We start from the raw sequence: 72,089 nt of genomic DNA on the forward strand, positions 1-72,089 counted from the left end.
TAACCTGACCGGAGGGAGCCGACCAGTTCTGAAAGCCTTTAGCCGTACCCTCATCCTACTCCTCTGGTGATGTAGAGGTTATCCCAGGCCCTGTGTGTCCCCAGGCGCTCTCATTTGTTGACTTCTGTAACCGTAAAAGCCTTGGTTTCATGCATGTTAACATCAGAAGCCTCCTCCCTAAGTTTGTTTTACTCACTGCTTTAGCACACTCCGCCAACCTTGATGTCCTTGCCGTGTCTGAATCCTGGCTTTGGAAGGTCACCAAAAATTCGGAAATTTCCATCCCCAAATACAACATTTTCCATCAAAATGAGAGTAGTTGCAATCTACTGCAGAGATGGCCTGCAAAGTTCTATCATACTTTCCAGGTCTAAGCCCAAATAGTTTGAGCTTCTATTTAAAAAAATGAATCTCTCCAGAAATAAGTCTCACTGTTGCCGCCTGTTACAGACCCCCCTCAGCTCCCAGCTGTGCCCTGGACACCATATATGAATTGATTGGCCCCCATCTATCTTCAGAGTTCGTTCTGTTAGGTGACCTAAACTGGGATATGCTTAACCTCTCTAGGGGGTGTGGGACGCTACCGTCCCACATGGCCAACATCCAGTGAAATTGCAGAGCGCCAAATTCAAAAACAGAAATACTCATTATAAGAATTCATAAAACATACAAGTGTTATACATCGGTTTAAAGATTAACTTCTTGTTAATCAAACCACGGTGTCAGATTTCAAAAAGGCTTTACCGTGAAAGCATACCATGCGATTATCTGAGAACAGCGCCCAGCAGACAAATCATTACTAACAGTTACCAGCCAAGTAGAGGAGTTACACAAGTCAGAAATAGCGATAAAATGAATCACTTACTTTTGATGATCTTCATATCGTTGCACTCGCAAGACTCCCATTTACTCAATAAATGTTTGTTGTGTTCTGTAAAGTCTCTCTTTATATCCAAAAACCTCAGTTTTGTTCATGCGTTTTGTTCAGTAATCCACAGGCTCAAAGGCAGTCACTACAGCCAGACGAAAAACCCGGAAAGTATCAGTAAAGTTCGTAGAAACATGTCAAACGATGTTTATAATCAATCCTCAGGTTGTTTTTAGCCTAAATAATAGATAACATTTCAACCGGACAATAACGTCGTCAATATAAAAGGTAAACAAGAAAGGTGCGCTCTCGGTCTCGCGCATGAAAAATCTCTGGGCCACTGAATGGTCTACTCATTCAGAGTGGTCTTACACTCTCATTTTTCAGAATACAAGCCTGAAACAATTTCTAAAGACTGTTGCCATCTAGTGGAAGCCGTAGGAAGTGCAGTTTGAGTCCTACGTCAATGCAATCTCTATAGGCAGTCAATGGAAAAATAAAAAGAATCCCACTTCTTGGATAGATTTTTCTCAGGTCTTCACCTGTCATATCAGTTATGTTATACTCACAGACATTATTTTAACAGTTTTGGAAACTTCAGAGTGTTTCCTCTCCAAATCTACCAATAATATGCAAATATATGCATATCCTAGCTTCTGGGCCTGAGAAACAGGCAGTTTACTTTGGGCACGCTTTTAATCCTGTCACGGCTGTCGGAAGGAGCGGACCAAGATGCAGCGTATGTGTAGTTCCACATATTTATTTAATCAGTGAAACTTAATGCAATACATAAATAAACTAGAATGTGACAAAACAATAAACTGTGACGCAGAGAGAAACAAACACTACTCAAAATATAATCACCCACAAAACCCAGGAAGGAAACCCCCTACTTAAATATGATCTCCAATCAGAGGCAACGAGGACCAGCTGCCTCCAATTGGAGATCAACCCAAAAAAACAACAACATAGAAAAACTAGAACTAAAACATAGTAAACATAGAAAAACACAAAACACCCCCTTGTCACGCCCTGACCTACTCTACTATAGAAAATGACATCTTACAAGGGTCAGGACGTGACAAATCCGGAGGTGAAAATAGTGCCCCCTACCCTAGTGAGGTAAACACCCCGGCCGTCCTACAATCCAAGCCAGATGCACTCAATCTCACATAAATTATCAAGGAACCCACCAGGTACAACCCTAAATCCGTAAACATGGGCACCCTCATAGATATTATCCTGACCAACTTGCCTTCCAAATACACCTCTGCTGTTTTCAATCAGGATCTCAGCGATCACTGCCTCATTGCCTGCATCCGTTATGGGTCTGCGGTCAAACGACCACCCCTCATCACTGTCAAACGCTCCCTAAAACACTTCTGCAAGAAGGCATTTCTAATCGACCTGGCCCGGGTGTCCTGGAAGGATATTGACCTCATCCTGTCAGTAGGGGATGCCTGGTTGTTCTTTAATTGTAATTTCCTCACCACCTTTAATAAGCATGCCCCTTTCAAAAATGTATAACTAAGAACAGATATAGCCCTTGGTTCACTCCAGACCTGACTGCCCTCGACCAGCACAAAAACATCCTGTGGCGTACTGCACTAACATCGAATAGTCCCCGCTATATGTAACTTTTCAGAGAAGTCAGCAACCAATACACACAGTCAGTTAGGAAAGCAAAGGCTAGCTTTTTCAAACAGAAATTTGCATCCTGTAGCTCTAACTCCAAAAAGTGTTGGGACACTGTAAAGTCCATGGAGAATAAGAGCACCTCATCCCAGCTGCCCACTGCACTGAGGCTAGGAAACACTGTCACCACCGATAAATCCATGATAATGGAGAATTTCAATTAACATTTCTCTACGGCTGGCCATGCTTTCCTCCTGGCTACCCCAACCCCGGCCAACAGCTCCCCACCCCCCGCAGCTACTTGCCCAAGCCTCCCCAGCTTCTCCTTCACCCAAATCCAGATAGCTGAGGTTCTGAAAGAGTTGCAAAACCTGGACCCGTACAAATCAGCTGGGCTAGACAATCTGGACCCTCTCTTTCTAAAATTATCCGCCACCATTGTGTCAACCCCTATTACTAGTCTGTTCAACCTCTCTTTAGTATCGTCTGAGATTCCTAAAGATTGGAACGCTTCTGCGGTCATCCCCCTCTTCAAAGGGGGTGACACTCTAGACCCAAACTATTACAGACCAATCACCATCCTGCCCTGCCATTCTAAAGTCTTTGAAAACCAAGTTAACAAACAGATCACTGACCATTTCGAATCCCACCGTACCTTCTCTGCTGTGCAATCCGGTTTCCGAGCTGGTCACGGGTGCACCTCAGCCACGCTCAAGGTACTAAACGATATCATAACCACCATCGATAAAAGACAGTACTGTGCAGCAGTCTTCATCGACCTGGCCAAGGCTTTCGACTCTGTCAATCACCGTATTCTTATCGGCAGACTCAATAGCTTTGGTTTCTCAAATGACTGCCTCGCCTGGTTCACCAACTACTTCTCAGACAGAGTTCAGTGTGTCAAATCGGAGGGCCTGTTGTCCGGATCTCTGGCAGTCTATGGGGTACCACAGGTTTCAATTCTCGGACCGACTCTTTTCTCTGTATATACCAACAATGTTGCTCTTGCTGCGGGTGATTCCTTGATCCACCTCTACGCAGACGTCACCATTCTGTATACATCTGGCCCTTCTTTGGACATTGTGTTAACAAACCTCCAAACTAGCTTCAATGCCATACAACACTCCTTCCGTGGCCTCCAACTGCTCTTAAATGCTAGTAAAACTAAATGAATGCTCTTCAACTGATTGTTGCCCGCACCCGCCCATCCGTCCAGCAGGTTCTGACTTAGAATATGTGGACAACTATAAATACCTAGGTGTCTGGCTAGACTGTAAACTCTCCAGAGTCACATTAAGCATTTCCAATCCAAAATTAAATCTAGAATCGGCTTCCTATTTCGCAGCAAAGCCTCCTTCACTCATGCTGCCAAACATACCCTCGTAAAACTGACTATTCTACCGATCCTTGACTTCGGTGATGTCATTTTCAAAATAGCCTCCAACACTCTACTCAGCAAACTGGATGCAGTCTATCACAGTGCCATCTGTTTTGTCACCAAAGCCCCATATACCACCCACCACTGGGACCTGTATGCTCTCGTCGGCTGGCCCTCACTACATATTCGTCGCCAGACCCACTGGCTCCAGGTCATCTATAAGTCTTTGCTAGGCCGCCTTACCCTCTCTAGGGTAGGGGGCAGTATTTGCACGGCCGGATAAAAAACGTACCCGATTTAATCTGGTTATTACTACTGCCCAGAAACTAGAATATGCATATAATTGTTTGATTTGGATAGAAAACACCCTAAAGTTTCTAAAACTGTTTGAATGGTGTCTGTGAGTATAACAGAACTCATATGGCAGGCAAAAACCTGAGAAGATTCCTTACAGGAAGTGCCCTCTCTGACCATTCCTTGGCCTTCTACACTCTCTTTATTGAAAACTGAGGATCTCTGCTGTAACGTGACACTTCCTACGGCTCCCATAGGCTCTCAGAAGGCGGCAGAACAGTGAATGATGACTCTGCAGGCCATGGCTGAAAAACAGTAGCGCATTTGGATAGTGGTCAATCAGAGAACAATGAGACTGGGGGCGCTTGCACGAGCCGACCCCATGTTTTTATTTTTTCGTCTTTGAACGAAAACAGGATTTCCCGGTCGGAATATTATCGCTTTTTTACGAGAAAAATCGCATAAAAATTGATTTTAAACAGCGGTTGACATGCTTCGAAGTACGGTAATGGAATATTTACAATTTTTTTGTCACGAAATGCGTCGGGCGCGTAACCCTTCGTCACCCTTCGGATAGTGTCATGAACACACGAACAAAACAGAGGATATTTGAACATAACTATGGATTATTTTGAACCAAACCAACATTTGTTATTGAAGTAGAAGTCCTGGGAGTGCATTCTGACGAAGAACAGCAAAGGTAATCCAATTTTTCTTATAGTAAATCGGAGTTTGGTGAGGGACAAACTTGGTGGGAGTCAAAATAGCTAGCCCGTGATGGCGAGCTATCTACTCAGAATATTGCAAAATGTGCTTTTGCCGTAAAGCTATTTTAAAATCGGACATAGCGATTGCATAAAGGAGTTCTGTATCTATAATTCTTAAAATAATTGTTGTGTTTTTTGTGAACGTTTATCGTGAGTAATTTAGTAAATTCACCGGAAGTTTGCGGTGGGTATGCTAGCTCTGAACGTCACATGCTAATGTAAAAAGCTGGTTTTTGATATAAATATGAACTTGATTGAACAAAACATGCATGTATTGTATAACATAATGTCCTAGGAGTGTCATCTGATGAAGATCATCAAAGGTTAGTGCTGCATTTAGCTGTGGTTTGGGTTTATGTGACATTATATACTAGCTTGAAAAATGGGTGTCTGATTATTTCTGGCTGGGTACTCTGCTGACATAATCTAATGTTTTGCTTTCGTTGTAAAGCCTTTTTGAAATCGGACAGTGTGGTTAGATTAACGAGAGTCTTGTCTTTAAAATGGTGTAAAATAGTAATATGTTTGAGAAATTTAAGTAATAGCATTTCTAAGGTATTTGAATATCGCGCCACGGGATTCCACTGGCTGTTGAGTAGGTGGGATGATTTCGTCCCACATACCCTAGAGAGGTTAACTCAGCTCACTGGTCACCATAGCAACACCCACCCATAGCACGCTCTCCAGGAGGTACAGTGGGGCAAAATAGTATTTAGTCAGCCACCAATTGTGCAAGTTCTCCCACTTAAAAAGATGAGAGGCCTGTTATTTTCATCATAGGTACACTTCAACTATGACAGACAAAATGAGGAAAAAAATCCAGAAAATCACATTGTAGGATTTTTAATGAATTTATTTGCAAATTATGGTGGAAAATAAGTATTTATTCAATAACAAAAGTTTATCTCAACACTTTGTTATATACCCTTTGTTGGCAATGACACAGGTCAAATGTTTTCTGTAAGTCTTCACAAGGTTTTCACACACTGTTGCTGGTATTTTGGCCCATTCCTCCATGCAGATCTCCTCTAGAGCAGTGATGTTTTGGGGCTGTCGCTGGGCAACACGGACTTTCAACTCCCTCCAAAGATTTTCTATGGGGTTGAGATCTGGAGACTGGCTAGGACACTCCAGGACCTTGAAATGCTTCTGGATTTTTTTTTCTCATTTTGTCTGTCATAGTTGAAGTGTACCTATGATGAAAATTACAGGCCTCTCTCATCTTTTTAAGTGGGAGAACTTGCACAATTGGTGGCTGACTAAATACTTTTTTACCCCACTGTATATCTCACTGGTCATCCCCCAAGCCAACACCTACTTTGGCCGCCTTTCCTTCCAGTTCTCTTCTGCCAATTACTGGAACGAATCGCTGAAGTTGGAGACTTATATCTCCCTCACTAACTTTAAGCATCAGCTATCTGAGCAGCTAACCAATCGCTGCAGCTGTACACAGCCCATCTGTAAATAGCCCATCCAACTGCCTACCTCATCCCCATGTTTTTATTTACTTTTTTTGCTCTTTTGCACACCAGTATTTCTACTTGCACATCATCATCTGCACATCTATCCCTCAAGTGTTAATTTGCTAAATTGTAATTACTTCGCTACTATGGCCTATTTATTGCCGTGCCTCCTTACTCCATTTGCACACACTGTATTTAGATTTTTCTATTGTGTTATTGACTGTACTTTTGTTTATCCCACGTGTAACTCTGTTGTTTTTTTTGTCGCACTGCTTTGCTTTATCTTGGCCAGATCGCAGTTGTAAAAGAGAACTTGGTTAAATACCTGGTTAAATAAAGGTGGTTTTAAAAAATAAAATTAAAATAAATGTAAAAAATCGTAATTGTATTGACAACACCCAAATGGATACTGTCATTAACGCGGTTCTTCAATAATTACACATAATTCATAATACTGTAGCAAACATTATATTAAGCAGGACATTCAAATGAGCCTTACAATTATAATCCAAAGTGGTGTGAAATGCACTCATAAGCAACCTGGAAATGGAGGTTTCTCCCCTGAGTTTTCCCCCATTCACATTCAGAATACATTGTGAAAAACTAAAATCTTTGCTTACCATTTTTGCTCCAGGCAGATATAGTACATCCATAACTATCGGTTTCCTCATTAGCAGGAAGGTGTTTCTGCAATCAAATTCTGTGCGCATCGCCTTCGTGCCACAATTTTATTAAACACAGAAAGGGGCCTATGTTGGAGACCAAAAGTCGTCTGGCACACTGCTTAGAGTTTCAACAACATGAATATTCTATATTTCTAGCCTACAATCATCAATTTTACTACTAATGTGAAAACCAGACAAAATATGACTGTTCTTGCTCATTTTAAGACAATTGTCAAATAATTTTAACATTCATTACAGACGTCAATTGTTGTACAACATCATGGCTACGCTGTTGGCATCACCTTTTACAGTGGATTTCTGCTGTTGTGGGCCTTTAACCATCTGTCTGACTTTGTTGTTCACACAGGAGAGAGACGTGACTATTGTGGATCCTCAGGGGAGCCTCAACAACCTCATGATGCTGAAGAGGCAGAGAAGAGTCTCTCCAGATCAGAACACCTCAAGAAACACCCGCAGAGATCCACAGGGAAGAGAACTCACTGCTGCTCTGACTGTGGGAAGAGATTCACCTCTTCGGGCATTAAAATTCATCAGAGAATCCACACAGGAGAGAAGTCTTTTAGCTGTGATCAATGTGGGAAGAGTTTTGTTACATCTAGAGTTCTGACAGTGCACCAGAGAATACACACAGGAGAGAAACTCTATGGCTGTGATCAATGTGGGAAGAGTTTTATTACATGTAACATTCTGACTCAACACCAGAGAACACACACAGGAGAAAAACCCTATAGCTGTGATCAATGTGGGAAGAGTTTTGGTCGATCTGGCCATCTGACATTACATCAGAGAACACACACAGGAGAGAAATCTAATAGCTGTGGTCAATGTGGGAAGAGTTTTACTCAGTCAACCAACCTGATATCACACCAGAGAACACACACAGGAGATAAACCTTATAGCTGTAATCAATGTGGGAAGAGTTTTACTCAGTCAAACAACCTTGTACAACACCAGAGAACACACACAGGAGAGAAACCTTATAGCTGTGATCAATGTGGGAAGAGTTTTTGTCGATCTGGCCATCTGATATCACACCAGAGAACACACACAGGACAGAAATCTTATAGCTGTGATCAATGTGGGAAGAGTTTTACTCAGTCAAACAGCCTTGTACAACACCAGAGAACACACACAGGAGAGAAATCTCTTAGCTTTGACCAGAGATAATCTGATAAAAGATCTCTGATACAATTTTAGAAAATACATGAAGTAGTTGTTTCATGATATCAATGAATTAATGTCACAATGTAGAATGTTTTAACATTGTAGTAGGAGTATTTTAATGATGTCACAATGTAGAACCCTAAACGTTTGTCCCCTGTTCTATTGATTTCAACATTATATGGATATTAGCTTCAGGGGGAAAATCCAGGCTCTGAAATGGAAGAGTACTGCTTATGTGATTTAACAAAAAGTGACTAACAAAAAAAGAATTGTGTTACACTTACCACGTTGGTGACCCTCTGGAATCAAAATGCAACACTTCAAAATGTAGCGATCTGTTTTCTACAAATTGTCCTCTAATCAGTGATGTACACATTATTCCCAGATTCCGTGTGGTTTTTGAGCTGTTAGTTTTAACAGGATGTGCAACCTCATCTCCCTCCTCGCTCCCTCTCGCACAAATGATTTTATCATGATTTGTTCAGCGACCCCTTCATTTAAATGCATCACTCCAGACTGTCTTCTGCAGGTTGTCCTCTAACCAGTGAGGTAAAATATATCTCCAATTTCCATGTGTGTTTTTAGTTGTGTTTCAACATCATGTACAACCTGATTTCCCCCCTAATTGATATCAGTGATTTATTGCTGCGTGTCAAAACAACAGCGTTTCTGGTGCTTGTGCAGTTTATAAGGTGCTTGTTTAAAAAAATACAAGTAATATGATTATTGTGGCAGATGTTTGTGTATATAGCACATTTTATGTTTAGGTTTTCAATTTATCCCAAACTGTTTCTGCATTTTGGTTATTGATTTGGACACGTTAAAACTGTGTTTTGACATTGGGGCTATTTCATATTTATCATTTCATGTAACATTTAGTAATGATATTTATTTATGCAACCAATTGACAATTTTTCGGTATAATTATATTGACATTGTTGCCCTGCTTTTAGAATATCAGGGTTCATTCTCAGATGTGCCAACCCAAATGTACTAGAGCATGACATTGGGGACTGGGCCCCGATCCAACAACATGCCTATCTAGTGAACCCTGAAAAGAGAGAGAAGCTCCGCAGTGAGGTGGAAAGTTACTACGGATATTGCAGGAGTTTCCTCTTGAAATCAGACATGTCCGTGGTAAGGACAACTTGGTTTCTGATTGTCTCAAGGGTGGGTAGTTAAATAGTTTTGTGTTTAGCCAGTGAGTTATCATGGATCACAATTTATTTTCACTGCACGTTTTTCAGTATTGGAGATGAGTTTTGTTTGGGCTCGTTCCAAGGGGACGAGAGTTCTAGAAGCTAGAAGGGTTTTTCTTTTGTTTGCCTCTTCTTGGGCAGATTTAGTGGGTCTCATGGTGGGTGTCTTTTAGGTCCCAGTTGTTGTTACTAGTCAACTTTCAGTGGACACTGTGCGAGCACAATTGCAAGATTATGTTATAATACTTTTATTGCATCAAATGGTTGTTTTATGCAACAGAATAGAGGGTTCTTAGAACTATTGTGTCTGTGTGTTCTACTGAGGATGGTCCTCTGGGAGAAAACACTGACAGGAGATTTACAATGTCTTTTGGGTGATAAAACCTAAAGAGACTGCATTCCAGAGCATGAGTTAATGTTTCTGTTCTATATGGTACCAGGGAGAGATGACCCCAGGGCCAGACCCTGGTCTCTAAACAAAGAGTACTGTTTTTACAGCAGATACATCAGATACTGTCTGCTGAGAATTCTAAATATCTTTCATACATATCTTAACCTTATGACCCGTTCTATACATCTGTTGGTCATGTAGGTTGAAAGGGGTGTATCTTGGCTGTAAAAGACCTTTGTACTTTTGTCTCTGGGCTCTCAACGAATCATCTGGGGATGATTTGTCGACCAGCCATCATCATTGTAGAGCTCTCAATTGATTCACTTTATATGTGTCTGTTGTATTGACCTGCTCCCTTATAAGTGAATAAAGATTTAGTTTAAGATTAACTCTGACTTGTGTGATAAGTTTGTCTCCTCAATTGATATTAAAGAATTAACCACCACATTTGGCGATGGGGATGTGAATCTTCACTTGGTGACCGCTCCTTGTGACCTGGGTAAATGGTGCACGAGGGATCCCTCAATCTTGGGATCTCAGGGAGACCACACTTTGGGAACGGAGCAGATGGACCCACCTTTGATCTGAGAGGCAGCGAGCCGATTGGATATACCATCAGTATAGTATATACATCAGTACATCTCCAGAGGCAGCGAGCCGAGTGGATACCATCAGTGTAGTGTATATATAGTGAATACCACATCTCGAAAGTAGTTTAAAAAGAAAGAAAGAGGTGAGCAAAACATGCAAAGTGGAGTTTGTGTGTATTCCTGTGTGGAGGTGTAAACAGGGCCCAGTCAGGAGGCTCTGAGTGTGTATTCATGTGTGAGGGGGGGCACCTTGGAGGTGTAAACAGGGCCGAGTCAGTGGTGGATGATCTGAGAGTCAGTCGACTCAGACACCTACCATTGGTCGGTTGCGGGCGACCTAGAGCCATCCTGACACTGAATTGATCACAGTGGGGATTGGTCTGTAGGGGTGAGGGGCCAGGGTGACTGTGGGTTCTGTGTGAAACACGGTACATGGTTAAACTCTATTGGAAGAAGGACCTCATTCTGAAAAGTGTCTGCGTGACCCTCAAAAGTGGTGAATTCCAATGATTTTAAATGTGCTGCCAGGTATGCCCTGGGTTCAGTCATTTAGCGTTAAATATCTAGAATCTGTGTGAACTAGATAACTAGAATCTGTGTTTACTAGTTAAGACCATTTATGATATATTATAAGATAGTAAGGTGCACCTGTAATTATTTTAAACATATACTTGTTTTAAAACTGTAATTGTTTTAAACCTGGACCCCATTTTAGAAGTATTGAAAGATGTAAATGTATGAGTTGCATTATCCTAGGAACTAACCATGAGATAGAAATGAGAAAATACTCCTGCAGGTTAAAATATTGTTGAAAAACAACTGTTACGGATACAGGTATACTGTGCATGTATTTTCTTTCCTTCTGCCCTATTCACAGGTGCTGCCAATCAGAACACACCTGCTCCTTTTCTTTTACCCAATCACATCCCCTTTCCCTTGGTTTAAAAGTATCCCAATCAGTTCTCTCTTTTGTTTTTGCAACTGCATGTCACTTTGTCCGTTATCCTGTGAGTTTTGTTATGGTGTTTGACTGTTTGTTTGTTGGTGGGAAAAGGGGGTACCAAGACAAGTCGCCCATGGGCATACACTACCCCTGGGGTAAATATTATACATACATACACTACCCCTGGGGTAAATATTGTCTAAAGAACACTAGTTAGAACTGGCCAACCACCCACTGTATTTTATTGGTTAGTGAGCTAGCTGTTGTTGAAGCAGGTAGACTAGCTTAGGGGTGTTTTTGAATACTTATTTCTTTCCTTGGGTCCAGTTCAGCCCCTTCCCCCCCCCCCCCCCCCCCCCCCCTTTACCGTGTGTTTAAAAATAAACCTGACGTGTTTGACGGTAAATTTAAGTTGTCTGTGGTTTTTGTTCTCACTGTTCCTTTTCCCTGTTATAATTTGCGTGAGATATGTTACGGGTCTCGTTTCCATCCCCCCCTAGACTGCAGGAACAAAGGCATTCGTAACAACAACTAATTGATTAGTTATGTTTGGGAATAGCATTGTATGACTGCGATATGAGAGTTGTGTGACTGCAATATGGGAGTTGTGTCTTAATCTGAAGTTTGGATAGTAACATAGAGATCTGTAGTTCCTCTCAGAGATCTGAACTGTCAAAATAGCAGGATGATGTCCTCACCCCTGCCTCGCCTCTCTACCTCTGATAGTCCTTGGATTATCTTGTTGTCCATATCCATTCCATGGACTTGATTCATTTCTGAGAAGATCATTTGCACACATCTGTATGCTAATAGATTTCAGTTTGTATTGACTGCTATGCAGGTTAAATGTACACTTCAAATGCAGCTGTCCTACAACATATCTGTACCTTCTTCTTGATCCCAATTGCATTGTGTCCATGTTCTGTCCTATACGAATTTCAAAGGAAGAGAAAATGTGTCAAAGAACAGTCTTACAAGCATTAATATATATTAAATAAATATTGAAAGATAAATGGCATCGACATGTAATGTAAAATAGAAGAACATATTGGAGAAAGCACTAGCCAATACAGTACTGCCATACAGTAACAGTACTGTCATACAGGCCTAATATCACATTTCAAGATATATTTGTACACATTGTTCAATATTTTCTCAGGCTGACTTGAAAGATTATAAGCAACATTTTGCTGCGTGGCAATACTGTGTTGGGATTCTGAAGGGCATTTATACAAAAGAGGTAGTCTAGACACTGTATTAATACCATTATGCATTTGAATCCCATCTACAGCTACCATCTAAGATATTAATTTCCCTCCACAAGGGGGCGGACATGTAACGTTTCCAAAATGGGATAGCACTGTACATGTAACGTTTCCAAAATTTGATAGTATATTGTACATGTAACGTTTCCAAAATGGGACAGTATTGTCCATGTAACGTTTCCAAAATTGGATAGTATTGTACATGTAACGTTATGCCCCCTTGTGAGTTAATAGTATTGCATGCTGTAGCAGGCTTGTCACCATCGTTTTCAGTTGTAATTGCGAAGTTCCCGGAAGAAGTCCAGCAACAACGGAGGTTCCTCGATGAACCCACCTTCTAACAAGTTATTTGAAGAACCTTTTGGGGCTGTTTTTTATTGACCAAGAACCCTACGGTTCTTAGGGGATCTGAGAACAACTCCAGTTGAACCCTTCATTTTTAGAGTGTAGTCGGCTCTATTTACTCTCAGATTCAAACATGATGATTAGTATCAACGATCAAGTCAGCTGCTGCTGCTCCAATACAGTATGAGGTGAGACGGTGAACTGATGTTGAACTGGGCAGTCAGCTGCTGCTGCTCCAATACAGTATGAGGTGAGACGGTGAACTGACGTTGAACTGGGCAGTCAGCTGCTGCTGCTCCAATACAGTATGAGGTGAGACGGTGAACTGATGTTGAACCGGGCAGTCAGCTGCTGCTGCTCCAATACAGTATGAGGTGAGACGGTGAACTGATGTTGAATCATAATGATTAAGTTAATTAAAATCAATTAGTGAAACTATTAAAAAATAGTATTTGTCATATTAAATATATTACTCTATTATCATATAGAAACATCATGGAATATTGTACATCATATTAGCATCAACATACATTATTGTTTCATACAATTTCACATAATAGGGATATTTCATATTTTCAAGATCAGAACTCATCACCTGCTATGTAAAAGAGACTGAATAATTTGAATAATTCACAATGGTCAATGCTATCTGGGATCCTTGGGACATCCTACCCTAAACCCTAACCTTAACCATTTTAAATGTCAACTTCAACGGGCTAGGGACGTCCTAAGGATGTATCTCTACCTGAAAATACATTATCTAAGTGATTGATAGTTGGTATTCAGCAGTCATAAAGCCTTATTTACTTTAATGAACTACTAAAATAGTGATTTTGTCAGACAGCATAGACAGCAGCTCTACACTTTATTGACTGACTGATCCATTCATCCTTCCATCCCTCCTCAGCCTTCCTCTCCTCTGAAGACCCAGTGAGGGTGGAGCTCAGTCAGAGAGCTGTTGAGAGACTGGTTAGGAAGAACACTTCTACAGCCAGAGAGGTGAGAGGTCACACATGGTTTAGATGGTAAATATTTATGTCCCCTTAGTGGTTCATCACGTCAGCAAAAGGGAATATGTTCCATCATCCATGTTTATTTACATTAGTGCAAATTGGCCACTGATATTGGTGTACTTTCTCACCCCTTTTGGCTGTATGAAAGTTAATTTCTCCTCAGACACACACATTTGTTCTTTGTTATTACCCGAGCCACTGCCTGTTCAGCCTGCTATCATCCAGAAGGCGAGGTCAGTACAGGTGCATCAAAGCTGGGACCGAAAGACTGAAAAACAGCTTCTATCTCCAGGCCATCAGACTGTTAAACAGGCATCACTAACACAGAGAGGCTGAAAAACAGCTTCTATCTCCAGGCCATCAGACTGTTAAACAGGCATCATGAAATCATTGGCCCTTTAATAATGTTTACATATCATTTCTCATCTCATATGTATAAACTGTATCTCAGTCTATGCTGCTCTGACATTGTTTATCCATATATTTATATATTCCTAATTCCATTCCTTACCTTAGATTTGTGTGTATTAGGTATTTGTTGTGAAATTGTTAGATATTAATTGTTAGATATTGCTGCACTGTGGGAACTAGAAGGACAAGCATTTCACTACACCTGCAATAACATCTGCTGAACACCTGTATGTGACCGACAACATTTGATTTGTTATGAAGGTAATTTGTGTCAAATGTACTTTTCCCCTCATTCACCCCATCTCTTTACATTGCTGATGCATAATCAGTAGCCTGACTGTGTCCAGACTATGTCAAAGGCCCATCCTGGTAGATCTGAACCTAATGCAGCTTGGAGTGATCAGATGACAGAAGTCACATTCAGGTGCCAGGTGTAAATGAGGCCATAGATGCTCCATATCCATTACTTTGAGTGTTTTATATAATATGACTAAATGTGTTTCTGTGTTGCAGGGACAGTCAAGAAATGGAACAGTAAGGCCACAGAACATGACATAAGCAGAGCTGTGGGAGACCACCTCAAGCCCCTGGTAGAGCCGGGGGTGGTGTTTACCACCCCACCACGCCTTCAGCAGGCTGGAAAAGTGGGATTGATACTGGTTTCATACTAAGATGGACCAAGAGTCCATGTTCAAATCAAATGTATACAGACTTGCCAGACATGGATGGAACACAATGAATAAAGAGAAATATTTACTACAACAAACATAAGAGGATAAAAAACAGAAGATTAACAACTGAAAGACTAATGAACATTCTGAGGGAAATGCCATTAATTAAAATAGTAATTGGATGCAATATCCAACCCAAAATATTAGCTTGTTTTTTAGGAGGGGCTCTGAAAGACACTAAGGGGCTGTCCACTGAAAGTTGACTAGTAACAACAACTGGGACCTAAAAGACACCCACCATGAGACCCACTAAATCTGCCCAAGAAGAGGAAAACAAAAGAAAAACCCACACCAAACTTAAAGACAGGAAGCAAACCAAAAAGGTGGAGCAACTAAAGGTGTTGCCTCTCCACATGTTTCAAGACAACTGGAGCACTGGGCCAGACACTCTTAAATAGAACCTGGACCAGCTCAGGTGAAACACCTTCCCACTAACGAGATGGACAAGCCAGCACAGGTGTAACACATACTGACTAACGAGGTGACACCTATCAGTGCGTCCTACGTGCTAACGAGCTAGACGAGCTAGACGTGCTAACGAGCTAGACGTGCTAACGAGCTAGACGAGCTAGACGTGCTAACGAGCTAGACGTGCTAACGAGCTAGACGTGCTAAAGTCCAACCTCAAAACATAAATGGAAAAACCAAAGCCTGTAACACCTTCCCCCTTAAGACAACAAATATGTCCTATATTTTTGTTGGACAAGTTTGCTCGCCACCAACAGAAAACAACTTCCATTTCACATGATAATCAACTACAATGCTTCACCTTCACCAATATAAACATGGTGTCTACTGGCTGTCAACAATTAAAAAAAAGAATAAACACGTACTTCTAAATAATAATATACAATCATATAATTTTCTTCTATAGAATTCTAAAACTCACTAGCTTCTAGAACTCTCGTCTTCCTAAAACTCACTAGCTTCTAGAACTCTCGTCCCATTGGAACAAGCCCAAACAAAAATCAAATCAAATTGTATTAGTCATGTCTGATTTCAAGAGCAAACTCCTGCAATATCTCGATAGGCTCGATTGGATCAGGGTCCAGTCCCCAATGTCATGCTCTAGTACATCTGGGTTGGCACATCTGAGAATGAACCCTGACATTCTAAAAGCAGGGCAACAATGTCAATATAATTGTACCCAAAAATTGTCAGTTGGTTGCATAAATAATTATGATCACTAAATGTTACATGAATTGTAAATATGAAATATCAAAACCAAATGTACACCCCTTTGTTAATATGTATTGACAATAATGAACTTAATGGTGAGGCATGAAATAATAAAAAAAAAGGCATATTTTGTCAGGCTGAATGTTTGAAATATGAGGTGATTTGAGTCATGATTCTTCTTTCACTTTCAACTACAACCGAACATATATTGGACGTCGGGCATAGTCTTATTTTCAACGTCTTTTGAATGACATTTTGCTAAATGGGAATAGTGCAATGTCAAAACAGTTTTAACGTGTCCAAATCAATAACCAATAAGCAGAAACAGTTGGTGATATATTGAAAACCTAAACATTTTGAAGTGTTGCATTTTGATTCAAGTGGGTCCCCAACGTGGTAAGTGTAACACCATTTTTTTTGTCACTTTTTGTAAAATCATATAAATAGTTCCCTTTCAATTCAGAGCCTGGATTTTCCCCCTGAGGCTAATGTCCATATCATGTTGAAATCAATAGAACAGGGGACAAACGTTTAGGGTTCTACATTGTGACATCATTAAAATACTCCTACTACAATGTTAAAACATTCTACATTGTGACATTAATTCATTGATATCATGAAACAACTCCTTCATGTATTTTCTGATGTTTAATCAGAGATCTTTTATCAGAGTATCTCTTGTCACATTGATCACAGCTAAGAGATTTCTCTCCTGTGTGTGTTCTATGGTGTCTCTTCAGACAGTTAGAACTAACAAAACTCTTCCCACATTGACCACAGCCATAAGATTTCTCTCCAGTGTGTATTCTCTGGTGTGATTTCAGAGTTTCTAGTCGAGTAAAACTCTTCCCACATTGATTACAGCTATAAAGTTTCTCTCCTGTGTGTGTTCTTTGGTGTCTGGTCACGCTGCTTAACCGAGTAAAACTCTTCCCACATTGATCACAGCTAAAAGGTTTCTCTCCTGTGTGTGTTATCTGGTGTACTGTCAGGGTGCTAGATGAAACAAAACTCTTCCCACATTGATTACAGCTATAAGGTTTCTCTCCTGTGTGTGTTCTCTGGTGTACAACAAGACAGCTAGGCTTAGTAAAACTCTTCCCACAGTCAGAGCAGAAGTAAGGTTTCTCTCTTGTGTGATTTCTCAGGTGTATTTTAAGTTTTGATGAAAATGTAAAAAATTTCCCACAGTCAGAGCAGCTATAAGATTTCTCTCCTGTGTGAATTCTCCGGTGTAGTTTAATGCCAGATGAGGTGAATCTTTTCCCACAGTCAATGCAGCGGTGAGATCTTTTCCCTGTGGTTCTCCGCTGGCGTTTCTTGAGGTGTTCTGATGTGGAGAGACTCTTCTCTGCCCTGTCAGCATCATGAGGTTGTTGAGGCTCCCCAGAGTATCCACGGTAGTCCCGTCTCTCTCCTGTGTGAACAACAAAGTCATACAGATGGTTAAAGGCCCACAACAGCGAAAATCCACTGTAAAAGGTGATGCCAACAGCATAGCCATGATGTTGTACAAGAAATGACGTCTGTAATGAATGTAATGATTACTTGACATTTGTCTTAAAATGAGCAAGTCATATTTTGTCTTGTTTTCACATTAGTAGTAACATCGATGATTGTAGGCTAGAAATAAGTTATTAAAGTTGTTGAAATCCTAAGCAGTGTGCCACACTACTTTTGTTCCCCAATATAGGCCCCTTTCTGTGTTAGCTAAAATTGCGTCATGAGGGCGATGCACATGCAATTTGGTTGTAGAAACTCCTCCCCACTAATGAGGAAACTGATAATTATGGATGTACTATATCTGGTGAGAAAAGATTTTAGTTTTTCACAATGTATTCTGAATGTGAATGGGGGAAAACTCAGGGGAGTAACCTCCATTTCCAGGTTGCTTATGAGTGCATTTCACACTACTTTGGATTATAAATGTAAGGCTCATCTGAATCTCTTGCTTCTCCTCATCTGAATTCTCCTGCTTCTCCTCGCAAATCAACCGCTTTGTACTTAAAAAACACTTCAACCAGAAAAAAATGCTCTTTGGCTTTTCCATCCAGGTGACAATGAGGGTTTGTACACTGTTTGTTTGCCAAATTGGCCCATAACTTCACCTAACAACAAATATAGGAAAATAGCTCTGTGTGTTGTACAATAGCCTATCCATCAAGGAACAGTTCTCTACACATTATGACCAAAGTAGGAATGTTGGATCCAATGTGGAGCACGGCATAACTGTCTTTACCAGAGTAATGAATGAAGAAGCACTTTGGTTGTTGTTGCATGTCGTGATGTTTGTCATGCGACTGTCATTCAGAAAATGATTTCCTGGATCAGCTGATGATAGTTGAACATGTGACTGTAACTAAACAGCTACAGTATTATGTGTCATTATTGAAGAACCGCGTTAATGACAGTATCCATTTGGGTGTTGTCAATAAAGTTACGATATATATATATATATATTTTGACCTTTATTTAACCAGGTAGGCCAGTTGAGAACAAGTTCTCATTTACAACTGTGACCTGGCCAAGATAAAGCAAAGCAGTGCGACAAAAACAACAGTTACACGTGGGATAAACAAACGTACAGTCAATAACACAATAGAAAAATCTATATAGTGTGTGCAAATGGAGTAAGGAGGTAAGGCAATAAATAGGCCATAGTAGCGAAGTAATTACAATTTAGCAAATTAACACTGGAGAGATAGATGTGCAGATGATGTGCAAGTAGAAATACTGGTGTGCAAAACAGCAAAAAAGTAAATAAAAACATGGGGATGAGGTAGGCAGTTGGATGGGCTACTTACAGATGGGCTGTGAACAGCTGCAGCAATCGGTAAGCTGCTCAGACAGCTGATGCTTGAATTTAGTGAGGGAGATAAGTCTCCAACTTCAGCGATTTTTGCAATTCGTTCCAGTCATTGGCAGCAGACAACTGGAAGGAAAGGCGGCCAAAGGAGGTGTTGGCTTTGGGGATGACCAGTGAGATATACCTCCTGGAGCACGTGCTATGGGTGGGTGTTGCTATGGTGACCAGTGAGCTAAGGCGGAGATTTACCTAGCAAAGACTTATAGATGACCTGGAGCCAGTGGGTTTGGCGACGAATATGTAGCGAGAGCCAGCCGACAAGAGCATACAGGTCGCAGTGGTGGGTAGTATATGGGGCTTTAGTGACAAAATGGATGGCACTGTGATAGACTGCATCCAGTTTGCTGAGTAGAGTGTTGGAGGCTATTTTGTAAATGACATCGCCGAAGTTAAGGATCGGTAGGATAGTCAGTTTTACGAGGGTATGTTTGGCAGCGTGAGTGAAGGAGGCTAGATTTAATTTTGGATTGGAGATGCTTAATATTAGTCTGGAAGGAGAGTTGATAGTCTAACCAGACACCTAGGTATTGTAGTTGCCCACATATTCTAAGTCAGAACCGTCCAGAGTAGTGATGCTAGTCGGGCGGGTGTAGGCAGCGATTGGTTGTTGATTGATCGGTTGTTCTTTTCGGCTTATGAGTCTGCCAATAAGAATTACGGCGATTGACAGAGTCGAAAGCCTTGGCCAGGTCGATGAAGACGGCTGCACAGTACTGTCTTTTATCAATGGCGGTTATGATATCATTTAGTACCTTGAGCGTGGCTGGGGTTCACCCGTGACCAGCTCAGAAGCCAGATTGCACAGCGGAGAAGGTACGGTGGGATTCGAAATGGTCAATGATCTGTTTGTTAACTTGGCTTTCGAAGACTTTAGAAAGGCAGGGCAGGATTGATATAGGTTTAACAGTTTGGGTCTAGAGTGTCACCCCCTTTGAAGAGGGTGATGACCGTGGCAGCTTTCCAATCTTTAGGAATCTCAGACGATAAGAAAGAGAGGTTGAACAGACTAGTAATAAGGGTTGCCACAATGGCGGCAGATACTTTTAGAGAGGGTCCAGATTGTCTAGCCCAGCTGATTTGAACGGATCCAGGTTTTGCAGCTCTTTCAGAACATCAGCTATCTGGATTCGGGTGAAGGAGAAGCTGGGGAGGCTTGGGCAAGTAGCTGTGGAGCTGTTGGCCGGGGTTGGGGTAGCCAGGAGGAAAGCATGGCCAGTCGTAGAGAAATGCTTCTTGAAATTCTCCATTATCGTGGAGTTATTGGTGGTGACAGTGTTTCCTAGCCTCAGTGCAGTGGGCAGCTGGGATGAGGTGCTCTTATTCTCCATGGACTATACAGTGTCGCAGAACTTTTTGGAGTTAGAGCTACAGGATGCAAATTTCTGTTTGAAAAAGCTAGCCTTTGCTTTCCTAACTGACTGTCTGTATTGGTTCCTGACTTCTCTGAAAAGTTTCATATCGCGGGGACTATTCGATGCTAGTGCAGTACGCCACAGGTTGTTTTTGTGCTGGTCGAGGGCAGTCAGGTCTGGAGTGAACCAAGGGCTATATCTGTTCTTACTTCTACATTTTTTGAAAGGGGCATGCTTATTTAAGGTGTTGAGGAAATTACTTTTAAAGAACAACCAGGCATCCTCTACTGACTCGATGAGGTCAAAATCCTTCCAGGATACCCGGGCCAGGTCGATTAGAAAGGCCTGCTTGCAGAAGTGTTTTAGGGAGCGTTTGACAGTGATGAGGGGTGGTCGTTTGACCGCAGACCAATAACGGATGCAGGCAACGATCGCTGAGATCCTGATTGAAAACAGCAGAGGTGTATTTGGAGGGCAAGTTGGTCTGGATAATATCTATGAGGGTGCCCATGTTTACGGATTTAGGGTTGTACCTGATGGGTTCCTTGATAATTTCTGTGAGATTGAGGGCATCTTGCTTGGATTGTAGGATGGCCGGGGTGTTAAGCATATCCCAGGTCAGGTCACCTAATAGAACCAACTCTGAAGATAGATAGGGGGCAATCAATTCACATATGGTGTCCAGGGCACAGCTGGAAACTGAGGGGGGTCTATAACAGGAGGCAACAGTGAGAGACTTATTTCTGGAGAGATTCATTTTTAAAATTAGAAGCTCGAACTGTTTGGGCATGGACCTAGGAAGTATGACAGAACTTTGCAGGCCATCTCTGCAGTAAATTGCAACTCCTCTCTTTTTGACAGTTCTATCTTGACTAAAAATGTTGTGGTTGGGGATGGAAATTTCAGAATTTTTGGTTGCCTTCCTAAGCCAGGATTCAGACACGGCCAGGACATCACATAGGGCCTGGGTTAACCTCTACATCACCCGAGGAACAGAGGAGTAGGATGAGGGTATGGCTAAAGGCTATCAGAATTGGTCGAATAGTGCGTTGGGAACAGAGAATAAAAGGAGCAGATTTCTGGGCGTGGTAGGATAGATTCAAGGCATAATGTACAGATAGGGGTATGGTAGGGTGCGGGTACAGTGGAGGTAAACCTAGGCATTGAGTGACGATAAGAGAGGTTGCATCTCTGGAGGCACCAGTTATGCTAGGTGAGGTCACCGCATGTGTGGGAGGTGGGACAAAAGAGCTCTCTGAGCCATGTTGAGTAGGACTAGGGGCTCTGCAGTAAAATAAAACAAGGATAACTACCCTAAAAAACAGTATACAAGGCATATTGACATTAGAGAGACAAAGTGAGACATAAAGCAATCACAGGTGTTGAGTGGGAGAGCTAGCTAAGACAACAACGGGTAAGACAACAACAATTAATCAGCTAAGACAATAACAGGTAAAATGGCGATGAATGGGCAGAGAGGGTCAGTTAACTACATACGGGGCCTGAGTTCGAGGCTGTGGCCAACAGAAACAAAATAAACAAAATGGAGACCCGTGATTAATGAAAAATCCAGCAGGCATCAGCTATGTAGCCAAGTGATCATAGGGTCCAGTGAACAGGAATATATGAAACAGGGAAGCCGTTAGGTAGTCGTTACTACGCTAGCCGGGAGATGCGCCTGGCTCGAGGCTAACTGGTGCTAGCTTCGGGACAAGGGCATCACCGACATCCTGCAAAGGCCAGTTGAGGGCACATCGGACGGAATTACGTCAGCAGACCAGTCGTGATGGATCGTCGGGGCTCCATGTTTACAAAGGGTCTAGGCCAATTGGCAAAAGAGGTATTGTAGCTGGAGTAATTTTGTTTGCTAGCCTGATGCACCTGGCTCAAGGCTAACTGGTGCTAGCTTCAGGACAAGGGCGTTAGCCACGATAGCCACTCCGGTGCAAAGGTCCAGAGCTTACGGCAGGAATCCGGTGATGTAGTGGCTTCTAGTTGTCTTGGTGAAGAGTCTGGGAGGCATCAGCTGTGTAGCCGAGTGATCATAGGGTCCACTGAGCAGGCCGGAAAACGGGCCTGGCTCAAGGCTAGCTTCGAGGCTGGGCCACTCGGTAGCAGCTAGCTAGCTGCGATTATCCGGTGTAATGGTCCAGAGCTTACGGCAGGAATACGGTGATGTAGTGGAGAAAACATTCCGATATGCTCAGGGTTGATATTGCGCTGTGCAGACTGGCAGGTATTATCCAGGCTAAAAGTGGCTGGTGTCTGAGCTAAAAAGGTAAAAGCCGCTAGCAGTGGCTAACAATGACTAAGTAGCTAGTAGCTGGTTAGCTTCTGATGGCTAGGTTCTGATGGAGGTTCTAGCTATAAGGTCTAAAAAAATAGCAGATCCGTATCACATTGGGTGAGGCGGGTTGCCGGAAGGTATATTTAATTTAAACATGGAAAAAGAGATTGAAATATTTTGCAATATATACAAAAAAAGACGAAACATAACATTTACAACAACAATCACGTCATACTGCTACGCCATGTTGGATTAGAAGATGACTCAGTTAAAAAACATTGGATACAGCAAACTCTGAAATTATTTAGTATTTATGTGCCCACAAACTGTTTTCCCAGCGTAACATAAGGAGCCACTAAATGATACGTAGGTCGAGTGCATTTTCATTCAGGCCTCGCTGGAAGCCCAGCCTTCCACAGGTGATGAGCGTGAGGCTCGGATTTATTCCTTCAATTTAATACGGCTCTTCACCGACCCAGGAAGGTGTGGGGCCAAACAGGTGTTGCACCTCGTTTCCCTCCTTCAGGGAACAGTAATTATAGTGTTAGGTTCTAATTTTTCAGAGTAAATAACTCACGGACACTAGAGGAGCTTAACCAAGTTTAATTCTTCCCAAAGGGTCGTTACAACTGTAATTCAGACAAAAACATGTTCTCACCATCACAAGTATATATACCCCACTTTGGACACTCCTCCTTCTCTCCAATCCTTACATCTTCTGGTTCGACAAGAAGAGGGTAACAGGATACTAAACCCTTATTACTCCCTTCAGAGGATCTGACCTGACCTCCTGACCTCAACCCCTCCTTCGTCTAATCCACAGACCTCCATCCGCTTCCCCTAAAGCAATCCTGTGATCTCCTCCCGTCCACCCAGCACATTCCACAGCCACTCTGTCTTTCTACAGATCTCACTCCTTTATATACTCTGTGTCTGATCTATCATGTCTTTAATATGTTCAAAGTTTAGAATCCAACAATAGTCATAAAGTTACACTCCCTTTCAGTCGGTCAACTTCGGTACAACATACTATGGGGAAAATACAATCATTCCCCATGCCGACCCAAACGGACACTAAATGAAACGGCCCCTGGCAAACCACCCAGACCTCTTCAGGTGCGGTTGGGGCGGCAGCAATGCCTAGTGGTTAGAGCGTTGGACTAGTTACTGAAAGGTTGCAAGATCAAATCCCCGAGCTGACAAGGTACAAATCTGTTGTTCTGCCCCTGAACAAGGCAGTTAACCCACTGTTCCTAGGCCATCATTGAAAATAAGAATTTGTTCTTAACCGACTTGCCTAGTTAAATAAACGTTAAAAAAAAAGTTATAGTGACGACTGGCTCCCTCCAGTCAGGTCATGTTGACGACTGGCTCCCTCCAGTCAGGTCATGTTGACGACTGGCTCCCTCCAGTCAGGTCATGTTGACGACTGGCTCCCTCCAGTCAGGTCATGTTGACGACTGGCTCCCTCCAGTCAGGTCATGTTGACGACTGGCTCCCTCCAGTCAGGTCATGTTGACGACTGGCTCCCTCCAGTCAGGTCATGTTGACGACTGGCTCCCTCCAGTCAGGTCATGTTGACGACTGGCTCCCTCCAGTCAGGTCATGTTGACGACTGGCTCCCTCCAGTCAGGTCATGTTGACGACTGGCTCCCTCCAGTCAGGTCATGTTGACGACTGGCTCCCTCCAGTCAGGTCATGTTGACGACTGGCTCCCTCCAGTCAGGTCATGTTGACGACTGGCTCCCTCCAGTCAGGTCATGTTGACGACTGGCTCCCTCCAGTCAGGTCATGTTGACGACTGGCTCCCTCCAGTCAGGTCATGTTGACGACTGGCTCCCTCCAGTCAGGTCATGTTGACGACTGGCTCCCTCCAGTCAGGTCATGTTGACGACTGGCTCCCTCCAGTCAGGTCATGTTGACGACTGGCTCCCTCCAGTCAGGTCATGTTGACGACTGGCTCCCTCCAGTCAGGTCATGTTGACGACTGGCTCCCTCCTGTCAGGTCATGTTGACGACTGGCTCCCTCCAGTCAGGTCATGTTGACGACTGGCTCCCTCCAGTCAGGTCATGTTGACGACTGGCTCCCTCCAGTCAGGTCATGTTGACGACTGGCTCCCTCCAGTCAGGTCATGTTGACGACTGGCTCCCTCCAGTCAGGTCATGTTGACGACTGGCTCCCTCCAGTCAGGTCATGTTGACGACTGGCTCCCTCCAGTCAGGTTATGTTGACGACTGGCTCCCTCTGTATTTGTGTGTCTTATTTTATTTATGAAACAGCGTGCTTAAAGCATCAGACAAGTTACGTACATATAGATTTTATAAAAACACATGGGGCGATTGGTAGAAAGAACAGATGACTCTTGGTTGACCAAGATGTATTTTAGTTGGGGACAGCACTAGAACATGATTCTGGGACTCATCACTAAGTCCAAGGGTCTAAGGCACTGCATCTCAGTGCTTGAGGCGTCACTACAGACACCCTGGTTCAAATTCAGGCTGTATCACAACCGGCCGTGATTAGCAGTCCCATAGGGCGGCGCACAATTGGACCAGCGTCGTCCAGGGTAGGCAGTCATTGTAAATAAGAATTTGTTCTTAACTGACTTGCCTAGTTCAATAAAGGTTAAGTTTAAATAAATAAGTGTTTCATGACAAACCATTTTTTACAAATCCGTCAAGGCACCAACTTTGAGAAGGGTTTAAAACAAAGGTTTCAAACCAATTCATGAATGTAATTGAATATAGGTATGTCTTGCCTTCAATGTAAGGGCATGAAAAAAAATTGGCTGAATATTATACAATGACTTATCAACAGCTCTAATAATTTGCCTCCACAGGAAATCTACACTGGCAATTCTAGAATATACTATATAGCCTAGAAACCTGGTTAAACTATCATTATGACATCATGGATGAATTCTAGAATATACTATATATCCTAGAAACCTGGTTAAACTATCATTATGACATCATGGATGAATTCTAGAATATACTATATAGCCTAGAAACCTGGTTAAACTATCATTATGACATCATGGATGAATTCTAGAATATACTATATAGCCTAGAAACCTGGTTAAACTATCATTATGACATCATGGATGGACAGTCCTTGTATTCATATTGTAGTGAATTCAGGTGGTAGCCCTGAGCTGGACTCAAAACTGTGTCCAGCAACTGTCAAGCCAACACCTTATAACTGTTACGCCAAGATGTCTGAACTTCTTGAAGAGGTCGCTAGGTGTTGAGTTACGGTTTCTACAATAGCTTTCTCTATGAATTTGAGAGTGGTTACATTTCTCCAGCTGTTTACCAAACCAAGCCTCTGGGCAGCCATTTTGTTGCTGTTTAAAAAACCCACACAACCCAGGAATCTGCAGTTCAAACAATAACAAATCTGTCATTCCACCACTGTTTTGGTAATGAGATGTAACTACAGACAGACAGACCTACGGATGCAAGGACTGACCATCCATGATATCAACATTATAGTTTTAACCATGTTGAGGCTATACAGTGTTGATTAACATTGTTTCTAAACATTGGAGTAAAAAAAGCTTATTTGGGGTTCTGATGTGGTACAACAGTTGAACTAAGCTATAAATAAATATTTTATAAGTCACAATATGGATGTAGCAATTGCAGATTTCCGCTTTAAGACCAAACATCAGTTCAACAACTGCAGAGTTTGTGCCTCTGTATTTAAGACAGTACTTACTAGTGTTAATCAGGGAACGGTTTCTCAAACCCATCTTATGGCTAAGTTCATCGTTAGAACCATTGGATGCCTTAAGATGCGTTTGGGAAACCGGGCCCAGATATCCAGTTTCCTCCTCTTCTTCCACCTCCTTTATCGATGTAACAGTCATCTCCCCCTCCTCCTCTTTCACTCCAAAAACTGCATCCTCCTGTCCTTTTACTGTAACATCATCTTCCTCTTTCACTCTGAACGCGTCATTTTCTTCTTTCACAGTAACGGCCTCACCCTCTACTTCTTGTTTTACTGTGATATCCTCATCTTCCTCCATCCAGCAGACTTTAGCAGGAGAGTAGCTCAGTGAGCGCATGGTCGGAGGTGTTAGCTAGCTAGGCTAATGCTAATTTAACCAGACTGCTAGCTGAATAATAACAACAACACCGTAAATATGAAATTAAATCTGATAACTAACTAGACGACAGAAGTGGTTTTAAAACACAGTTGCTAATATACACTAAAGCGTCTAAAGAGCTTTATTGGTTCGGCTATTTTGTCTAGCAAGCTACGGAGGTGGCTGAATAACTGTTGTTGCTGTTGAAAGAAGCGTTCCGTCCACTACATTATACGTCACACCAACAGCATTGCCTTAAATTCCCAGACCGCCATCTGCTGACTGGAGTGGGTAACGCAGTTGAGTAAAATGATTATTTAATTTTCTGACAAAAAGTTAAAGGGTAGGAATCAGGTACGTCGCAAGGCCTAAAATATTCATTACCCCCCTAAATAAATCAATATCAGTCAATATATTTTTTCTGTGATATATTTTTTTCGTCAACAGTTCCATCGCATCTTAAACTTCTTTCCGGGCGGCACTAGGACCAGGGGAGGCTGCTGCTGCACTAGTGACTGTTAGACTTTCTTCAGCAATACTAGGAGAGAGGGGTACCCCTACACAGAACTGAACTGGATCAAAGATGGAGGACAGAAATACTAGGAGAGAGGGGTACCTCTACACAGAACTGAACTCTATCAAAGATGGCGAACAGAAATACTAGGAGAGAGGGGTACCCCTACACAGAACTGAACTCTATCAAAGATGGCGAACAGAAATACCAGGAGAGAGGGGTACCCCTACACAGAACTGAACTGGATCAAAGATGGCGGACAGAAATACTAGGAGAGAGGGGTACCCCTACACAGAATTGATCTGGATCGAAGATGGCGGACAGAAATACTAGGATGGAAGCAAATGTAAGGGATTATAGCGTCATAACGAATCATGCAAAAACATGTACAGTTGACAGGAATGTTAGTTAATGTAGAGACAAACGATTATGCTTTTTTTAATCATAAAGTTCATTTACGAAAATCGCGATTTAGCCAGCTAGCTGACTAGCTAACATTAGCCAGCTAGCTGACTAGCTAACATTAGCCAGCTAGCTGACTAGCTAACATTAACCAGCTAGCTGACTAGCTAACATTAGCCAGCTAGCTGACTAGCTAACATTAGCCAGCTAGCTGACTAGCTAACATTAGCCAACTAGCTGACTAGCTAACATTAGCCAGCTAGCTGACTAGCTAACATTAGCCAGCTAGCTGACTAGCTAACATTAGCCAGCTAGCTGACTAGCTTTATGGGTGTTGTGACATGAGTATGAAATTGTCATTCTGGTTGTTTTAGGGACTCCTGAAACAACCAGCAATCCAGGCTGTCGTTTTGTGAAAAAGTGGATGTATAGAATCTAGCCAGCTGAAGAATTTACTGCAAATTGAATGTACAATTGTGTAAGCTTGCCTTGCTGATATTTGCCATGCAGATAGATGAAATAACGTAGCTAGCTATGTTCTTGCTTATTGTGCAGTGGATGATTATAATACCTGTATGCCTATGGATGTGTAGCTAGCTATCTAGCCGATCTGTGTATGGACCCAAACGTTTGGTATACATATTAGTTCAGAACCTAGCTATGAACCTCAGCTATCATAGCCAGTTGTATAAACTTCAAAACAGCCTGAATGACATTAATGAAGCCTATGGATTGAGTAGAATATAATATCATGTTGTACCAAGGATGCAAGTCGTATATACATGTAGTTATTACCATGCATGAGATCCCCACATTGTAGCCTGTACATTTAATATATTCACTGATCATGTACTCTACCTTGGCAAATAAAGGTGCAGTTTAGGTATGAATGTCTTTGAGATTATTTTTCAGTCATATCCAATACCAGGAGTATCAAATTCCAGTCTTTGAATGACGCTGTGTCTGCATGTATGTATTACAATTATACACTTCAACAGTGTTTACCAATCTTGGTCCTGGGACATCAATGGTTACACATTGTAACTAATAGACTAGAAACAGGATTTAACTAGTTAATTCATATATACAGAAATATAATGTTAAAAACAGAACACTACACTTCCTATGCATCATGTAAATACTCTAACACTGGTTCATCTCAACATCTAATGCCCTTCATCTGCATTGATCTGATAAACACAGGATAGGTGGAGTATTTCATCACATTACACTTCATTTCAACCAGTAGAGAATGTGAAACGCTTTATTGAAAAGCTCATTATCCAAGTGTTATAAATACAAGTTTATTCTGTACTTCAATGCACATCTGTTGTGCATTATAAAAACAGAGGAAGAAAGAGGAGGTGGTGAGAGAGGTGTAAAAGACAGAAAGGGAAAGAGGTAAGCACATAGGAGTAGGGAAGGCAGCACATGATTAATGAATCACAGTGCTACTTAAATATTCTCTCAGTTCATCACAATTACATAATAATGTCTCTCGTCGGCCCAAAGGTTCTTAAAAGCAGGTGAGGTGGTGATGATGGGACTGGGGGTTGGCATCCTCTCACATCAAAACATACCTGCAGACGAGAGACAGATGGAGAGAGAGAGCATGTTTAAACCTTGTGTTTTTATTTTTTATTCTAACATTGTTAGTCATCAATCAGGAGGTGAAATAAAAAACTGACCTGGGATCATTAACTCTGGGACTACTGCATCTCTATCTGTATTTCAATGTAAAGCATCTCTTTAATAATACTTCCTGTATAATATAAACTGACCTGGGATCATTAACTCTGGGACTACTGCATCTCTGTCTGTATTTCAATGTAAAGCATCTCTTTAATAATACTTCTTGTGTAATATAAACTGACCTGGGATCATTAACTCTGGGACTACTGCATCTCTATCTGTATTCCAATGTAAAGCATCTCTTTAATAATACTTCCTGTATAATATAAACTGACCTTGGATCATTAACTCTGGGACTACTGCATCTCTATCTGTATTTCAATGTAAAGCATCTCTTTAATAATATTTTCTGTATAATATAAACTGACCTTGGATCATTAACTCTGGGACTACTGCATCTCTATCTGTATTTCAATGTAAAGCATCTCTTTAATAATACTTCCTGTATAATATAAACTGACCTGGGATCATTAACTCTGGGACTACTGCATCTCTATCTGTATTTCAATGTAAAGCATCTCTTTAATAATACTTCCTGTTGACCTGACCAAGTGACCTCTCACCTCTGATCATGCTGAGCCCTCTATGTAGCCAGTTCAGATGCAGGAGGGGTTCACCGACACAGCTGATATAACCTAGAGGATTTAGGGAGAAGAGGAGAGAGGGATGAAGTGAAGGAGAGAGACTGTTATTGAGAAAATAAGGTAGTTAAAGCGACAGTGTTCAACAGGAATCTGTGTGTGGCCTCACCTGGTGTCCACACCACACTAAGTGGCTGCAGAGTACTTTATGCTGAAAAACATGAACGGACCCACAACGACAAACATTATAGCATAGTTATAGAAATAATGAAGTGTCTTACTATTCTCCATGGTTGGCCCTCTTGCCTATTCTTTGAAGGTGGAAGGAGCCACAGTTATACACCTGAGCCTGCTTACTGCACAACACAATCCATCAATCAGATTGATACATGAGTGTGTAGGTGTGGGTTATAGGGTGTCTAATTGTTCTACATTTTTTCAATATGGGTGATTTAAAATAGCCTGTTTTGTTTTTGCACAGACATCACACCCTTACCTAAACAGCACCCTCACCTGAGAAGTAGAAATCAAAGGGAGAGAAACTGTGAATTGAATAACTGCAGTTGACATAGCTCAGTAAATAGAAGAATACTCTTATTGCAATGTGAATGGCTTTTAAAAGAGCCTTTGTTTGTGCATAGTGTAGTCTATGGTGTTGCCAGGGAACAGCACTCTCTTTGAAGAAGTAGGAGGTGAAGATCTCCTGCACACGGATTGCCTCTCTTGCTGCGTTGTTGGACCCCATCCTTGAAACATCCTGAAGAGCAGCAGACTCCTCCTCTGGCACACGGCGGCGAGCTGCAGATCCCCTCCTGGTCCTCGTGTCCATCCTCATGAAGTTACGCAGGACACAGGTAGCCTTCACACACCTGAATTCCTCCAGGAGGCAGTCCCAGATGACCCTGGTCACCCAACCTTGCAGTGCCCTACACGTTAACTGTAGGCAATCGTTTTGAAGGAATCTCCAGTTACAAAGTCTCTGTAGGAATATGGAAGACAATGTAATTATTAGACTGTTACATCACCAGGTCATTGTGGATTACTAAAGTATAATATCCCTGATAACAAATCATGATAACATTGGATTGATAGATGCATGGGCACACATATGTACATGTGTAGCATGTGACAATAACAGGATCATATCAAGGACGGCATCACAAATGAATACATAAATACCACTTGAAGCTTGATGATGAGTTGATCATTTGAATCAGCTGTGCAGTGTGAAGGCAAAAACAGAAATGTGCCCATCTTTGAGTCCCCAGGACTGAGAACCACTGCTCTTCATTGGGACCTCTTCATATGTAGACTGGCTTTCATAGAGCTCTTTATCTGAGGACAGAAAACCTCATAAGAAACAGACTTCATTATAGTCAAATTACACCACACTGAATATTATGTTACTATTATCTCCGTCCTCACTTCTAGGGACAGGAACTACACAAAAGTACCTGCCCTATCCAGAATAGCCTCCCCTCTCACTGACAGTTGGGGCTGCTATCCTTTCACCCTCCTCCATGGCTGTTAGCTAGCTACCTACAAATGCATTTGGAGTTTGTTTTTTACAGTGATAAATACATCAAGATAGCTAGCTAATATGTAGTTAGGTAGATGGTGATATTTTATTCACTTAGCTATCTATCTATACAGTATTTGAAGTTGGCTAGATAGCTAGCTCATTTAGCAGCTCATTTGAGTTAGCCTGCACTGTAGCTAGTTAGCTAATAATACGTCTTTTTTTTTTTACATTTTCAAAATCTATTTACTTAGTTACTTGAATAGGTTCTTCCAGCCATGTGGACAACTGGAAACAGGGGTAGGCCGTCAATGTAAATAAGAATTGGTTCTTAATAGGCTGAGTTAAACTTCACTGGTTACTAACTCTGTAGCACATCCATATGACGTTGAGAAATACTGCATTATGGGTAGTTTAGAAGATTTCCCGTAATAAGTTAATAAATATGTAATAACGCAAAAACATAACTGTTTGTACTCATAGTGTAAGAATTTGTAAGATTTTCTACTTAGTGTGCCTCTAACATGCACCAAGCTAACAAACGTTATTACCATGAATTGCAGCTATTACACATGTTTTCCACTAACCAACTAGTTATGTCTCAATGCAGCTTACACAAGCAAACTGATGTTTCCACTTGCAGCACATAACAGGAACTGGCCCAACCACAAGCCTGCGGGGGCCCCATCTCGTGATAACAGCAACAGTGTCTGGCATGCCCGACCCTGTGAAAACAGGAACACGCACACACACATAAGCCCTAGCTTATCCAAGGCACACACACCCTTATTTAGAGCTTTGATAGAAACTCAACATCATCAGAACATTGTGCAAGATCGCAGGAAGACGCATGAACAGATGGAGCCAATCGACGGTGACAACGCCTGGACCTGAGCCAACCAGAGGATCGGGACTTCAAGACTCAACCTACTTTCTGTGTTGTATAAAACATGTAAACAAACTGTTTTAGGGGCTCTCTTCTGCTGGCTCCCTCAGAGCTACTGGAACGAGTCCGTGCACGCTGTACCAAATATCTTCACTCTGAATAAACTATCGCTTGTCATACAATTTAGCGCCTTGTCCGAATCAGTCCTTGACCGACTCTCCCTTCTACTCATTCCATCACCAACAATAGGTAACCATAAAGTGACTACAACTAGCTTACTAAGTCTTTAACCACACGGTATTGGCACACTGGTGAGTAAAAACTAATGCGTCCTACACTTTAACTTGTTGTCTGAAAATAAAGTACACATTTTACTCAACTGCGTTACCCACTCCAGTCAACAGATGGCGGTGTGGGAATTTAAGGTAATGCTGTTGGAGTGACGTAAATCTAGTGGACGGAACGCTTCTTTCAACATCAGCAACAGTTATTCAGCCTCCTCGGTAGCTTGCTAGACAAAATAGCAGAACCAATAAAGCTCTTTAGACGCTTTAGTGTATATTAGCAACTGTGTTATAAAACCCACTTCTGTCGTCTAGTTAGTTATCAGATTTAATTTCATATTTACGGTGTTGTTGTTATTATTCAGCTAGCGGGCTGGTTAAGTTAGCATTAGCCTAGCTAGCTAACATCCCGACCATGAGTTCACTAAACTACTCTCCCGCTAAAGAAGAGGTCTGCTGGACGGAGAAAGAGGGTCTGTGGCTGAACGTTGTCGTGAAAGAGGAAGAGGAAGAGGATGTCACAATACAAAAACAAGTAAAGGGTGAGGCTGTTACAGTGAAAGAAGAAGAGAAAGACGTTACAGTTAAACAAGAGGAAGACGCGTTCAGAGTGAAGGAGGAGGAGGATGTTACAGTAAAAGAAGAGGAAGAGGAGGATGCTGTTTTGGGGGTGAAAGAGGAGGAGGGGGAGATGACTGTTACATTGGAAGAAGACGAGGATGAAGAGGATGAAACTGGATATCTGGGCCCGGTTTCCCAAAGGCATGTTAAGGCGTCCAATGGTTCTAACGATGAACAGGCCCTGATTAACACTAGTAAGTACTGTCTTAAAAACAGAGGCACAAACTCTGCAGTTGTTGAACTGATGTGTGGTGTTAAAGGGGAAATATGCAATTGCTACATCCATATTTAGACTTTTAAATTATTTATAGCCATTGATTCTTGAAGAATATAACTAATGCCTCATGAGCTTAGTTCAACTGTTGTACCCCATCAAAACCCCTAATAAGCTTTTTTTACTCCAATGTTTAGAAACAATGTAAATCAACACTGTATAGCCTCAACATGGTTAAAACTATGTTTATATCATGGATGGTTAGTCCTTGCATCCGTAGGTCTGTCTATGCATTTGAGAGTAGTTACATTTCTCCAGCCCCATCATCATCTTATAACCAAACTATTGGTGGAATGACAGGTTTGTTATTGTATGAACTGCAGATTGGTTGATAGATGTGTGGCTATTTTATAGGGGTAACCTAGGATTTAAATAGCAAAAAATGGTCAGCCCTGAGACTTGGTTTGGTAAACATCTGAGGAATGGGGGCTGGAGAATTGTAACCACTCTCAAATTCATAGAGAAAGCTATTGTATCAACCGTAACCCAACACCTAGCGACCTCGTCAAGAAGTTCAGACATCTTGGTGTAACAGTTATAAGGTGTTGGCTTGACAGTTGCTGGACCCAGGTTTGAGTTCAGCTCAGGGCTACCCCCTGAATTGACTACACTATAAATACAAAGACTGGCCATCCATAAGGTCAAAATGATAGTTTTTAACCAGATTTCAAGGCTATATAGTGCTTGTTTACAAACAGTGGCGTTTTTCAAGCTTATGTTTTGGTTTCTGGTGGGGTAATAAAGTTGAAACATTTGAGGCATTTATAAGTTATATTCTTCAAGAATCAATGGTTATATAGTAAATGGGTCTTTCTATAACTGCCAGTGTAGATTTCCTGTGGGGGTCAAATTATTAGAGCTGTTGATAAGTCATTGTATAATATTCTGCCAATTTATATATGCAGCCGAAGTCCAACGAAAGCCGATACAAATTCATTGCTTTAACTAATTATGCCAAATATTAAGAAAATTTTGAGCAATGTAATAAAGTAATGACTTTTCAAATAAGTTACTTTACATGTTATTTTGTCTGACAATTTGTTAGCATGTTATTACAGCAGTATGTACCGGTATGTTAACTAGCTACCTAACGTTAGTTGGCTTCTTATACATCAAACTTGCCAGTATATGAACTATATTCTATCTAACTAACTACCCAACGTTTATTGACTTGATTATTCCCGTCATTCTTAGCTTAGCTAAACAGTATAGTCGTAGTGCTTTCTCAATGGACATTCGGGTGCTTTAATAAATTCACTCTGACTATCTACTCTGATTTCAGAGCACTCTCGTCTGAGTACCAGACAGCAGAATAATGAATTTACTAGCGCTCAACACCCGTTGAATATGTCCAGGTGTCAGTAAACGTAGGCAACAAAAACCGTAAATAAATGTTTTCCAGCAGCACAGTTACAGTCACTCTGGATAACATGAAAACGGCCTAACCAGCTCTGCTAGGGCGAGTAAAATGGTCAGAGTCTCATTTGTGTTTGGAAGTAGCTAGCAAGCTAAGGTCAGAACGGTCAAATCAACCCAACTCCTCGGCCAGAGCGTCCAGTGGCTCCGAGAGCGAAACGGGCTGAATTTACAAACGGACAACCTGACAACGGTCTGAATTTATGAAGCACTCTGGTATTCAAGTTGAATTTAAAAACACACCCGAAGTCATAAAATGTCTAACTAGTAATGTGTTATGCTAACTAGCTAGCAAGAGGTTGCATAGCAACAGCATAAACTTCCGGTAGACAGGAGAAGAGCGCTCAACTGAAAGGAAACGGTTCGGTTACAGTTTACTACAATTAACTAATAGTATGTAGTATATACTCATTAAGTATGTAGTTACAGTATACTACAATTAACTAATAGTATGTAGTATATACTCATTAAGTATGTAGTTACAGTATACTACAATTAACTAATAGTAGGTAGTATATACTCATTATGTATGTAGTTACAGTATACTACAATTAACTAATAGTATGTAGTATATACTCATTAACTATGTAGTTACAGTATACTACAATTAACTAATAGTATGTAGTATATACTCATTAAGTATGTAGTGTACAGTATACTACAATTAACTAATAGTATGTAGTATATACTCATTAAGTATGTAGTTACAGTATACTACAATTAACTAATAGTATGTAGTATATACTCATTAACTATGTAGTTACAGTTAAATTAATTAAACTCTCTTGGGCAGGTAGGACACTACCGTCCCACTCACCAACAGCCAGTGAAATAGCAGGGCGCCAAGTTCAAAACAACAAAAATCTCATAATTCAAATTTCTCAAACGTACAACTATTTTACACCATTTTAAAGATAAACTTCTCCTTAATCGAACCACATTGTCCGATTTCAAAAAAGGCTTTACAGCGAAAGCATAGCATTAGATTGTTAGGACAGCACCTAGACAAGAAAAAACACAGCCTTAATCGAACCACATTGTCCGATTTCAAAAAAGGCTTTACAGCGAAAGCATAGCATTAGATTGTTAGGACAGCACCTAGACAAGAAAAAACACACAGCCATTTTCCAAGCAAGGAGAGGCGTCACAAAAAAACAGAAATACAGCTAAAATTAATTACTAACCTTTGATGATCTTCATCAGATGGCACTCATAGGACTTTATGTTACACAATACATGTGTGTTTTGCTCGATAAAGTTCATATTTATATCCAAAAACCCCATTTTACATTGGCGTGTAATGTTCAGAAATGTTTTGCCTCCCAAAACTTCCGGTGAATGAGCACATCAATTTACAGAAATACTCATCATAAACGTTGACAAAATATACAACTGTTATTCAAAGAATTATAGATACACTTCTCCTTAATGCAACCGCTGTGTCAGATTTCAAAAAAACTTTACACGAAAACACACTTTGCAATAATCTGAGTACGGCGCTCAGTCAGGAAACCAAACCCGCCATTTTGTGGAGTCAACAAAACTCAGAAAAAGCATTATAAATATTCACTTACCTATGATGATCTTCATCGGAATGCACTCCCAGGAATCCCAGTTCCACAATAAATGTTCATCTGTTTCGATAAAGTCCATATATATGTCCAAATACCTCCTTTTTGTTTGCGCGTTCGGTCGAGTAATCCAAATGCACTGTGCTCGCGCAGTAAATTCAGACGAAAAGTCAAAAAAGTTATATTACAGTTCGTAGAAACATGTCAAACGATGTATAGAATCAATCTTTAGGATGTTTTTATCATAAATCTTCCATAATATTCCAACCGGACAAGTCCTTTGTCTTCATAAAGGAAAGAGAACTGAGCTCGTGGTCATGGCTGTGCGCGTAACTAAAATAATGGCCAACAGCCAGACACCTGACTCAATCAGCTCTTATTCTCTCCCCATTCACAGTAGAAGCCTGAAACAACGTTCTAAAGACTGTTGACATCTAGTGGAAGCCTTAGGAAGTGCAAAATGACCCCAAAGACACTGTAACTCTCACGGGTACAGAGCTAAGTCTCATGGGTGCGCACACCACTGAGCTCATGTCATTTTTTCAGTCATCTTATTACAAGATCTCTTATTCTCTCCCCATTCACAGTAGAAGCATGAAACAACGTTCTAAAGACTGTTGACATCTAGTGGAAGCCTTAGGAAGTGCAAAATGACCCCAAAGACACTGTATACTGGATAGGCAATCACTTGAAAAACTACAAACCTCAGATTTCCACACTTCCTGGTTGGATTTTTCTCAGGTTTTTGCCTGCCATATGAGTTCTGTTATACTCACAGACATCATTCAAACAGTTCTGGAAACTTCAGAGTGTTTTCTATCGAAATCTACTAATAATATGCATATCCTACATTCTGGGCCTGAGTAGCAGGCAGTTTACTACGGGCACGCTTTTCATCCGGATGTCAAAATACTGCCCCCTATCCCAAAGAAGTTAACTCTCCTCCAAACAAGCTTCAATGCCATACAACACTCCACCCGTGGCCTCCAACTGCTCTTTAAACGCTAGTAGAACTAAATGTATGCTCTTCAACCGATCGCTGCCCGCACCCGCCCGTCCAGCATAACTACTCTGGACGTTTCTGACTTAGAATATGTGGACAACTATAAATACCTAGGTGTCTGGCTAGACTGTAAACTCTCCTTCCAGGCTAATATTAAGCATTTCCAATCCAAAATGTAATCTAGAATCGGCTTCCTATTTCGCAACAAAGCCTCTTTCACTCACGCTGCCAAACGTACCCTCGTAAAACTGACTATCCTACCGATCCTTGACTTCGGCGATGTCATTTTCAAAATAGCCTCCAACACTCTACTCAGCAAACTGGATGCAGTCTATCACAGTGCCATCCGTTTTGTCACCAATCCCCATGTAGCACCCACCACTGGGACCTGTATGCTCTCGTCGGCTGGCCCTCGCTACATATTGGTCGCCAAACCCACTGTCTCCAGGTCATCTATAAGTCTTTGCTAGGCCACCTTAACTCAGCTCACTGGTCACCATAGCAACACCCACCCATAGCACGCACTCAAAGAGGTATATCTCACTGGTCATCCCCAAAGCCAACACCTACTTTGGCCGCATTTCCTTCCAGTTCTCTGCTGCCAATCACTGGAACGAATTGCAAAAATGTCTGAAGTTGGAGACATATCTATCTACCTCATTACCTTTAAGCATCAGCTATCTGATCAGCTTACCGATCGCTGCAGCTGTACACAGCCCATCTGTAAATAGCCCATCCAACTGCCTACCTCATCCCCATGTTTTTATTTACTTTTTTTGCTCTTTTGCACACCAGTATTTCTACTTACACATCATCATCTGCACATCTATCCCTCAAGTGTTAATTTGTTAAATTGTAATTACTCTGCTTCTATGGTCTATATATTGCCTTACCTCCGTACTCCATTTGCACACACTGTATATAGATATTTCTATTGTGTTATTGACTGTACGTTTGTTTATCCAATGTGTAACTCTGTTGTTTTTGTCCCACTGCTTTGCTTTATCTTGGCCAGGTCGCAGTTGTAAATGAGAACTTGTTCTCAACTGGCCTACCTGGTTAAATAAAGGTGAAATAAAAAATAGAATCTTAACTTTATTGACAACACCCAAATGGATACTGTCATTAACGCGGTTCGTCAATAATTACACATAATTCATAATACTGTAGCAAACATTATATTAAACAGGACATTCAAACGAGCCTTACAATTATAATCCAAAGTAGTGTGAAATGCACTCATCATCAACCTGGAAATGGAGGTTACTCCCCTGAATTTCCCCCATTCACTTTCAGAATACATTGTGAAAAACTCAAATCTTTGCTCACCATTTTTGCTCCAGGCAGATATAGTACATCCATAACTATCGGTTTCCTCATTAGCAGGAAGGAGTTTCTGCAATCAAATTGCCCTCGTGCCGCAATTTTAGCAAACACAGAAAGGGGCCTATATTGGAGACCAAAAGTCGTCTGGCACACTGCTTAGAGGTTCAACAACATGAATAACTTATTTCTAGCCTACAATCTTAGATGTTACTACTAATGTGAAAACAAGACAAAATATGACTATTCTTGCTCATTTTAAGACAATTGTCAAATAAATTTAACATTCATTACAGACGTCAATTGTTGTATAACATCATGGCTACGCTGTTGGCATCACCTTTTACAGTGGATTACCGCTGTTGTGGGCCTTTAACCATCTATATGACTTTGTTGTTCACACAGGAGAGATACGGGACTATCGTGGATCCTTTGGGGAGCCTCAACAACCTCGTGATGCTGACAAGGCAGAGAAGAGTCTCTCCAGATCAGAACACCTCAAGAAACACCTGCAGAGATGCACAGGGAAGAGAACTCACAGCTGCTCTGAGTGTGGGGAGAGATTCACCTCATCAGGCATTAAAATGCACCAGAGAACACACACAGGAGAGAAATCTTATAGCTGTGATCAATGTGGGAAGAGTTTTAGTCAATCTGAAACTCTGAGAGTGCACCAGAGAATACACACAGGAGAGAAACCTTATAGCTGTGATCAATGTGGGAAGAGTTTTACTACATCTAGCTCTCTGACTGTACACCAGAGAACACACACAGGAGAGAAACCTTATAACTGTGATCAATGTGGGAAGAGTTTTGGTCGATCTGGCCATCTGGTATCACACCAGAGAACACACACAGGAGAGAAACCTTATATCTGTGATCAATGTGGGAAGAGTTTTGGTGGATCTGGAGTGCTGACAGTGCACCAGAGAATACACTCAGGAGAGAAACCTTATAGCTGTGATCAATGCGGGAAGAGTTTTGGTCAAGTCTGAGCCATCTGAGTAGTCGCACCAGAGAACACACACAGGAGAGAAACCTTACAGCTGTGATCAATGTGGGAAGAGTTTTACTACATCTGGCTCTCTGACTGTACACCAGAGAACACACACAGGAGAGAAACCTTATAGCTGTGATCAATGTGGGAAGAGTTTTGGTCGATCTGGCCATCTGGTATCACACCAGAGAACACACACAGGAGAGAAACCTTATATCTGTGATCAATGTGGGAAGAGTTTTACTACATCTGGCTCTCTGACTCTACACAAGAGAACACACACAGGAGAGAAACCTTATAGCTGTGATCAATGTGGGAAGAGTTTTGTTTCATCTGGCCAGCTGACTTTACACCAGAGAACACACACTAGGAGAGAAACCTTATAACTGTGATCAATGTGGGAAGAGTTTTACTACATCTAGCCAGCTGACTATACACCAGAGAACACACACAGGAGAGAAATCTTATAGCTGTGACCAGAGATAATCTGATTAAAGATCTCTGATCAAACATCAGAAAATACATGAAGGAGTTGTTTCATGATATGAATGAAATAATGTTACAATGTAGAATGTTTTAACATTGTAGAAGGAGTATTTTAATGATGTCACAATGTAGAACCCTAAACGTTTGTCCCCTGTTCTATTGATTTTAGCATGATATGGATATTAGCCTCAGGGGAAAAATCCAGGCTCTGAAATGGAAGAGTACTATTTATGTGATTTAATAAAAAGTGACTAACAAAAAAAGAGTTGTGTTACACTTACCACGTTGGCGACCCACTTGAATCAAAATGCAACACTTCAAAATGTAGCTAGCTGTTTTCTACAAGTTGTCCTCTAACCAGGGATGTACACATTATTCCCAGATTCCGTGTGGTTTTTGAGCTGTTCGTTTTAACAGGACTTGCAACTTCATCTCCCTCCTGTCACACAAAGGATTTTAGCATGATATCGATGATAAGTGTTGTGTTCCTTTGTTTAGCGACCCCTACATTTAAATGCATCACTCCAAAATGTAGCTGACTGTCTTCTGCAGGTTGTCCTCTAATCAGTGAGGTAAAAGATATCTCCCATTTCCATGTGTTTTTTTAGTTGTGTTAGTTTCAACAGCACGTACAACCTGATTTCCCCCCTAATCGATGTCAGTGATTTATTGCTACTTATCAAAACAACAGCGTTTTTGGTGCTTGTGCAGTTTATAAGGAGCTTGTTTTAAAAAATACAAGTAATATGATTATTGTGGCAGATGTTTGTGTATATAGCACATGTTATGTTTAGGTTTTCAATTTATCACAAACTGTTTCTGCATATTGGTTATTGATTTGGACACGTTAAAACTGTGTTTTGACATTGGGGATATCCCATCTAGCAACATGTAATTGAAAAGACTTAGAAAATAAGACTATGCAACCAAATATTTCATATTTACATTTCATGTAACATTTAGTAATGATAATTATTTATGCAACCAACTGACAATTTTTGGGTACAATTATATTGACATTGTTATCCTGCTTTTAGAATATCAGGGTTCATTCTCAGATGTGCCAAACCAAATGTACTAGAGCATGACATTGGGGACTGGGCCCCGATCCAACAACATGCCTATCTAGTGAACCCTGAAAAGAGAGAGAAGCTCTGCAGTGAGGTGGAAAGTTACTACGGATATTGCAGGAGTTTCCTCTTGAAATCAGACATGTCCGTGGTAAGGACAATTTGGTTTCTGATTGTCTCAAGGGTGGGCAGTCAAAAAGTTTTGTGTTTTGCATTTAGCCAGTCCGTTGCCATTTATTTTGACTGCACGTTTTTCCGTATTGGAGATGAGTTTTGTTTGGGCTCGTTCCAAGGGGACGAGAGTTCTAGAAGCTAGAAGGGTTTTTCTTTTGTTTTCCTCTTCTTGGGCAGATTTAGTGGGTCTCATGGTGGGTGTCTTTTATGTCCCAGTTGTTGTTACTAGTCGATTTTCAGTGGACACTGAGAGCAAAACTGCAAGATTATGTTATAATACTTTTATTGCATCAAATGGTTGTTTTATGCAGCAGAATAGAGGGTTCTTATAACTATTGTGTCTGTGTGTTCTACTGAGGATGGGACTCTGGGAGATGACACTGACAGGAGATTTACAATGTCTTTTGGGTGATAAAACCTAAAGAGACCACATTCCAGAGCATGAGTTAATGTTTCTGTTCTATATGGTACCAGGGAGAGATGACCCCAGGGCCAGACCCTGGTCTCTACACAAAGAGTACTGTTTTTACAGCAGATACTGTCTGCTGAGAATTATAAGTATCTTTCATACAAATCTTAACCTTGTGACCCGTTCTATACATCTGTTGTTTGTCATGTAGGTTGAAAGGGGTGCAAAAGACCTTGGTACTTTTGTCTCAGGGCTCTCAATGAATCATCTGGGGGTGATTCGTCGACCAGCCATCATTATCGTAGAGCACTCAATTGATTCACTTTATAATTGTATGTTGTATTGACCTGCTCCCTTATTATTAAGTGAATAAAGATTTAGTTTAAGTATAACTCTGACTTGTGTGATAAGTTTGTCTCATTTGATATTAAAGAAATTAACAACCACATTTGGCGATGGGAACGTGAATCTTGACTTGGTGACTGACGACCTGGGTAAATGACCTGGCTCCTGATGACCTGGGTAAATGGTGCACGAGGGATCCCTCTAACTTGGCATCTGAGGGAGACCACACTTCGGGAACAGAGCAGATGAACCCACCTTTAATCTGAGTGGATACCACAACTCAAACCTGGTTTTTTTTTAAAAATGAGGTGAGCAAAACATGCAAGTGCAGGCTCAGAGTGTGTATTCCTGTGTGTGTGGGGGGGGGGAGGGGGGGCACCTTGGAGGTGTAAACAGGGCCCAGTCAGTAGGCTTAGTGTGTATTCCAGTGTGGAGGTGTAAACAGGGCCCAGTCAGGAGGCTCTGAGTGTGTATTCCTGTGTGGAGGTGTAAACAGGGCCCAGTCAGTAGAATCTGAGGCCGAGTCAGCTATCTGTGTGAACTGGATGAAAACTAGAATCTGTGTTTACTAGTTAAGACCATTTATGATATAGTATAAGATAGTAAGGTGCACCTGTAATTGTTTTAAACCTGGACCCCATTTTAGAAGTATTGAAAGATGTAAATGTATGAGTTACATTATCCTAGGAACTAACAATGAGATAGAAATGTGAAAATATTCCTGCAGGTTAAAATATTGTTGAAAAACAACTAATTGATTAGGTATGTTTGAGAATAGCATTGTGTGGCTGTGTTATATGGGAGTTGTGTGACTGTGATATGAGAGTTGTGTGACTGTGATATGAGAGTTGTGTGACTGGAAATGAGTCTTAATCTGTCGTCTGGATAGTAACATATAGAAATATGCTGAATCAGATGATTGAAATGTGGATAATAAATGATGATATTTTAGAAAGCAGCGGAAGGTCTATAGTTCCTGGGAGGCTTGATTTTGCCGTGGTCTTCTGGGAGGTTAGAGAACCGTTGCGGATCCCATGGTCTTTGTCCGGGAAAAAAAAGTTTAGTTTTTGTTCTGCTGGGAGTATTTATGGAGAGCTGCTTCGTAGCTATGGAGAGTCCTTGAAAAAGCAAATGGAATGGTTGTCGTGAGTACCTGAGAATTTCTTACGTTTTATATGGATTCTGTGAATATATGAAAATATGATGAATTGTATGTGTGTATAATGATTACTAGAGATTTGATGAAGTAATACTGGGAATATAATTAGATACAATTTAAACAACCCATATGTAGATGAACGTAGGTTTTGAGTTGGTATCTTTAATGGATCATTTGATAAAGAGGAGGTTTAAGCATTATTAAACAGTCTACAAAGTCTGGGCAATTGTCTCAGAAACTGATGGGAGTGTGTCCACTTTAGGGTAAGTTGCCCTAAGGATGAAACTATAAAACGTCCGGGTACCTTAATTGAAATAAAACTGCCCTTAAGGCGTAGGGTTCTTCCCAGTATGAGAGGAGTTGCTAGATTTATTGAATAAACCTTTTTCCATAAAATTAGAGTGAACCAAGGTGTCTGACTAGTTGTTGATGTTGAAGAAGCGTCCCGTAAAGGTTCCTGGAGTTTAGGGGTTCTTCAAATTGAACATTGAAACTGTGGGGGAACCCCTATAAGTTCCTCAAAGAACATTTTGGGGTTCATTTTTTTAACTCTCGGTCCACCCTCCCTGCATTATAAAAAACATATTTTAATAACAACAATATTGACAATATTGATTTAAATAATTCATTGTTTATTTAGTGGCACCACAAATGTGAATTAATATTTACAAAACACATTAAAACTTCTTAAGGACAGACGTTAGCGGAACGCCTCACCAATATCCAATGGTAGAGCGTGGAGCGAAATACAAATACCTCAAAAATGCTATAACTTCAATTTCTCAAACATATGACTATTTTACACCATTTTAAAGACAAGACTCTCGTTAATCTAACCACATTGTCCGATTTCAAAAAGGCTTTACAACGAAAGCAAAACATTAGATTATGTCAGGAGAGTACCCTGCCAAAAATAATCACACAGCCATTTTCAAAGCAAGCATATATGTCACAAAAACCAAAACCACAGCTAAATGCAGAGCACTAACCTTTGATGATCTTCATCAGATGACACTCCTAGGACATTATGTTATACAATACATGCATGTTTTGTTCAATCAAGTTCATATTTATATCAAAATCCAGCTTTTTACATTAGCATGTGATGTTCAGACAGCTCCCACCGCAAACTTCTGGTGAATTTACTAAATTACTCACAATAAACGTTCACAAAATACATAACAATTATTTTAAGAATTATAGATACAGAACAATTATTTTAAGAATTATAGATACAAAACTCCTTTATTTTATAGCGGTGTCACATTTTAAAATAGCTTTTCGGCGATAGCACATTTTGCAATATTCTGAGAAGATAGCTCGGCCATCACAGGCTAGCTAATTTGACACCCACCAAGTTTGGTGCTCACTAAACTCAGATTTACTATTAGAAAAATTGGATTACCTTTGCTGTTCTTCGTCAGAATGCACTCCCAGGACTTCTACTTTAACAACAAATGCTGTTTTGGTTCCAAATAATCCATAGTTATATTGAAATAGCTCCGTTTTGTTCGTGCGTTCAGGTCACTATCTGAAGGGTTACGTGCGAGCGCATTTCGTGACAAAAAAATTCAAAATATTCCATTACCGTACTTCGAAGCATGTCAAACGCTGTTTAAAATCAATTTTTATGCTATTTTTCTCATGAAATAGCGATAATATTCATTCAAAGGCTGAAAGAAAAAAATGGAGAATTCTCATGAACGCGCATCTCCAGTGTTACTGTCCCCAGCCTGACCACTAACAAAATCTCCTGCTGTTCTTCGCCCAGAGACAGCAGACACTTCATTCCACTTTCTGGCGCCTTCTGAGAGCCAATGGGAGCCTTAGAAAATGTCACATTACAGCACAGACGTTGTATTTTCGATAGAGATGCAACAAAAGGAAAACAAATTGTCAGACAGGGCACTTCCTGTATGGAATCTTCTCAGGTTTTGGCCTGCCAAATGAGTTCTGTTATACTCACAGACACCATTCAAACAGTTTTAGAAACTTTAGAGTGTTTTCTATCCATATCTACTAATTATATGCATATTCTAGTTTCTGGGCAGGAGTAGTAACCAGATTAAATCGGGTACGTTTTTTATCCGGACGTGAAAATACTGCCCCCTATACCATAACAGGTTAAGAAATTGCAACATTTCTGCAGACATGTCAGACCATAATAAATAATACATTTACTTTGTATAGTGCTTTTCATGACATTTACAATATATAAATAATGATGATGTACAATAAAAACAACATTAAAAATGAATCATAGGTAAACTAACAATATTGTAGACTTGATGCTAAATACACATTTTTCAGCTTTAGTGTGTATATCATATTCACTTAGTTATGTTAGGAAGTTTGCCATCTTTAAGACCGGCCTTGGTAACTTCACCCCAACTTATCTTATCCCCAGAACACAGTAACTTAAGAACATAAGTGTTTTTCTGACATTTTTGGGAAATTGAAGGGGAAATAAAAATCCAGCCGTAGCAGAGCCCCAAGTCCCATGGGGACGTCCTCTGAGGGCCTGGATGTTCTCCCCATCAAAGGCCAGCGGGATTTCACTCTCATGGTGAAATGGATTTCCGCCGATGTGCAGTAAAGGAGTGAAGAGCGGTGAAATCTGTGTCAACAAAAGTAAGAAAAGATTAATACACATACAATTAACAAAGAACAGAACAAATGTTCAGCTGTAGTTTTTATACACTGCTCAAAAAAATAAAGGGAACACTTAAACAACACAATGTAACTCCAAGTCAATCACACTTCTGTGAAATCAAACTGTCCACTTAGGAAGCAACACTGATTGACAATACATTTCACATGCTGTTGTGCAAATGGAATAGACAACAGGTGGAAATTATAGGCAATTAGCAAGACACCCCCAATAAAGGAGTGGTTCTGCAGGTGGTGAACACAGACCACTTCTCAGTTCCTATGCTTCCTGGCTGATGTTTTGGTCACTTTTGAATGCTGGCGGTGCTTTCACTTTAGTGGTAGCATGAGACGGAGTCTACAACCCACACAAGTGGCTCAGGTAGTGCAGCTCATCCAGGATGGCACATCAATGCAAGCTGTGGCAAGAAGGTTTGCTGTGTCTGTCAACGTAGTGTCAGGAGGCCGTAGGAGGGCAACAACTCAGCAGCAGGACCGCGACCTCCGCCTTTGTGCAAGGAGGAGCACTGCCAGAGCCCTGCAAAATGACCTCCAGCAGGCCACAAATGTGCATGTGTCTGCTCAACCGGTCAGAAACAGACTCCATGAGGGTGGTATGAGGGCCCGACGTGTGAGGTGAGACGGTGAACTGATGTTGAACCGGGCAGTCAGCTGCTGCTGCTCCAATACAGTATGAGGTGAGACGGTGAACTGATGTTGAACTGGGCAGTCAGCTGCTGCTGCTCCAATACAGTATGAGGTGAGACGGTGAACTAACTTTGAACTGGGCAGTCAGCTGCTGCTGCTCCAATACAGTATGAGGTGAGACGGTGAACTGATGTTGAACTGGGCAGTCAGCTGCTGCTGCTCCAATACAGTATGAGGTGAGACGGTGAACTAACTTTGAACTGGGCAGTCAGCTGCTGCTGCTCCAATACAGTATGAGGTGAGACGGTGAACTGATGTTGAACTGGGCAGTCAGCTGCTGCTGCTCCAATACAGTATGAGGTGAGACGGTGAACTGACTGTTGAACTGGGCAGTCAGCTGCTGCTGCTCCAATACAGTATGAGGTGAGACGGTGAACTGATGTTGAATCATAATGATTAAGTTAATTAAAATGAATTATTGAAACTGTTAAAAAAGAGTATATGACATATTAAATATATTACGCTATTGTTATGATATAGAAACATCATGGAATATTGTACATCATATTAAATATATTACTCTATTGTTATCATATAGAAACATCATGGAATATTGTACATCATATTAGCATCAACATACATTATTGTTTCATTCAATTTCACATAATAAGGATATTTAATATTTTCAAGTTCAGAAGTCAGAACCCATCACCTGCTATGTAAAAGAGAAAGAAGAATGCACAATGGTCAATGCTATCTGGGATCCTTGGGACATCCCTACCCTAAACCCTAACCTTAACCCCTAACCTTAACCATTTTAAATGTCAACTTCAACAGGCTAGGGACGTCCCAAGGATGTATCTCTACCTGAAAATACATGATCTAAGTGATTGATAGTTGGTATTCAGCAGTCATAAAGCCTTATTTACTTTAATGAACTACTAAAATAGTGATTTTGTCAGACAGCATAGACAGCAGCTCTACACTTTATTGACTGACTGATCCATTCATCATTCCATCTCTCCTCAGCCTTCCTCTCCTCTGAAGACCCGGTGAGGGTGGAGCTCAGTCAGAGAGCTGTTGAGGGACTGGTTAGGAAGAACACTTCTACAGCCAGAGAGGTGAGAGGTCACACATGGATTAGATGGTAAATATTTATGTTCCCTTAGCGGTTCATCACGTCAGCAAAAGGGAATATGTTCCATCATCTATGTTTATTAACATTAGTGCAACTTGTCCACTGATATTGGAGTAATTTCTCACCCCTTTTGGCTGTATGAAAGTTAATTTCCCCTCAGGCACACGCATTTGTTCTTTGATATTATGAAGGTCATTTGTGTCAAATTTACTTTTCCCCACTCATTCACCCCATCTCTTTACATTGCTTATGCATATTCAGTGGCCTGACTGCTCCGCTCAAAGGCCCATCCTGGTAGATCTGAACCTAATGCAGCTAGGAGTGATCAGATGACAGAAGTCACATTTTAATGCCAGGTATAACTGAGGCCATAGATGCTCCATATCCATTACTTTGAGTGTTTTATATATTACTAAGTGTTATTTTCTGTGTTGCAGGGGCAGTCAAGAAATGGAACAGCAAGGCCACAGACCATGACATAATCAGAGCTGTGGGAGACCACCTCAAGCCCCTGGTAGAGCCGGGGGTGGTGTTTACCACTCCACCACGCCTTCAAAAGTGGGATTGATACTGTTTTTCATACTAAGTCGGACCAAGAGTGTGTTGATTGGTCAGTCATTGGGATAATTTGTTGAAATCAAATCAAGCTTTATTTATACAGCACATTTCAGACATGGATGCAACACAATGGTTTCACAGAAAAAAAACTAATTAAAAAAATGAAAATAAACAGAAATATTTAGTACACAACAAACAGAAGATTAACTGAAAGACTAAGGAAAATTCTAAGGAAATGCCATTGATTAAAATATTAATTGGATGCAATATCCAACACAAAATATAAGCTTGTTTTACGTAACATTTATTGATCACCAGATACTTTTGTGAATAATCCCACTAGGCTACTCTGTAATGAGTTGTCATTCTAAATGTCCTGAATAAAGGAAAATAGCTCTGTGTGTTGTACAATAGCCTATCCATCAAGGAACAGTTCTCTACACATTATGAGCTAAGTATCTCTGTTTCCAAACTGACTAACGAGACCCTACTGTAAATCAAGCAGACAATAACACATTATAAATATCGATTTGTTAGGGATGTTGGATCCAACGTGGAGCACGGCATAACTGTCTTTACCAGAGTAATGAATGAAGAACTACATGTGACTGTCATTCAGAAAATGATTTCCTGGATCAGCTGATGATAGTTGAACATGTGACTGTAACTAAACAGCTACAGTATTAAGTATTATGCATAATTATTTAAGAACCGCATTAATCACAGTATCCATTTGGGTGTTGTCAATAAAGTTAAGGTGACTCTCGGTTAGAACCATTGGATTTAGTAAACTGAAATTATTTAGGATTTCTGTGCCCATGAAAACTGTTTTTACAGCATAACATAAGGAGACAATAAATGTTACGTAGTTAGAGAGCATTTCAGAGATCTGAATACAAAAACTGTCCGACAGCAAGATCCAGTATTTAAGTTAAAGTTCATCATATGACAAGCTTAACGTTATGACTATAACTACTGTTCCCTGAAGGAGGGAAACTAGGTACAACATACTATTAAATCCACATGTTATGACTATAACTACTGTTCCCTGAAGGAGGGAAACTAGGTACAACATACTATTAAATCCACATGTTATGACTATAATTACTGTTCCCTGAAGGAGGAAAACTAGGTACAACATACTATTAAATCCACACGTTATGACTATAACTACTGTTCCCTGAAGGAGGGAAACTAGATACAACATACTATTAAATCCACACCTCGCTGGAAGCCCCGCATTCCACAGGTGATGAGCGTGAGACTCGGATATATTCCTTAAATGATTTAATCCTTAAATGTAATACCTCACTTCACCGACCCAGGAAGTGGCGGAGCCAAACAGGTGTTGTAACTCGTTCATAACTGGCACGCAGATCGGTTGAAATGGTAAGATAAATTGGCACTTCAAACGGAAATGGAAAAAGTTTGCCTATTTTACCGGAAACTTCAGGAGCATAATGTCAGAATTAACGAAGGCCAGCAGCAGGTGGGGAATTGGTTATTTTCTTCTGGTTATATTGACCTCTGGCTTCCTCAAGTCATTTGTGTGTGTTAATTATTTAATCAAACGCTTGAAGCATCAGTTCAGTTCAAGTTCTGCACATACAGTTGATTTTATTAAACACATGGGGTGTGTCTATATGAACAAATACACGTCATAAAATTTCAACCAATCAATTGGTAGAAAGAAAATACTATTCCTTTAAAAATCTGCCCTAGAACATACAACATACATGCATTCAGACCCCTTCACTTTTTACACATTTGGTTATTATACATTTTTTTTTTTTTCAATTATCAATTTTCAGACAATAGCTCATAAAGACATCACAATACACCATAAAAGTGAGAAAAACGTTTAGAAATGCTTGTATATATATATATATATCTAGGTCATGCCAGTAGGCTACAGTAGGTTGGATCTCTCTAGGTCATGCCAGTAGGTTACAGTAGGTTGTAACTCTCTAGGTCATGCCAGTAGGTTACAGTAGGTTTTATCTCTCTAGGTCATGCCAGTAAGCTACAGTAGGTTGTAACTCTCTAGGTCATGCCAGTAGGTTACAGTAGGTTGTATCTCTCTAGGTCATGCCAGTAGGCTACAGCAGGTTGTATCTCTCTAGGTCATGCTAGTAGGTTACAGTAGGTTGTATCTCTCTAGGTCATGCCAGTAGGTTACAGTAGGTTGTAACTCTCTAGGTCATGCCAGTAGACTACAGTAGGTTGTAACACTCTAGGTCATGCCAGTACGCTACAGTAGGTTGTAACACTCAAGGTCATGCCAGTAGGTTACAGTAGGTTGTATCTCTCTAGGTCATGCCAGTAGGCTACAGCAGGTTGTATCCCTCTAGGTCATGCCAGTAGGCTACAGCAGGTTGTAACTCTCTAGGTCACGCCAGTAGGTTACAGTAGGTTGTATCTCTCTAGGTCATGCCAGTAGGCTACAGTAGGTTGTAACTCTCTAGGTCATGCCAGTAGGCTACATCTCTCTAGGTCATGCCAGTAGGCTACATCTCTCTAGGTCATGCCAGTAGGCTACAGCAGGTTGTAACTCTCTAGGTCACGCCAGTAGGTTACAGTAGGTTGTAACTCTCTAGGTCATGCCAGTAGGTTACAGTAGGTTGTAACTCTCTAGGTCATGCCAGTAGACTACAGTAGGTTGTAACTCTCTAGGTCATGCCAGTAGACTACAGTAGGTTGTAACACTCTAGGTCATGCCAGTAGGCTACAGTAGGTTGTAACACTCAAGGTCATGCCAGTAGGTTACAGTAGGTTGTATCTCTCTAGGTCATGCCAGTAGGCTACAGCAGGTTGTATCCCTCTAGGTCATGCCAGTAGGCTACAGCAGGTTGTAACTCTCTAGGTCACGCCAGTAGGTTACAGTAGGTTGTATCTCTCTAGGTCATGCCAGTAGGCTACAGTAGGTTGTAACTCTCTAGGTCATGCCAGTAGGTTACAGTAGAGTGTATCTCTCTAGGTCATGCCAGTAGGCTACAGTAGGTTGTATCTCTCTAGGTCATGCCAGTAGGCTACAGTAGGTTGTATCTCCCTAGGTCATGCCAGTAGGTTACAGTAGGCTGTATCCAAGTGGAAACAATTATCAACCCAATGTGGAAAGTGTTGAATTTGGTCAACAACGAAATGAATGGCTTATTTGCCACATGAGGTTTACTTGATCTAACAGAAGTTTCGTAATGATTAAGTTGTTATGTGGACACGTGACATACCGACAACTTTGATAAAAACACTATAGCAGTTGTCTCCAGATCGCTATGCATATTCATGCTAGTAGCTTAGCATCTCTCTCCATTGAATACAGGCGGTTGACGTCAACAACCCTCATAGAATATAAACAATAGATTACAATAATAAGATGTATCCACCAATCCAAAGACAGGATAGGCGGGAGCGAGACAACCCACAGTGCCGCTTTGTGGACAACGACTCCCCTTGTTAGGGCGGAGAGACATCTTGTCAGTACATCCATAATCTTTGGTGTAGCCGTCGTCTGATTCTAGACATATCAGTCTTCATCAGATCTCCTATCTCCTCCTCTTCATCTTTCAATGTGACAGTAATCTCTCCTTCCTCCTTCACTCCAAACACTGCATCATCCTCTTCTTTCACTGTAACGTCATCCTCTTCCTCTTTCACTCTGAACGCGTCTTCCTCTTCTTTAACTGTAACGTCTTTCTCTTCTTCTTTCACTGTAACAGCCTCACCCTCTACTTCTTGTTTTACTGTAACATCCTCTTCTTCCTTCTCCTCTTTCACGACAATGTTCAGCCCCAGAGCTTCTTTCTCCGTCCAGCAGACCTCCTCTTCTTTAACAGGAGGGGAGTAGTTTAGGGAGCTCATTTTCGGGGATGTTAGCTAGCTAGCTATCATTAGCGACTAGGCTAATGCTAACTTAACCAGCCAGCTACTATAGCTGACTAATAAAAAATAACGTAATATTAAATTAAATAGGTTAACAAGTAGATACGACAGAAGTATGTCTAAAACACAGTAGGTAATATAGACCGAAAGCGTATAAATAGCTTGAATCTTTCGGCGATGTTGGCTAGCAAGCTACCGAGGTGGTTGACGAGCTGTTTATGAAGAACCGTCCACTAGATTATACGTCACGCTGCAGCATCGCCTGAAAGACGCACATCGCCGTCTGCTGACTGGAGGGAAACGCAGTTGAGTATCAGATTTTAATTCACAAAGATTATTTTACATGAATTTAATTAACTTTTTTAAAATGTAGTTTATAGCGTATTCGGAAAGTATTCAGACCCTTTACTTTTTCCACATTTTGTTACGCTTTATTCTAAAATGGATTTAGGAGAAAATGTTCCTCATCAATCTACACACGATACCCCATAATGACAAAGCGAAAGCAGGTTTTTAGAAATGATCAGAAATGTATTACAAATAAAAAACAGAAATACCCTATTTACATAAGTATTCAGACCCTTTGCTATGAGACCTTTTACAGACATATTCAATCTCTCCCTATCCCAGTCTACTGCCCCCACATGCTTCAAGATGTCCACCATTGTTCCTGTACCCAATATATATATATTATATATATATTTTAATGTATTTATTTATCTAGGCAAGTCAGTTAAGAACAAATTCTTTATTTACAATGATGCCCTAGCCTGGCCAAACCCGGACAACGCAGTGACTCCCAATCACGGCCAGATGTGATTCAGCCTGGATTCGAATGAGGCACTGTAGTGACGCCTCTTGCACTGAGATGCAGTGCTGTAAACCGTTGCGCCACTCGGGAGCCCAGAAAGCAAAGAAAAATATTTTTCTTGTTTTTAATTGTTGACAGCCAGTAGACGCCATGTTTATATTGGTGAAGGTGAAGCATTGTAGTTGATTATAATGTGAAATGGAAGTTGTTTTCTGTTGGTGGTAAACATCAGTCTTAATCTGAAGTTTGGATAGTAACGTATAGAAATATGCTTAATCAGATGAAACAAACTTATATTTTTTGGTTCAGCTGGGAGTATGTTTGGAGAGCTGCTTCGTAGCCATGGAGAGTCCTTGAAAAAGCAAATGGAATGGTTGTCGTGACTACCTGAGAATTTCTTACGTTTTATATGGATTCTGTGAATATATGAAAATATGATGAATTGTATGTGTGTATAATGATTACTAGAGATTTGATGAAGTAATACTGGGAAAATAATTAGATACAATTTAAACAACCCATATGTAGACGAACATAGGTTTTGAGTTGGTATCTTTAATAGATCATTTGATAAAGATGAGTTTTAAGCATTAATTAACAGTCTACAAAGTCTGGCCAGTTGTCTCAGAAACTGATGGGAGTGTGTCCACTTTAGGGTAAGTTACCCTAACGATGTAACTATAAAACGCTTTTTTTGGGGGGGGGGGGGGAGTTGCTGGATTTATTGAATAAACCTTTTTCCATAAAGTTAGAGTGAACCAAGGTAGCTGACTAGCTGTTGATGTTGAAGAAGCGTCCCGTCCACTAGATTATACGTCACAGTGGCAGAATCACCTGAAAGACGCACATCGCCATCTGCTGACTGGAGTTGGTATCGCAGTTCAGAAAATACTTTCAGACAAAAAGCTAAAAAGCGACTGCCCCTAAAAACCAACGACTCCCTTTGAAAACGGGCGATGTGGCATCAGAAACATTTATTATAGTGTAAAAATGTACTACAAAGTGTAGCTAAATATAATAACTTTGGTCATACACCCTCAGCACGTGACGTCCATGGACGTTGAATTATGGTCGATATCAGGTCTGTCTGTTGTGGCCACTATTTCACCCTAAAATAGTTATCCCAAATTGGGCTGTGTATAACTATGTAAATGTCGCTCGGACAAGGTGACTTTTATCAATATACACTCTAAAAAGTAAAGGTTCCTGGAATATCCTTTAGGCGTTCTTCAAATTGAGACTGTGGGGGAACCCCTATAAGTTAATTGAAGAACCCTTTATCATGGTTCCCAAAGAACCTTTTGGGGTTCATTTTTTAAACTCCCTGTCCACCCTCCCTCCATTATAACAAAAATATTATAATAAGAAGAATATTCACAATATTGATTTAAATAATTCATTGTTTATTTTGTGGCACCACAAATGTGAATTAATATTTACAAAACAATTTACCAAACAAAACACATTACCAAATTGCAACATTTCTGCAGACATGTCAGACCATTATAAATAATACATTTACTTTGTATAGTGATTTTCATGACATTTAAAAAATAAATAATGATGTACAATAAAAACAACATAAAAAATGAATGAATCATAGGTCAACTAACTATTGTAGACTAGATGCTAAATACAGATTTGTTCAGCTTTAGTGTGTATATTACATTTACATTTACATTTAAGTCATTTAGCAGACGCTCTTATCCAGAGCGACTTACAAATTGGTGCATTCACCTTATGATATCCAGTGGAACAACCACTTTACAATAGTGCATCTAAATCTTTAAGGGGGGGGGGTTAGAAGGATTACTTTATCCTATCCTAGGTATTCCTTAAAGAGGTGGGGTTTCAGGTGTCTCTGGAAGGTGGTGATTGACTCCGCTGTCCTGGCGTCGTGAGGGAGCTTGTTCCACCAATGGGGTGCCAGAGCAGCGAACAGTTTTGACTGGGCTGAGCGGGAACTGTGCTTCCTCAGAGGTAGGGGGGCCAGCAGGCCAGAGGTGGATGAACGCAGTGCCCTTGTTTGGGTGTAGGGCCTGATCAGAGCCTGAAGGTATGGAGGTGCCGTTCCCTTCACAGCTCCGTAGGCAATCACCATGGTCTTGTAGCGGATGCGAGCTTCAACTGGAAGCCAGTGGAGAGAGTGGAGGAGCGGGGTGACGTGAGAGAACTTGGGAAGGTTGAACACCAGACGGGCTGCGGCGTTCTGGATGAGTTGTAGGGGTTTAATGGCACAGGCAGGGAGCCCAGCCAACAGCGAGTTGCAGTAATCCAGACGGGAGATGACAAGTGCCTGGATTAGGACCTGCGCCGCTTCCTGTGTGAGGCAGGGTCGTACTCTGCGAATGTTGTAGAGCATGAACCTACAGGATCGGGTCACCGCCTTGATGTTAGTGGAGAACGACAGGGTGTTGTCCAGGATCACGCCAAGGTTCTTAGCACTCTGGGAGGAGCACACAAGGGAGTTGTCAACCGTGATGGAGAGATCATGGAACGGGCAGTCCTTCCCCGGGAGGAAGAGCAGCTCCGTCTTGCCGAGGTTCAGCTTGAGGTGGTGATCCGTCATCCACACTGATATGTCTGACAGACATGCAGAGATGCGATTCGCCGCCTGGTTATCAGAAGGGGGAAAGGAGAAGATTAATTGTGTGTCGTCTGCATAGCAATGATAGGAGAGACCATGTGAGGATATGACAGAGCCAAGTGACTTGGTGTATAGCGAGAATAGGAGAGGGCCTGGAACAGAGCCCTGGGGGACACCAGTGGTGAGAGCGCATGGTGCGGAGACAGATTCTCGCCACGCCACCTGGTAGGAGCGACCTGTCAGGTAGGACGCAATCCAAGCGTGGGCCGCGCCGGAGATGCCCAACTCGGAGAGGGTGGAGAGGAGGATCTGATGGTTCACAGTATCAAAGGCAGCAGATAGGTCTAGAAGGATGAGAGCAGAGGAGAGAGAGTTAGCTTTAGCAGTGCGGAGAGCCTCCGTGACACAGAGAAGAGCAGTCTCAGTTGAATGCCCAGTCTTGAAACCTGACTGATTAGGATCAAGAAGGTCATTCTGAGAGAGATAGCAGGAGAGCTGGCCAAGGACGGCACGTTCAAGAGTTTTGGAGAGAAAAGAAAGAAGGGATACTGGTCTGTAGTTGTTGACATCGGAGGGATCGAGTGTAGGTTTTTTCAGAAGGGGTGCAACTCTCGCTCTCTTGAAGACGGAAGGGACGTAGCCAGCGGTCAAGGATGAGTTGATGAGCGAGGTGAGGAAGGGGAGAAGGTCTCCGGAAATGGTCTGGAGAAGAGAGGAGGGGATAGGGTCAAGTGGGCAGGTTGTTGGGCGGCCGGCCGTCACAAGACGCGAGATTTCATCTGGAGAGAGAGGGGAGAAAGAGGTCAAAGCACAGGGTAGGGCAGTGTGAGCAGGACCAGCGGTGTCGTTTGACTTAGCAAACGAGGATCGGATATCGTCAACCTTCTTTTCAAAATGGTTGACGAAGTCATCCGCAGAGAGGGAGGAGGGGGGGGGAGGGGGAGGAGGATTCAGGAGGGAGGAGAAGGTAGCAAAGAGCTTCCTAGGGTTAGAGGCAGATGCTTGGAATTTAGAGTGGTAGAAAGTGGCTTTAGCAGCAGAGACAGAAGAGGAGAATGTAGAGAGGAGGGAGTGAAAGGATGCCAGGTCCGCAGGGAGGCGAGTTTTCCTCAATTTCCGCTCGGCTGCCCGGAGCCCTGTTCTGTGAGCTCGTAGTGAGTCGTCGAGCCACGGAGCAGGAGGGGAGGACCGAGCCGGCCTGGAGGATAGGGGACAGAGAAAATCAAAGGATGCAGAAAGGGAGGAGAGGAGGGTTGAGGAGGCAGAATCGGAGAAGGTTTGAGCAGAGGGAAGAGATGATAGGATGGAAGAGGAGAGAGTAGCGGGAGAGAGAGAGCGAAGGTTGGGACGGCGCAATACCATCCGAGTAGGGGCAGAGTGAGAAGTGTTGGATGAGAGCAAGAGGGAAAAGGATACAAGGTAGTGGTCGGAGATTTGGAGGGGAGTTGCAATGAGATTAGTGGAAGAACATATATCATATCCACTTAGTTATGTTAGGAAGTTTTCCATCTTTATGACCGGCCCTGGTAACTTCACCCCAACTTCTCTTATCCACAGAACACTGTCACTTAACAACATATGTTTTTTACTGACATTTTGGGGAAATTTAAGGGAAAATAAAAAATCCAGCCGTAGCAGAGCCCCAAGTCCCACGGGGACGTCCTCGAGGGTGTGGATGTTCTCCCCATCAAAGTTAATTAGTTAGTTAGTTAGTTAGTTAACGAAGCTAACGTTAGCTAGTTCATTATCACAAAAGTGAGAGCTGCTGTAGAACTTAATTTAATCAAATCAAAAATCAAATCAAATGTATTTATATAGCCCTTCTTACATCAGCTGATATCTCAAAGTGCTGTACAGAAACCCAGCCTAAACCCCAAACAGCAAGCAATGCAGGTGTAGAAGCACAGTGGCTAGGAAAAACTCCCTAGAAAGGCCAAAACCTAGGAAGAAACCTAGAGAGGAACCAGGCTATGAGGGGTGGCCAGTCCTCTTCTGGCTGTGCCGGGTGGAGATTATAACAGCACATGGCCAAGATGTTCAAATGTTCATAAATGACCAGCATGGTCAAATAATAATAATGATAGTAGTTGTCGAGGGTGCAACAAGTCAGCAACTCAAGAGTAAGTGTCAGTTGGCTTTTTCATAGCCGATCTTTGAGCGTATCTCCACCGCTCCTGCTGTCTCTAGAGAGTTGAAAACAGCAGGTCTGGGACAGGTAGCACGTCCGGTGAACAGGTCAGGGTTCCAGCAGGTCTGGGAAAGCAGGTCTGGGACAGGTAGCACATCCGGTGAACAGGTCAGGGTTCCATAGCCGCAGGCAGAACAGTTGAAACTGGAGCAGCAGCACGGCCAGGTGGACTGGGGACAGCAAGGAGTCATCATGACAGGTAGTCCTGAGGCATGGTCCTAGGGCTCAGGTCCTCCGAGAGGGAGAAAGAAAGAAAGAGAGAAAGAGAGAATTAGAGAGAGCATATTTAAATTCACACAGGACACCAGATAAGACAAGAGAAATACTCTGTCTACAAAGTCTGGGCAGTTGGATGAAACTATAAAACGCTTATTGGACTTTCTCCATCCGGGTACTACATTTGAAATAAAACTGCCCTCAAGGCCTGAAAATCCAGTATGAGAGGAGTTGGGGGGGGGGGGGGTTATTCCCAGTATGAGAGGAGTTGGGGGGGGGGTTATTCCCAGTATGAGAGGGGTTGGGGGGGGGGGGTTATTCCCAGTATGAGAGGAGTTGGGGGGGGGGGGGTATTCCCAGTATGAGAGGAGTTGGGGGGGGGGGGGGGTTATTCCCAGTATGAGAGGAGTTGGGGGGGGGGGGGGTATTCCCAGTATGAGAGGAGTTGGGGGGGGTTATTCCCAGTATGAGAGGAGTTGGTGGGGGTTATTCCCAGTATGAGAGGAGTTGGTGGGGTTATTCCTAGTATGAGAGGAGTTGGGGGGGTTATTCCCAGTATGAGAGGAGTTGGGGGGGTTATTCCCAGTATGAGAGGAGTTGGGGGGGGGGGTTATACCCAGTATGAGAGGAGTTGGGGGGGGGGTTATTCCCAGTATGAGAGGAGTTGGGGGGGGGGTTATTCCCAGTATGAGAGGATTTGGAGGGGGGGGTTATTCCCAGTATGAGAGGAGTTGGGGGGGTGGGGGGGTATTCCCAGTATGAGAGGAGTTGGGGGGGGTTATTCCCAATATGAGAGGAGTTGGGGGGGGGGTTATTCCCAGTATGAGAGGAGTTGGGGGGGGGTCATTCCCAGTATGAGAGGAGTTGGGGGGGTTATTCCCAGTATGAGAGGAGTTGGGGGGGGGTTATTCCCAGTATGAGAGGAGTTGGGGGGGGGGGGTTATTCCCAGTATGAGAGGAGTTGGGGGGGGTATTCCCAGTATGAGAGGAGTTGGGGGGGGGGTTATTCCCAGTATGAGAGGAGTTGGGGGGGGGGGGTTATTCCCAGTATTAGAGGAGTTGGGGGGGGGGGGTTATTCCCAGTATGAGAGGAGTTGGAGGGGGGGGGGTTATTCCCAGTATGAGAGGACTTGGGGGGGGGTTATTCCCAGTATGAGAGGAGTTGGGGGGGGGGGTATTCCCAGTATGAGAGGAGTTGGGGGAGGGTTATTCCCAGTATGAGAGGAGTTGGGGGGGGGTTATTCCCAGTATGAGAGGAGTTGGGGGGGGGTTATTCCCAGTATAAGAGGAGTTGGGGGGGGGGGGTTATTCCCAGTATGAGAGGAGTTGGGGGGGATTATTCCCAGTATGAGAGGAGTTGGGGGGGTTATTCCCAGTATGAGAGGAGTTGGGGGGGGGGGGTTATTCCCAGTATGAGAGGAGTTGGGGGGGGGGGGTTTCCCAGTATGAGAGGAGTTGGGGGGGTTATTCCCAGTATGAGAGGAGTTGGGGGGGGGGGTTATTCCCAGTATGAGAGGAGTGGGGGGGGGGGGGGTTATTCCCAGTATGAGAGGAGTTGGGGGGGGGGGGGTATTCCCAGTATGAGAGGAGTTGGGGGGGGGTTATTCCCAGTATGAGAGGAGTTGGGGGGGGGTTATTCCCAGTATGAGAGGAGTTGGGGGGGGTTATACCCAGTATGAGAGGAGTTGGGGGGGTTATTCCCAGTATGAGAGGAGTTGGGGGGGTGGGGGTTATTCTAAGATATTAATTTCACTCCACAAGGGGGCGGACATGTAACGTTTCCAAAATGGGATACTATTGTACATGTAACGTTTCCAAAATGGGATAGTATTGTACATGTAACGTTTCCAAAATGGGATAGTATTGTACATGTAACGTTTCCAAAATGGGATAGTATTGTACATGTAACGTTTCCAAAATGGGATAGTATTGTCCATGTAACGTTTCCAAAATGGGACAGTATTGTCCATGTAACGTTATGCCCCCTTGTGAGTTAATAGTATTGCATGCTGTAGCAGGCTATATAAAGAGGAAGACCTCCATTGACGATTGAGTTCGTTGTAACATCTCGTCTGGACAGGTCACCGTCCTTAGTTAGTTAGTTAGTTAGTTAGTTTGTTAACGAAGCTAACGTTTGCTAGTTCATTATCACAAAAGTGAAACTGCTCTAGATTGGAAACTTACATCAATGAGAGTGTAAAGCCATGTTGGCTTTATGGAAACGATATACAATATATGGGAAAGAATATAGTTGAGGAAATAATCCAAACCTAGTTGTGCCTAGTTAGGACATAACGTTAGCTAGCTAGGTAACGGTACTGTACTGTAGATCATACAACGCCGACGGTCAAACCCGGCTTTCTAATATTTACGTTAATTAACTATAGTAACGTTATGAAAGATATTCACAGAAAACCATCATTGTCTTCGTTATTCATTATTAGTATGTTATATTATTATAATAAATTATTTCGAGAAATATTCAGAGCCAAACATCAACCCAACTTAACCCTTTTAACTGTTGTCGCATCCAAACTTGTCACCATCATTTTCAGTTGTAATTGCGAAGTTCCCGGAAGAAGTCCAGCAACAACGGAGGTTCCTCGATGAACCCACCTTCTAACAAGTTCTTTGAAGAACCTTTTGGGGCTGTTTTTTATTGACCAAGAACGCTACGGTTCTTAGGGGATCTGAGAACAACTCCAGTTGAACCCTTCATTTTTAGAGTGTAGTCGGCTCTATTTACTCTCAGATTCAAACATGATGATTAGTATCAACGATCAAGTCCGCTGCTGCTGCTCCAATACAGTATGAGGTGAGACGGTGAACTGATGTTGAACTGGGCAGTCAGCTGCTGCTGCTCCAATACAGTATGAGGTGAGACGGTGAACTGAAGTTGAACTGGGCAGTCAGCTGCTGCTGCTCCAATACAGTATGAGGTGAGACGGTGAACTGATGTTGAACTGGGCAGTCAGCTGCTGCTGCTCCAATACAGTATGAGGTGAGACTGTGAACTGATGTTGAACTGGACAGTCAGCTGCTGCTGCTCCAATACAGTATGAGGTGAGACGGTGAACTGATGTTGAACTGGACAGTCAGCTGCTGCTGCTCCAATACAGTATGAGGTGAGACGGTGAACTGATGTTGAACTGGACAGTCAGCTGCTGCTGCTCCAATACAGTATGAGGTGAGATGGTGAACTGATGTTGAACTGGACAGTCAGCTGCTGCTGCTCCAATACAGTATGAGGTGAGACGGTGAACTGATGTTGAACTGGACAGTCAGCTTCTGCTGCTCCAATACAGTATGAGGTGAGACGGTGAACTGATGTTGAACTGGACAGTCAATCATTCTGTACTATGAGTCTGTTCTATCATTGTTACTGCACATTGTGGTGGAAATGCTAACCAATCAGGAGAGACTTTGTCATTTCTTCAAACAATCAACCTTTATTTTATAAGAATTGCAATAATGTAGCTGGTCAGCCCTACGCTCTGAGGTGGAAGGCCGAGAGCTCGATGACACAAGGAGTTCAGAAGCCTTATATAGTCAAACTATCTTGTTCATATAGAAAACACGTGATCTTGGTATGTGTACGTGTGTGGAGAACGAGACACAGACTAACTGTGAATTGGTCGTCTCGTTCTGTAGCAACAGCTAGTTATTCTAGTTTTCTAGTGAGGTGTCAAAACAACAGGAAATCACTCTAGACACAGTTCCTCTGAAGTAGATCAACGGTTCCCTGGATTGGGCCAAGCGCCTTTGGCCTGTCTGTCCAGAGGGTGTGTGGTTGCAGACCCACACAAACATACACATAAACTTCTCAACCTTAAAGAGATCCTTCAACACATTAGAAGTCATATCAACTTAAAGAGGTTAACATAGATTCTTCCCTCACAAAATTGCACAGAGATAAACCAGACCCAGCCTGAACTGTGTGATGTAGTAGGGAGTTGTAGTTTCTCTAGAGATAAATCAGACCCAGCCTGAACTGTGTGATGTAGTAGGGAGTTGTAGTTTCTCTAGAGATAAATCAGACCCAGCCTGAACTGTGTGATGTAGTAGGGAATTGTAGTTTCTCTAGAGATAAATCAGACCCAGCCTGAACTGTGTGATGTAGTAGAGTTGTAGTTTCCAACAGGCCAATATTCTACATAGTTTAGCGCATAAAATGTTATTAACCACAATGGCCATAATCCATTGCGTGCCTACTTGTCTTGTCTGTTTATTTTACACCTGCTATGTAAAAGAGAGAAGAATGCAAAATGGTCAATCATTTCTGGGATCCTTGGGACATCCCTACTTTAACCCCTACTTTAAATGTCAACTTCAACGGGCTAGGGACGTCCCAAGGATGTATCTCTACCTGAAAATACATGATCTAAGTGATTGGTAGTTGGTATTCAGCAGTCATAAAGCCTAATTTACTTTAATGAACTACTAAAATAGTGATTTTGTCAGACAGCATAGACAGCAGCTTTACACTTTATTGACTGACTGATCCATTCATCCTTCCATCCCTCCTCAGCCTTCCTCTCCTCTGAAGACCCAGTGAGGGTGGAGCTCAGTCAGAGAGCTGTTGAGGGACTGGTTAGGAAGAACACTTCTACAGCCAGAGAGGTGAGAGGTCACACATGGTTTAGATGGTAAATATTTATGTCCCCTTAGTGGTTCATCACGTCAGCAAAAGGGAATATGTTCCATCATCCATGTTTATTTACATTAGTGCAAATTGTCCACTGATATTAATAATTTGTGTAATTTGTGTCAAATGTACCTTTCCCCACTCATTCGCCCCATCTCTTTACATTGCTGATGCATATTCGGTGGCCAGACTCAAATTCCGAACACAATGCCCATCCTGGCAGATCTAAACCTAATGCAGCACATTGTGACTTTTGTGCATCCAGACCTAATGCAGCTTAGAGTGATCAGATGACAGAAGTCACATTTACATATATTTATATATATGTACAGTGGGCTCCAAAATTACTGGCACCCCTGACTGGCAATGCACAAACAATACTTAAAAAGATATAAACAATATAATTCCAGAGATAAACTCAAAATACCAACATGTGGGAAATACTGTACTTTATTATTAATGTTTCAATGGAACCAACCAAAATCATTCAATTATTTAATACAAAATACATTTAACCAAAATCAAGGTTTCATAATTATTGGCACTCCTCATTTAGTACTTAGTGCAACCACCTCCGGCAAAGATAACAGCATCGAGTCTTTTCCTGTAATGTTTGACAAGGTTAAGGAACACATTGGGGGGATTTTGGACCATTCTTCTATGCAGATCCTTTCAAGATCCTTCACATTCCCGGGTTAGCGCTTATCAACTGCCCTCTTCCACTCAGGTTTTCGATTGGATTGAGGTCCGGCGACTGGAGATTTTGTTGTCACAGAACCATTTCTGTGTGGATCTTGATCGGGTCATTGTAAATCAATAGAACAGGGGGCAAACGTTTAGGGTTCTACATTGTGACATCATTAAATTACTCCTTCTACAATGTTAAAACATTCTACATTGTGACATTAATTCATTGATATCATGAAACATCTTCTTCATGTATGCACTTTTATCAGATTATCTCTAGTCATAGCTATGAGATTTCTCTCCTGTGTGTGTTATGTGGTGTCGAGTCAGCTGCCCAGATCAAACAAAACTCTTCCCACATTGATCACAGCTATAAGATTTCTCTCCTGTGTGTGTTCTTTGGTGAACTGTCAGATCGCTAGATTGACCAAAATTCTTCCCACATTGATCACAGGTATAGGATTTCTCTCCTGTGTGTGTTCTCTGGTGTAGAGTCAGATTGCTAGAATCAGTAAAACTCTTCCCACATTGATCACAGCTGTAGGGTTTCTCTCCTGTGTGTATTCTCTGGTGCACTGTCAGATAGCTAGATTGACCAAAACTCTTCCCACATTGACCACAGCTATAAGGTTTCTCTCCTGTGTGTGTTCTCTGGTGTACAATCAGATAGCTAGATGTAGTAAAACTCTTCCCACATTGATCACAGCTATAAGGTTGTTCTCCTGTGTGTGTTCTCTGGTGTGACATCAGGCTGGTTGACTGAGTAAAACTCATCCCACATTGATCACAGATATAAGATTTCTCTCCTGTGTGGATTCTCTGATGAATTCTAATGCCTGATGAGGAGGTGAATCTCTTCCCACAGTCAGAGAAGCAGTGAGTTCTCTTCCCTGTGGATGTCTGCAGGTCTTTCTTGAGGTGTTCTGATCTTGAGCGACTCTTCTCTGCTTCGTCAGCATCATGAGGTTGTTTACATTTACATTACATTTAAGTCATTTAGCAGACACTCTTATCCAGAGCGACTTACAAATTGGTGCATTCACCTTATGATATCCAGTGGAACAACCACTTTACAATAGTGCATCTAAATCTTTTAAGGGGGGGGGGGGTTAGAAGGATTACTTTATCCTATCCTAGGTATTCCTTAAAGAGGTGGGGTTTCAGGTGTCTCAGGAAGGTGGTGATTGACTCCGCTGTCCTGGCGTCGTGAGGGAGCTTGTTCCACCATTGGGGTGCCAGAGCAGCGAACAGTTTTGACTGGGCTGAGCGGGAACTGTGCTTCCTCAGAGGTAGGGGGGCCAGCAGGCCAGAGGTGGATGAACGCAGTGCCCTTGTTTGGGTGTAGGGCCTGATCAGAGCCTGAAGGTATGGAGGTGCCGTTCCCTTCACAGCTCCGTAGGCAATCACCATGGTCTTGTAGCGGATGCGAGCTTCAACTGGAAGCCAGTGGAGAGAGTGGAGGAGCGGGGTGACGTGAGAGAACTTGGGAAGGTTGAACACCAGATGGGCTGCGGCGTTCTGGATGAGTTGTAGGGGTTTAATGGCACAGGCAGGGAGCCCAGCCAACAGCGAGTTGCAGTAATCCAGACGGGAGATGACAAGTGCCTGGATTAGGACCTGCGCCGCTTCCTGTGTGAGGCAGGGTCGTACTCTGCGAATGTTGTAGAGCATGAACCTACAGGATCGGGACACCGCCTTGATGTTAGTGGAGAACGACAGGGTGTTGTCCAGGATCATGCCAAGGTTCTTAGCACTCTGGGAGGAGGACACAAGGGAGTTGTCAACCGTGATGGCGAGATCATGGAACGGGCAGTCCTTCCCCGGGAGGAAGAGCAGCTCCGTCTTGCCGAGGTTCAGCTTGAGGTGGTGATCGGTCATCCACACTGATATGTCTGACAGACATGCAGAGATGCGATTCGCTGCCTGGTTATCAGAAGGGGGGAAAGAGAAGATTAATTGTGTGTCGTCTGCATAGCAATGATAGGAGAGACCATATGAGGATATGACAGAGCCAAGTGACTTGGTGTATAGCGAGAATAGGAGAGGGCCTAGAACAGAGCCTGGGGGACACCGGTGGTGAGAGCGCATGGTGCGGAGACAGATTCTCGCCACGCCACCTGGTAGGAGCGACCTGTCAGGTAGGACGCAATCCAAGCGTGGGCCGCGCCAGAGATGCCCAACTCGGAGAGGGTGGAGAGGAGTATCTGATGGTTCACAGTATCAAAGGCAGCAGATAGGTCTAGAAGGATGAGAGCAGAGGAGAGAGAGTTAGCTTTAGCAGTGCGGAGAGCCTCCGTGACACAGAGAAGAGCAGTCTCAGTTGAATGCCCAGTCTTGAAACCTGACTGATTAGGATCAAGAAGGTCATTCTGAGAGAGATAGCAGGAGAGCTGGCCAAGGACGGCACGTTCAAGAGTTTTGGAGAGAAAAGAAAGAAGGGATACTGGTCTGTAGTTGTTGACATCGGAGGGATCGAGTGTAGGTTTTTTCAGAAGGGGTGCAACTCTCGCTCTCTTGAAGACGGAAGGGACGTAGCCAGCGGTCAAGGATGAGTTGATGAGCGTGGTGAGGTAGGGGAGAAGGTCTCCGGAAATGGTCTGGAGAAGAGAGGAGGGGATAGGGTCAAGTGGGCAGGTTGTTGGGCGGCCGGCCGTCACAAGACGCGAGATTTCATCTGGAGAGAGAGGGGAGAAAGAGGTAAAAGCACAGGGTAGGGCAGTGTGAGCAGGACCAGCGGTGTCCTTTGACTTAGCAAACGAGGATCGGATATCGTCAACCTTCTTTTCAAAATGGTTGACGAAGTCATCCGCAGAGAGGGAGGAGGGGGGGGGAGGGGGAGGAGGATTCAGGAGGGAGGAGAAGGTAGCAAAGAGCTTCCTAAGGTTAGAGGCAGATGCTTGGAATTTAGAGTGGTAGAAAGTGGCTTTAGCAGCAGAGACAGAAGAGGAGAATGTAGAGAGGAGGGAGTGAAAGGATGCCAGGTCCGCAGGGAGGCGAGTTTTCCTCCATTTCAGCTCGGCTGCCCGGAGCCCTGTTCTGTGAGCTCGTAGTGAGTCGTCGAGCCACGGAGCAGGAGGGGAGGACCGAGCCGGCCTGGAGGATAGGGGACAGAGAAAATCAAAGGATGCAGAAAGGGAGGAGAGGAGGGTTGAGGAGGCAGAATCAGGAGATAGGTTGGAGAAGGTTTGAGCAGAGGGAAGAGATGATAGGATGGAAGAGGAGAGAGTAGCGGGAGAGAGAGAGCGAAGGTTGGGACGGCGCAATGCCATCCGAGTAGGGGCAGAGTGAGAAGTGTTGGATGAGAGCAAGAGGGAAAAGGATACAAGGTAGTGGTCGGAGATTTGGAGGGGAGTTGCAATGAGATTAGTGGAAGAACAGCATCTAGTAAAGATGAGGTCAAGCGTATTGCCTGCCTTGTGAGTATGGGGGGAAGGTGAGAGGGTGAGGTCAAAAGAGGAGAGGAGTGGAAAGAAGGAGGCAGAGAGGAATGAGTCAAAGGTAGACGTGGGGAGGTTAAAGTCACCCAGAACTGTGAGAGGTGAGCCATCCTCAGGAAAGGAACTTATCAAGTCGTCAAGCTCATTGATGAACTCTCCAAGGGAACCTGGAGGGCGATAAATGATAAGGATGTTAAGCTTGAAAGGGCTGGTAACTGTGACAGCATGGAATTCAAATGAGGAGATAGACAGATGGGTCAGGGGAGAAAGAGAGAATGTCCACTTGGGAGAGATGAGGATTCCAGTGCCACCACCCCGCTGGCTCGATGCTCTGTTGTTGAGGCTCCCCAGAGGATCCACGATAGTCACGTCTCTCTCCTGTGTGAACAACAAAGTCAAACAGATGGTTAAAGGCCCACAACAGCGGAAATCCACTGTAAAAGGTGATGCCAAAAGCGTAGCCATGATGTTGTACAACAACTGACGTCTGTAATGAATGTAAGGATTATTTGTCTTAAAATGAGCAAGAATAGTCAAATTTCAGTAGTAACATCGATGATTGTAGGCTAGAAATAAGTTATTAATGTTGTTGAAACTCTAAGCAGTGTGCCAGACAACTTTTGGTCTCCAATATAGGCCCCTTTCTGTGTTTAATAAAATTGCGGCACGAGGGCGATGCACATGCAATTTGGTTGTAGAAACTCCTCCCCACTAATGAGGAAACCGCTAGTTATGGATGTACTATATCTGCCTGGAGCAAAAATGGTGAGCCAAGATTTTAGTTTTTCACAATGTATTCTGAATGTGAATGGGGGAAACTGAGGGAAGTAACCTCCATTTCCAGGTTGCTTATGAGTACATTTCACACTATTTTGGATTATAATTGTAAGGCTCATTTGAATGTTCTGTTTAATATAATGTTTGTGTCATCCTCGCAAATCAACTGCTTTATACTTAACCTCTATGGGCTAGGCGGGACGAATTCGTCCCACCTACGTAACAGCCACTGCCAGCCTGTGGCGCGATTTTCAAAACCTTAAAAATCCTATTACTTCAATTTCTCAAACATATGACTATTTTACAGCCATTTAAAGACAAGACTCTCGTTAATCTAACCACACTGTCCGATTTCAAAAAGGCTTTACAACGAAAGCAAAACATTAGATTATGTCAGCAGAGTACCAAGCCAGAAATAATCAGACACCCATTTTTCAAGCCAGCATATAATGTCACCAAAACCCAGAAGACAGCTAAATGCAGCACTCACCTTTGATGATCTTCATCAGATGACAACCCTAGGACATTATGTTATACAATACATGCATGTTTTGTTCAATCAAGTTCATATTTATATCAAAAACCAGCTTTTTACATTAGCATGTGACGTTCAGAACTAGCATACCCCCCGCAAACTTCCGGGGAATTCGCTAACATTTTACTAAATTACTCACGATAAACGTTCACAAAAAGCATAACAATTATTTTAAGAATTATAGATACAGACCTCCTCTATGCACTCGATATGTCCGATTTTAAAATAGCTTTTTGGTGAAAGCACATTTTGCAATATTCTAAGTACATAGCCCAGGCATCACGGGCTCGCTATTTAGACACCCGGCAAGTTTAGCACTCACCATAATCATATTTACTATTATAAAAGTTTGATTACCTTTTGTTGTCTTCGTCAGAATGCACACCCAGGACTGCTACTTCAATAACAAATGTTGGTTTGGTCCAAAATAATCCATCGTTATATCCGAATAGCGGCGTTTTGTTCGTGCGTTCCAGACACTATCCGAAATAGTAAAGAAGTGTCGCGCGCATGGCGCAATTCGTGACAATAAAATTCTAAGTATTCCATTACCGTACTTCGAAGCATGTCAACCGCTGTTTAAAATCAATTTTTACAACATTTTTCTCGTAGAAAAGCGATAATATTCCGACAGGGAATCTCCTTTTCGGCAAACAGAGGAAAAAATCCCAAAGGCGGGGGCGGTCTGGGTCACGCGCATAAGCCAGTGTCCCTTGATCGGCCACTTGAGAAAGGCGATAATGTGTTTCAGCCTGGGGCTGGAATGACGACATTCTGTTTTTTCCCGGGCTCTGAGCGCCACGACGTGGGAAGTGTCACGTTAGAGCAGAGATCCTTAGTAAATGATAGAGATGAAAAAGAAGTTCAAGAAATGGTCAGACAGGCCACTTCCTGTAAAGGAATCTCTCAGGTTTTGACCTGCCATTTGAGTTCTGTTATACTCACAGACACCATTCAAACAGTTTTAGAAAATTTTGGGTGTTTTCTATCCATATGTAATAAGTATATGCATATTCTAGTTACTGGGTAGGAGTGGTAACCAGATTAAATCGGGTATGTTTTTTATCCAGCCGTGTCAATACTGCCCCCTAGCCCTAACAGGTTAAACATTTCAACCAGTAAAATGCTCTTTGGCTAGCTTTTCCATCAGCCTGACAATGAGGGTTTGTACAGTAAGTGTTTGCCAAATTGGCCAATAACTTCACCTAACAATAACATAGACCTACTGTAGGACCCATAACGTCACCTAACAACAAATATACCTATGTCGTGATGTTTGTCATGTGACTGTCATTCAGAAAATGATTTCCTGGATCAGCTGATGATAGTTGAACATGTGACTAACTAAACAGCTACAGTATTAAGTATTATGTGTAATTATTGAAGAACCACATCAATGACAGTATCCATTTCGGTGTTGTCAATCAACTTAAATGACTCAGTTAAAACCATTGGATTTTGCAAACTCTGAAATGATTTAGGATTTCTGTGCCCATGAAAACTGTTTCCCAGCGTAACATAAGGAGACACTAAATTCTACTTAGTTAGCGTGCATTTCAGAGATCTGAATACAACAAACTGTCTGACAGCAAGATCCAATATTTAAGTTGAAGTTCATCATATGACAAGCGTAACGTTATGACTATAACTACTGTTCCCTGAAGGAGGGAAACTAGGTACAACATACTATTAAATCCACACGTTATGACTATAACTACTGTTCCCTGAAGGAGGGATACTTGGTACAACATACTATTAAATCCGTGCCTCGATGGAAGCCCCGTCTTCCACAGGTGATGAGCGTGAGGCTTAGATTTATTCCTTAAATTTAATACCACTCTTCACCGACCCAGGAAGGGGTGGGGCCAAACAGGTGTTGTACCTCGTTTCCCTCCTTCAGAGTAGAACACCTGTTTAGGAGCGGTGCTGGCTAGCAGAGTAGAACACCTGTTTAGGAGAGGTGCTGGCTAGCAGAGTAGAACACCTGTTTAGGAGAGGTGCTGGCTAGCAGAGTAGAACACCTGTTTAGGAGAGGTGCTGGCTAGCAGAGTAGAACACCTGTTTAGGAGAGGTGCTGGCTAGCAGAGTAGAACACCTGTTTAGGAAAGGTTTTCATTTCATAGGTTTCATTTTAGTATACTGTAACAACATACTTAATGAGTATATACTATTAGTTCATTTAATGTATTAGTTAATTGTAGTATACTGTAACTACATACTTAATGAGTATATACTACATACAATTAGTTAACTGTAGTATACTGTAACTACATACTTAATGAGTATATACTACATACTATTAGTTAATTGTAATATACTGTCACGACTCCTGCCGAGGGTGACTCCTGTCCCTGTTCAGGCGGCGCTCGGCGGTCGTCGTCACCGGCCTACTAGCTGCCACCGATCCCTTTTTCCCTTTTCTGTTGGTTTTGTCTTAATTGTTTGCACCTGTGTACGATTAGTGTCTATTTAGTATTTAAGCCCGTTTCCCCACCTGTTCTGTGTGCGGGCTTACTTTCTGTTGTCGACTGTTGTCTATGCAGTGGTACGTGTTATTGGATTATTGTGTTTGTTGGATCACACATAGTTGTGTTTTCGTGGGTGTACTTTTCTTTTACGGTGCAATTCATTAAACGCCCGTTAGCAACTACTCCTGTTTCCTGCGCCTGACTCGACACCCACTACTGCAAGCGTTACAGAAGCCCGCACCTCGAATTATGGAGTCAGCAGGAGCAGCCACCACCCCTCTCCCGTCTATGGAGGAACGGGTCCTCCACCACACCACCGTGCTCCATCGAATCGGGTCTGCGATGGACCAAATGATGGAGAGGATGGATCGATGGGAGAGGAGTGGTCTCCTCTCTTCGCCCCCCACTCACCAGAGTAGTCTACCTACTCCACCCCCTCCTACGTCAGGTTCTGGAGCATTGCGTCTTGCACTCCCGAGGGAGTATGACGGAGGAGCAGCGGGATGTCAGGGGTTTCTGCTGCAGATTGACTTATACCTAGCTACAGTGAGACCGACTCCCTCGGGAGAGGAGAGTGTCAGCCTCCTCGTCTCCTGCCTAACGGGGCGAGCGTTGGAATGGGCCAACGCGGTCTGGAACAGACCCAACTCAGCGAGGGAGAATTACCCTGAGTTCACCCGCCGTTTCCGGGCCGTATTCGATCACCCTCCAGAAGGCCGGGCGGCGGCTGAGCGATTGTTCCATCTCAGGCAGGAGACGAGGAGCGCACAAGACTTCGCGCTGGAGTTTCGGACCTTAGCTGCCGGGGCCGGGTGGAACGACAGGGCCCTAATGGATCATTTCCGGTGCAGTCTCCGGGAGGACGTCCGCAGGGAGCTAGCGTGTTGGGACAATACACTCTCCCTGGATTAACTGATTGACATGTCAATCCGACTGGACAATCTGCTGGCTGCCCGCGGGCGTTCAGAAGGGGTCCTGTCAGTTCCACCTCCTAGCCCTCCGGCGCCCATTCCCATGGAACTGGGAGTGGCTGCATCAAAGGGAACCGGAAGAGGGCGCTCCTCCTGCACCAATTGTGGTCGCCGAGGACACACGGTCGACCGGTGCTGGGGGGGTCCCTCTGGGAGTCGAGAAGGCATGCAGAACACTCCTCGTTCACCCCAGGTGAGTCAGCACCAAACTCACCCAGAACCCTCTGTTGGTCATATGTTTGTTTTAATTT

The 72,089-nt window shown here is 42.4% G+C and overlaps 2 protein-coding genes and 1 long non-coding RNA gene across 3 annotated transcripts; 1 reads left to right on the forward strand and 2 right to left on the reverse strand.

Annotated features, from left to right (window-relative positions):
• Positions 1-15,152: 15,152 nt before the first annotated feature.
• Positions 15,153-27,214, reverse strand: LOC145863147 (uncharacterized). The gene is made up of 2 exons (XM_082968320.1): positions 26,549-27,214; positions 15,153-17,739 (listed from the first exon to the last, which is right to left on the reverse strand). Exons 1-2 carry the CDS (start codon positions 26,895-26,897, stop codon positions 16,937-16,939), a joined length of 1,152 nt encoding a protein of 383 aa, XP_082824446.1. The 5' UTR covers positions 26,898-27,214; the 3' UTR covers positions 15,153-16,936.
• Positions 27,215-29,070: 1,856 nt separating this feature from the next.
• On the reverse strand, positions 29,071-31,833 carry LOC106571787 (uncharacterized). The gene is made up of 3 exons (XR_001321004.3): positions 31,287-31,833; positions 30,090-31,086; positions 29,071-29,414 (listed from the first exon to the last, which is right to left on the reverse strand). It is a non-coding gene; the product is annotated as an uncharacterized LOC106571787 (long non-coding RNA).
• Positions 31,834-31,864: 31 nt separating this feature from the next.
• Positions 31,865-39,999, forward strand: LOC123740624 (uncharacterized). Its single transcript, XM_082969739.1, has 2 exons — positions 31,865-33,611; positions 39,410-39,999. The coding sequence occupies exons 1-2, from the start codon at positions 33,212-33,214 to the stop codon at positions 39,997-39,999; spliced, it is 990 nt and encodes a 329-aa protein (XP_082825865.1). The 5' UTR covers positions 31,865-33,211.
• Positions 40,000-72,089: the final 32,090 nt, after the last annotated feature.

Source organism: Salmo salar, chromosome 02 (genome assembly GCF_965601325.2).
Source record: "Salmo salar chromosome 02, fSalSal1, whole genome shotgun sequence".
Lineage (NCBI taxonomy): Eukaryota > Metazoa > Chordata > Actinopteri > Salmoniformes > Salmonidae > Salmo > Salmo salar.

What these genes read in the sequence shown, in the direction of transcription:
- LOC145863147 (XM_082968320.1), bottom strand. Translation starts at nt 26,897, where the DNA reads ATGCGCTCACTGAGCTACTCTCCTGCTAAAGTCTGCTGGATGGAGGAA. An exon ending in CCGTTCCCTGATTAACACTA is followed by an intron (nt 17,740 to 26,548) that starts GTAAGTACTGTC and finishes TTGTTCACACAG; the next exon opens with GAGAGAGACGGGACTACCGT.
- LOC123740624 (XM_082969739.1), top strand. Translation starts at nt 33,212, where the DNA reads ATGAGTTCACTAAACTACTCTCCCGCTAAAGAAGAGGTCTGCTGGACG. An exon ending in ACAGGCCCTGATTAACACTA is followed by an intron (nt 33,612 to 39,409) that starts GTAAGTACTGTC and finishes TTGTTCACACAG; the next exon opens with GAGAGATACGGGACTATCGT.